General features: G+C 46.9%; 1 protein-coding gene and 1 pseudogene across 1 annotated transcript; one reads left to right on the top strand and one right to left on the bottom strand.

Moving 5' to 3' along the window:
• Nucleotides 1–34,796: 34,796 nt before the first annotated feature.
• Nucleotides 34,797–36,788, bottom strand: LOC149914834 (uncharacterized). Its single transcript, XM_090125078.1, has 2 exons — nt 36,224–36,788; nt 34,797–35,131 (listed from the first exon to the last, which is right to left on the bottom strand). Exons 1-2 carry the CDS (start codon nt 36,641–36,643, stop codon nt 35,099–35,101), a joined length of 453 nt encoding a protein of 150 aa, XP_089981204.1. The 5' UTR covers nt 36,644–36,788; the 3' UTR covers nt 34,797–35,098.
• Nucleotides 36,789–47,635: 10,847 nt separating this feature from the next.
• LOC149914833 (uncharacterized) lies at nt 47,636–54,284 on the top strand (annotated as a pseudogene).
• Nucleotides 54,285–71,459: the final 17,175 nt, after the last annotated feature.

The following is a 71,459-nucleotide window of genomic DNA, read 5'->3' as shown; positions in this document are numbered from 1 at the left end:
TCGCATAGGAGCGGTTCTGACTTCTCCTTGAGTCCATGCATTCTGCACTACGCTTCTCTCTCATTCTTATGTCTTTCCCTTGATTCCTAGCGACATTTCGTTTTCCTCTGTTTTTCCGATGCTACACTTCAGCTTCTGTGACGAACACAGTAGAAGGGAAAAGCCCCTCTAATAAGGAAGTAGGAACTTCGAGGAGAGACACATGTTGTACATTCAGGGAGGACGTTACAGAAAGAGGAGAGCTGTGAATTCTTTCCTGCAGAGAAAAAACCCCCTGTTTTCAGGCAATTAGGTATGCTGAATTCGCACGTTGTCGGCATAGCAATTTCGATATTTCGCTCTCGTCGGTCGACAGCAGCACTATCGCTGAACCAGTACGGAGAGTTTGCAGTTGATGGCCGGGAAATCGCGGTTCTCCCCGAATGCCGCTTTCTGCCTTCAGCAGCGGTCTCGTCTCTCTCGGATGCCGAGAAAGGGCGACTTCAGCCGGATGCTTTTCTGCGACGAGCGGCTTCTTCTGCGCACATCGCATAGGAGCGGTTCTGACTTCTCCTTGTGTCCATGCATTCTGAACTACGCTTCTCTCTCATTCTTATGTCTTTCTCTTGATTCCAAGCGACATTTCGTTTTTCTCTGTTAATCCGATGCTACACTTCAGCATTCCTTCACGAAACAAGTAGAATTTGCGAAATTGCGATGCCGACAACGTGCGATTTCAGCATACTGCATTGCCTGAAAACAGGGGTTTTTTTCTCTGCAGGAAAGAAAAGCTCTCCTCTTTCTGTAACGTCCTCTCTGAAAGCACAACGTGTGTCTCCCCTGGTACTTCTAGCTGCCTCTTTAGAGGGGTTTTCCCTTCTACTCTGTTCGTCACAGAATGCTGAAGTGTAGCATCGGATAAACACACAAAAACGAAATGTAGCTAGAAATCAAGGATTAAGAATGAGAGAGAAGCGTAGTGCAGAATGCATGGACACAAGGAGAAGTCAGAACCGCTCCTATGCGATGTGCGCAGAAGAAGCCGCTCGTCGCAGAAAAGCATCCGGCTGAAGTCGCCCTTTCTCGGCATCCGAGAGAGACGAGACCGCTGCTGAAGGCAGAAAGCGGCATTCGGGGAGAACCGCAATTTCCCGGCCAGCAACTGCAAACTCTCCGCAGTGGTTCAGCGATAGTCCTGCTTTCGACCCAGGACAGCGAAATAGCGAAATTGCGATGCAGAGAACGTGCGAATTCAGCATACTGCGTTGCCTGAAAACAGGGGGTTTTATCTCCGTAGGAAAGAATTCACAGCTCTCCTCCTTCTGTAACGTCCTCCCTGAAAGCACAACGTGTGTCGCTCCTGGAACTTCTAGCTGCCTGTTTAGAGGGGCTTTTCCATTCTACTCTTTTCGTCACAGAATGCTGAAGTGCAGCATCGGATAAACACACTAAAACGAAATGTCGCTAGGAATAAGAGAAAAGGCATAAGAATGAGAGAGAAGCGTAGAAATGGGAGGTATTTCTAAGAGAAGTGGTATTTCTGGGAGAAAATGTCGTGTTTTGGGGAGAACATGTCCTATTTTGGGGGGCAGAAGCTGGTATTTCTGTGACACTGCCATCTTGATGGGGGTAAGTGTGATCTTGAGGAGAGTAAAGCAGCATTTTTGGTAGAGAATGGGGGCTATTTCTTGGAGTAGTGGTATTTGTGGGGGAAAATGAGTTCTATTGGGGATAAAAATGTTGTATGTGTGATAAAATGCCACATTTCTGGAAGAAACTGTCCTCTTGAGGAGTGTAATGTTGTATATTCGGGAGGAAATTGAAATATTCATACGAGTCCTGGTATTTCTGAGAGAAAATGTCCTCTGTTTGGAGAAAATGTCATCTTGAGGATTGTATAAGAAGAAAGCTTCATATATTTAAGAGACAACTGGTATTTCTGGCAGAAACACATTTGGGAGATGAAACGGCCGTAGGATTGTTAGGAGTGTGAAGTCGCGTAATAGGGAGGAAATATGAAGTATTTGTACGAAAGCTGGCATTTCTGGGAGAAAAGATGGTATTTCCGGGGGAAAATGTCCTCTGTTTCGGGGAATGCTGGTTTGTCTGGAAGGAAATGTAATTTGGGAGGAAACTGTGATATGAAGTCTAGAAGAGTATGATGGTAAGTCTCAACCTGTGGAGTGTGAAGTACTACTTGTGGTAGAAAATGTCATCTGTTTGGGAGAATGGTGATATTTGTGGGAGAAAAGATCGTATTTTTGTTGGAAAAAGTCACCTTTGGCATTGTCATATAGTATTTTGTGGATGAAGCGTGAAGCATATCTAAGAAAAGCTGTTTTTCTGGTAGAAAACTTCATCTGTTTGGGGAGAAGGCTGTTTTTTCAGGGAGCAAGTCTCCTTCTTTGGGGAGGAAATGTCCTCTTTTGCATGGCCGAGTAGTACTTGTGGGAGGAAATGCCACGTATTTGGGAGAAGGGTGGTATTTGTGGGGGGAAATGGCATAGGTCTGGTAGAAAATGTATTCTTGAGGATTAAAACATGATAGTTGTGGTGGAATAGATCATGTGTTTGGGCAAAAAGCAGTATTTCTGGGAGCTAATCTCATTGGATTGGAGAAAGCTGGTATTTCTGGGAGCTAATGTGTTCTTTTTGGAAGAAGATGCCATCCTCTGGGTGAAAAACGGGAATTTCTGGGAGAAAATGTCATCGAAGGAGGAGAAAGCTGGAACTTCAGGGAGCAAATGAGATAAATGAGGGAGAAAAGTGGGAAACGGTGGGAAAGACTGTCTTGTAGAGGAGAGCAACTGCGGTATTTTTGGTGTGCCAAGTGGTCTCGGGGAGAAAATATGGTAAACACGGGAGAAAATGTCCACTGGAGGAGTGTCAAGTAGTATTTTGGAGAGAAAATGTCAGGTATTTCTCAGAAAAGTGCTTTTTCGGGGAGACTTGATCTCTGTGCTCAAATGACATATTTCTGGGAGAAAATGTCTGATGTGGGGGGGAGAAGGTCATGTATCCGTGAGAAAGCTGGTATTTCTGGGAGAAAATGCCAGGTATTGGTGAGAAAACAGATGCTTGAGAGGGAAAAGGCCATATTTTTATTTTTTCTATATATATATAAATGTAAGAAAAGGCCATTTCTTTGGGATCTGGTAAGAAGTGTATATATAAAAAAAATAAAAATAGGTATGTTGCTTCCAGACGGTGTTCTTCTACTTTTGAATTAGTTTTGGCTCAAAAACTTCCTGAGTCATGTGGTTCTACTGCATATTTATTGAACTTTAAATGGCTCTTACATATTATTTCCCAGTTTACATTCTTAACCCCACAAAAGCCTTCAGTATTGATAGCATTTTAGTAATAAGCTTAACAGATTGTCATCCCTTTTCCATGCATAATCTCTGTTTTTCTTTGAATCTATCATAATTTGAAGCATAATATATCTTTGCTGAGACTGTGAAAAGTTGATCTCTCCATACTCCATGTCACATGCTGCAAGAGGTCACCCCGTAGCCTTCTTTTAACCAGGCTGAACAAGTCCATGTCCCTTAGCCTGTCTTTGTAGGGGAGGTGCTCCATCCCTCTATCATCTCCGTGGCTCTCCTCTGGACCTTAACAACTCCCTTTCCTTCTTGTATTGGGGGCCCCAGACCTGAACATAATACTCCAGATAACGCTTAATGCTTGAATCTTTCTACAAATCTGCTCATTTATGATTAGCTGCTATGATTAGCTGTGTCAATGCACACAATGCACACAATGGTAAAATATTCTTACATTCTAAGAAAACATGTCTATTTAAAATTCAGAGTTTAGATAGAAATATAGTGTCTAACTTGTAGATGTCTGAACTGATGAACATTCCTCTGATTATTAATGCAGTAATGCAGCATCTCATTTGAGCCTAAAGAGTTCTGGTCACTCACTCAAATATTTCAAGCACTCGGATGTTTGATGTAGCTGTCAATAGGAATTGCAAAGTCAGAGCTCCACACAACAGATGGCCAGGGTAGCCCTATGGATTTAATTCTGCTTTCTGCAATATAGCTTCACAAGGCTGTGATTAGAATCAACCACTTACCTATTCTTATCATTTACTGCATTACTGCATTAGCAAATATGCAAGTCAGCCTTCAGCTTTTCAGTTTACAGATGATGCGCAATGAAAGCAGAGCGGATTTATTGATTAACTTGTTGGAATAAAAGATACTACAACGTTGCTTCCTTTTACAAGCACTTCTCAGATGTGATCAACCAGCTCCTAAACACATGCAGTGACTTAAGATGTCTTAAGACATCTTAAAGATGATTTAAGACATGTGAGACACAAAAGGATTTTTTTTTAACAATCTTTCTTTATTATTTGCTTTCATTTTTTTTTCTTGTTTTTTTTTTTTCTTCTATTTTTCTGTTTATTGTTCATATATCCAGATTAAGTCTTTAAAATAATGTCCTTTGTGCTAGATTTTGAAATTATTAGTGGAGTACTAAGTGTTTTGAGTTGTTTTATTTGACTTTGGTGATTGTTTGCTATTCTAGACCAAATGGGTGTAGTTTTTGGTATGTTTGTTCCCAAGAACTAGTATTCTGTCATCAAAATTACTAATTGTTATAAATTATGAAGTGGATATGAATTTGTATATGCACCATCTACTCTTTATGACCCTATGGTCCATTATACCTGAATTCAAATATAAAAATAACCATTATCAGAACATTTGATTAGACTTTTATACAAACTTGTCTAATCTAAGTACATATTGCTAGAAGATAAATGGATAGCGTTAGGACAGTATACATCTCATACTGAAGTGTTTTAGGAACCTAGGACAAATTATGTTTCTGAATTTAGGTATCTTTCACCAGCTGAGGCACACTCAGGCATTTTGTCTGTCCAGCAGTTGTTGTCTCATCTCATACCTCCTTCACATCTACAGAGCTATAGGGATGTCTTTGTTACTTAAGCATCTCTGGCACTAAGTACCCTAATTCAGCTTTTCTAACTAAACATAGTTTTTACCTCAGCTCAGAAATGCATCTCATTTCTGAAATGAAATGCATGCCATTTGCATTTCAGTTATATCTAACTAAAATGTGTATTATGTTGAATATGTGTTCAGAAACATATGTAATGAATTCAGACTTCTGTGTCTCCTTTTCTCTCTATCTACTGTGTTTAGGACTGAACCTCTAATGGTAGATGCAGTATGTCAATGGTTTACAGGCCAGTTCAGCCTGGTTCCATGACTAATGGGTCAGGGGGACCCACAGACCCACAGCTTGGGAAAGGGGGAAGGGGTAAAGGGGTAGAGAGGGTAAAGGGTAGAGAGATGGGCCTAAAAATGAAACAACAATGATCTGAGGAGAAAAGTTGATTTACTAAATGAGATATTGAAATGCAAGATAACACAATATAATATAATATAATTGAAATGGAAGCTAAGAAATCAAATAAAATGAGAGTGTCCAAAAAACAAAGGCCTTACTCTAACGCTGAAGGTGAGGTGGCTAGGGAGCACACACGCTGTAGAGATGAGCGGAAAGGAAAAAGGAGATGTCTCATGATTTGCAAACAGTTTTGTTTTCCCATCCAAACAGAAAATAAAAACGTAAAGTCCTCTGGGCTATATAGTTGTCTTCTGAGACAGCCATACCTAGAAATAGCAACAATCCACAGAACTGGAGCATTAACTCTTTAACTCCCAGTGCACTACTTGATGTTAAGATGTGAAATACCAATTACAAAAATCCTGAAACTGTGATACAGTTGAAATGCCCCATCCCTTGCAGTGGTTGTATGATGTGACAACCTGTATCGGAATGTTTAATTTTGCAAGCTACAGCATCTGACTTACAGGGAGAGATTTCTTCTGCTTCTGATTGCTCAGAACAAACCCATCAGGGAGAGATACATTAATCTTCTGTGATGCAGACCCAAACACAAAAAGTTAGCTAGCCTATTTGCTGTCATTAAGGAAATAAATAAGATTGACTGTCCCATTGCATCCACAGGAGGGGACTTCAGCTCTTCTGTGAGATGCTCAGTAGTGCTCCTTCTCAATGTTTAACACCATCTGCCTCTCCAGTGTGGCATTAAACACAAATCACACCAGGACTACAGCAAGCTATTGGGAGAAAGACTCTACTGGGATTCCTGTTCTTCCTATAGCCCTCCTGGATGCCACAGGAGTGGCTGTTGTCTTATGTGTTGCCTCAAGTGTTCTAATTTCAGTAACAACAGTAACACTTGAGATAGACAAAGTAAACCTCTTAAAAAGCCCAGAGAAGTCATCTGCTGCTTGAGATAGCTTGCAAAAGAAAATTCAGTTGTCTATAAACATGTTCTTTGTCACTCTCTACATTTCTTGGACATGGAGGTTGCTAATGATTTTGCATACATCAATGCAAGTGCAATTCACCGTAGTTCTGACATACAGTCTAATTGGCTTTAATATATAATTTTATTTTTTGAATGCTAACGTTTATGTAATGACTTTCTAATTGATTTTTTCTTTATAAAGGACCATTGATTCATTCCCTTCAGTGAAACTCAGTTAACTTTCTAAGAGAATTTATGAAAAGAAGGATGTGCTACTGCTACTTTCTTTCTACCTTTCTTTCTCTCTTCTATAAAATGTGTTATTTATATTCATAAGCAAGCTTCTGCAAAGATAAACAAAGCTAAACAACTGTGCTTTATGTATGAGTATGAAATAGGTTCCTTATAAAAAATGTGTCTCTTCAAAGATGGATTGAGCTCTTGTGGCACTCTTCCTAAAAACTACGCATTCATCATGTCTTATGATATATTAGCATGACAGCTATTTAACATTTGTAACAAGTTATTCTAAGCAATCAGACTGAATTGTACACAGATTATACAAACTGATGTTATTTTACAAAAATAGAAATGATAAATTTTAAATGGAAGCATAAGCTATGGTGTTATCACATTGTTTATGTCATTGTGAATTAAGTTACAGCTGATTTTATATGAAGTACAAAGACTGTGAGGAAGTTTTCTGTTATTGTACAATATACAATCCCAGCTAGATAATAATAAGTAATGAGACTGATAATTGGAAACAAAAACAGAATAGAAACCCACACTGTTATTTAAGTCTGATTTTTTACACCAGTGACAGAGGAAGAAGATCTAATTAAAAAACTTCAAGTTTGGACAAGTCTGGAAAGAAAGAAGTATTCCAAATTCCAAAAAATATTGCAATATTATTCCTGAAGGATGCTTTCCCAGGATTTACTGGGATCTTTACTGGACAAAGTATTTCCCCTTCAGCTCAAACTAGCTGTGTGCTCTGGTGGCCAGGCAGGGTCCTGTCCACCTCTCCCCAGATGGCCACCTCTGTCTTGGCACCAAACTATCCATCCCATAAGTTTACCACTAGCTGGCGGAGTCCCAACTCCAGTACCACCTTGCAGGCTCACATGGCCATTCCTGGTAATTCTTTTCACAACAAAAGCTCCTGTGAGACCATCCTTCGCATCTCCATCCTTTTCCCTTGCCAAAATCTGTCATTTCTTCTTCCCCAAGTCCTCAGGAATAGGGGAAGGCAGAGACCAGCATTCTCTGAGCTGCTGTGCCAGGACAACAGAAGGAATCCAGCAGAAGGACCTGAGCTGACTGGGGCCCTGAGAACGTGTCAAACAAGTTACAGAAGTGGCTACTAATGTGGAGAAGATGACTTTGGTTCTGACATGAAGCAGCCTGAAGTTCAGCATGAAGGTCATCTTTTCAAGATGAGGCATATTGAACAATTGATTCAATAAATAAAAAATGAGTAATACTTAAGAAAACAAACTCACAAAAACAACAAAAACAACACATATTTCTCTCTCTATTTTTTCCCCCCTTTTGGACCTTGAGAATCTGCATGTGGATTCTTAAGTCCCTACCTGGTGTCCCTGGTATGAAAAAGACATTGCCACATGGAGCAAGAGCTCAGCCAGGGCTGGTGAGAGTCCAGGGCACCCAGCAGTCGCAGCAAAGGCTGAGGGAACTGCCAGTTCCCTCAGCCTTTGCTGCGGGAACCAGTGACATCCCGTCACTGGTTCTTCCGCTGGTGACCTTCACCCAGGACTTTCCCCTTCTCTGCCATGCCAGCTAGGAACTTCCAAATGCTAATTTTCCTTACTCTCTCAGCAGCAAGGTCCTGGATCAATCAGTATTAAAAAAAGTGAGTGTTACCTACAGATGCTTACTGGGATTGTGGAAGATCATGAAGCCTGGCTTTTCTCACAGGTGCTCAGTGACAGGAGCACAAGCGGCACCAGACACATGCTGCAGCATGGACATCTTCCAGCTGGGAGAAAAAGACTGTCCCCATGAGGATGCGCTCCCAGAAAGCATGGGGGTCTCTGTCTTCCCCATGATATCTAACCTTGACTCAATCTAGCTGAATGTAACTCCCCTCCTCTGAAGAAAAGCTCTGGGCAACATGTTCCAGTACTCTGTAACCCTCATTGTGAAGAAGTTCTTTCGCTTATTGGTTCGGAACTTCCTATGCTCAACTTTATGGCCATTTCCCCTTGTTCTGTCCCCATGGACTGCTGAAAAGAGGTTGGCCATGTCCCTTTGACTCCCACACTTAAGATATTTATAGACATTAATAAGATCCCCTCTCAGTCTTCTTTTCTCAAGGCTGAAAAGATTCAGGTTACCTATCCTTTCCTCACAGGGGAGACTCTCCAGGTCACTTGTGGTCCTCTGCTGGACTATCTCCAGGAGATCCCTGCATTTTTTGTACTGGGAAGCCCAGACCTGGATAGAGTACTCCAGGTGAGGCCTGACCAGAGCAGAGCAGAGGGGGAAGATCACCTCCCTGGACCTTCTGGCCATGCTCTTTTCAATGAACTCACTGGCCTTCTTGGTCATCAGAGCAGTATGTTGATAATATATTGTTTATGTGCTTAAATTTTCATAATGATATTTTGGTGCCCGTGATTAATAACAACAACAAAATACTCTACATGTGTGGAATATGGTAGCCCAGCGAGAGGCCCTTTGATACATTTTACGTTTTTGAAAGATAGATGCTTTTAAAGGATAGATTCATGGTTAATGCTTTTTAGTCATACAGAATTAGTATATGCATTAGTGCCAATACAGCAGCATAAGGCTCACATAATATGTTAAGAAAAGAATGCTGAAAGTGAAGATCCTCACTCTAAAAATGTTTTAATCTAAAAAGTATGTCAGATGAAATAGAGTTAATGTAAGTGAAAAAAGTGAGAAAAATTTCACCTAAGATTGCCAGCAATCAGTACAGAACCTTTATATTTTTAATCCCAGTGAAATGTTTTGTAAGAAGTGTGCAGAGTTGATCGTGTAGAAGCCATTGGCAATTTTGAAATATGTGTGAATGGTAAATTTCCTATGAATATTGTTGGCTTGATTTCAGATACATTCACAAGCATTTCTCTGGAAAGTACACTGCTATTCTGTCCAATGTAAATTCACTGACACCTGCTCTTAGCAGGAATTTTTTAGTAATTCAAGGCAGTAACGTTTATCAAAGTAGCTAAATTAGCTGTTATGAAATCACTGTTGAGTTTTTGTGAATGAGCACCTCTATGCACTATTCTACTTCTATTCTAGCACTTTTCAGACACTAACATAGGTAATAGACTAATGAGGCAGGGGAACCTGCGAATCCAAGCCCTGGGAAAAGGAAAAGGGGAAAAGGTAGGGAGATGGGTCTAAAAACAGCACAGTGGCAATGATCTGAGGAGAAACAAACTAATTTACTAAATAAGATATCAGAATGCAAGATAACATACTATAATGCAATATAATATAACGTAATTAGAATTGAAGCTAATAACTAAAGTGAGAGTGTCTGAAAAATAGAAGCCTTACTCTAATTAAGCTGAGGTGATATGGCTGGGAGCAGAGATGAGCCAGAAAATCAAAAAAGGGAAGTCAAGAGATCTACGAATGGTTTTTATCTTTCCCACTGAGCAGAAATGGTAACAGAACAGTGAGCAGTCCTCTGGGGGATATAGTTCTTCTTCTCTTCTAAAACAGGTACCCCGAAGTATCTACTATGCATGGAACAGGAGCATTAATGCTTTAACATGTACTACATGATGTTATGATGTGGAATACTGAGAACAAAAATCTAAAACCATGACATATAGTTACACTTCCGTCACCAGAAAAAAGAGGAAATAGGGAAGTTCTGGAGTCTGAGTCTAATTCAAAATTGTTTGTAATTAATTAAATGAATTATTTTGGAATTCAAAAAGGAATCTCTTTTACAGATTTTGTTCACTGACCAAAATTTACAAAATTCTTCAAGTAGACACAAGTATAGGGCAAAAAATATCTGAACAAGCCTACCCAAGTCTAATAAGGTAATAAGACTGTGGGTGGTGACTTATTTTCCTTTGAGATTTGGAATTGGGGTCACTTTTGTCACCAGATTTTTTAACACCTTCTTCGAGATATTCTGATTTATTGTTCTTCAGAGGAAAACTGCTTAAATGTGGCATCACAGAAATATATTGGATTAAGGGCTAATACATTTTCCTAGCCAGATGAAAGTGGTGTTGTATTTTTAACATGTCAATAGTGCTTATCCATATCTCAGGAAATCCAACAGTGGAGAATTCAGGTTTAAAGTAATTAGATTGATATTTCTTATTTAAATGCATATATTTATTTTCAATATTGTCAGTTACTTTTTTCCTATCTTACCACATTTTTGTCTCTCTTCCTCTTTTCCTGTCTCTCTCGTGCACTAAGTAAATATATAAACAAATATATAAACATATATGTATACACTTATATACTGTCTCTTTCCTATTAATGGTAGTTAGTTTAGTGACTAAGGATGAAAAATATTATATATTTACGCTTCAATTATAGGAACAATATGTTTTACTGTCTAAGTACCATTTCTTGTCATGGTTATTATCGTGATATTAAATAGCTGAGAGTCATTGTAGAAGGAACATTAGTCATTACCATCTTTCTATACATAATGACTCTTAAACATAATTGCTATGTAATCTTTAGGTGAATTATTATATTGAATTATTATATAGGCCAGTGCACATGCTGGTAGCTTAGCTAGGAATAAAAGAAAGCTACTCAATCAAAGATTAGTCCTGTTTCTTTTTTAATTGAATGATTTCAAAGCATAATATTCAGGGCCGTGTTTTAGAAATATGTGATACTTTTACTTGACTCTGTTAAAGTGTGTGATATTAATTTAAGTAAATTGATAATGAAAAGAACATAACTGCATGACTGAAAGACTGATCCAGGTATGAAAAGGATACTTGTATTTCATGAGCTACATATTGAGAACCCACAAACCCACAAAAATCTAGTCAAAGTCTTGATTAGATGTGAGTCTCATGCTTGACAGTCAAGGTAACTTATGCTGATGTTACAAAGAGATACCAGCTGATCTTAGGGGAAAGGTGATATGTTCTACATAGGGGACTTTACAAACAGCAGAAAATTAAATTCTTTCCTTTGACCTCCTTCATAGGATGCGAAGTCAATGCTGTGGAAGTCATGATAGGTTGAGGTGATCCATGAAAATATCTGCATATTAATATATATCTGTACATATATATATAGGCAATTGGAAAGAGCCTGAAAACCTTCCAATGATGTGACATGTCTATTTTGGTGATACTAAGCTGCTATTACATCAATTGTGTTCAAAAATAACATGAAATAAAAATGCTCTGTAGGTGCCTTTTACTCCAGTAGAATGTCGAGTAACAATGTCATAGAGAGACATGAGGAAACTTGCACTACAGAATCTATCCCCTCAGTCTTCTTAATCTCTTTTACTTCCACAGGAAGAATTTTGTGGAGCCTACGACTGTTTCAAGTAGAGAAAGAAAGTATTACCTTTTTCTGATCTAACTTGCCACTCCCAGGGCAGTCCATCCCAGTGCTTGACCAATCTTTTGGAAAAAAAGCTTTTCCTAACATCCAACCTGAACTCCTCTGCCACAGCTTGTAGCCATTCCCTCTAGTCCTATTGCTAGTTACAAAGGAGAAGAGGCTGACGCTCACCTTGCCACAACTTTCTTTCAGGTAGTTGTAGAGAGCAATAAGGTCATGCCTGAGCCTCCTCTTTTGCAGACTAAACAATCCCAGTTCCGTCAGCTGCTCCTCATAAGACTTGTGCTCCAGACCCCTCACCAGTTTAATTGCCCTTCTCTGGACAAACTCCAGGCTTTCAATGTCTTTCTTCTAGTCAGGGGCTAAAAACTGAACACAGTACTTGTGATGCAGCCTCTCTATAACTTAGTACAGAGGGATGATCATTTCCTTGCTCCTGCTGGCAGCACTATTTCTGGTACAAGCTAGTATGCCATTGGCCTTCTTGGCTACCTGGGCATACTGCTGGTTCATGTCTAGATAAACCTCTATTATAGTTTGCATGTAACTAAATAGCAAGCATTACTTTCAGAGTGACCTATGAATTAGTGATTGGTGCATGGGTTTCCATACTTTTGGTTTGCCTGGTATGTTCTGAGAAAAGAGGAATTTTTGTGGGCTACATGTACGTAGGTTACTGCAAGTAATGTCTCCATGGAAACTACAACAGATACAAAGAGCATAATAACACTATTTGATAGAGCAAATTCTCAGCCTCATAATACTATTTTTTCAAGAAAATCACCACCACTAGCTGTGTATTTTCACCAGGGATGAACAAGAAACCACAGGCCATTCTTGTAAAAACCTGCACCAGAGGAGGAGACTAGCTGTCACAATTGCTGAAATCTACCACCTACCAACTCGTATTCACATCCACTGTTGGTGTTCATCAGTGTTGAGTCATCACCAGTGAATGTCAATGAGAGCCAATTTTCCACCTGGAGGAATTGAATTATCCACCTTTGCTTCTTATGCACTTCTGTGTCAGAGGTTATTTTGTCAGACCACCATCCTGCTTCCATCTGTCACACACAAAATGTGATGGAATATGGTCAGGAAGTTTCAGCCTCTACTACCACACTTTCAACATCTGTCTCTGTCACCATGGGCCAACACAATAAAGCAGGAGGCATTATTTTTGGAGCATCTCTTGTAAAATATATAATATAGTTTATGTATGTAAGTAACAAAACATTTCAATTTTTAATTTTTAAAAAGGGGGCGGGGGGGTGGGGAACCATAAAACTAGTAAGATATTTGATTTCATTTCTGTGAAATCAATGCACAAGTCTGTTTTTATAGTAGTGGTTGCAATTCCTAGTGAGTTCTCAAGGTGTTAGTGGGAGAGTTTTGATGAAATTTCATTCATTCTGTGCTTCATCCTTGATAACTGTTGTTCACAAATTTATGTACAATCAGAGAGCAATGACATGAATAAGATGGGGTGGTGAAGCAAGGAATGTTTGTCTCTGCTAAGAGAGGTCTCACAGAAGTCTGATGAAGAGACAGGATCAATGTTTGAGTTAAATATGTGATTGTAACTCTACACATTACATTTAAAAATTTGCAGGTAATTTATTTATGGGAACTGAAAATAGGGTCATGAGTACACAAAAGAAAGAAAAGAAAAGAAAAGAAAAGAAAAGAAAAGAAAAGAAAAGAAAAGAAAAGAAAAGAAAAGAAAAGAAAAGAAAAGAAAAGAAAAGAAAAGAAAAGAAAAGAAAAGAAAAGAAAAGAAAAGAAAAGAAAAGAAAAGAAAAGAAAAGAAAAGAAAAGAAAAGAAAAGAAAAGAAAAGAAAAGAAAAGAAAAGAAAAGAAAAGAAAAGAAAAAAGAAAAGAAAAGAAAAGAAAAGAAAAGAAAAGAAAAGAAAAGAAAAGAAAAGAAAAGAAAAGAAAAGAAAAGAAAAGAAAAGAAAAGAAAAGAAAAGAAAAGAAAAGAAAAGAAAAGAAAAGAAAAGAAAAGAAAAGAAAAGAAAAGAAAAGAAAAGAAAAGAAAAGAAAAGAAAAGAAAAGAAAAGAAAAGAAAAGAAAAAAAGATTCTTTTCATCAGTCTTGAAATATAGTCTCAAATTCCTTTATCAAAACAGAAAGCATGGCTGCATGTTTTTCACTGTTTGCAGTACTGTTTTTGGCTAAAGTATCAAATAGTATAAAATTATTTGCCATAACCTGACTTACCTGTACACTGAGCTCCTGGTTTCAGTCACCATGATGTTAGTGGCAGATCTATGTGTGGTTGTTTCTAGGTGAGCACCTAGGGCCAGACCAGGCAGGTAGGTTAAGAAGACTAATCACCATGGTGGTGAGGGGCAGAGGCTGGGCCTCTTGACAGGCTGCGCCAGATTGCATGTTGTCCACAGTCCATGGGTTGGACATGCCTGGTCTAGCTGGAAAAATCCTGAAGGACAGAAACATAATGTGTTGGTGCGTATATCAGAAAACTCACTTTGCTTAATGGTGAAAGGATGTATGGACAGGCACTTAATAAACATAACTGCCAGCCTTGATCTCAACTGACTGTTGTTTAGTTAATGAATAGAAGATGTGTTGTGGATTTTGTGACTGGACAATGAAATAGAATGAAACATTGGTTCTGTTTGTACATACTTTCAGTAAAGAATAAACATCATGAAGCTTGCTTTTCTCTGACACTCAGATAACTTTTCTATCACTGCAAAAATGTTCCTGGAAATTATAGAATGTGAAAAGAAGCCTACATTGATGCTGTACATAAGCAGTCTCTTGATAGCAGTTGAGGACTCAGAACTCGTAAAAATTGACTCAGCAGATCATTTTGGTATCCCCTAAATTCCCAGACATTTAGGCATGGTTGTAGACATTTCTTTAGGCGCTTCACTGAATCTGGATGAAAAATAATATTTCAAGAATTACTTCAAAGTAAGCATTTTTTAAAATGCATGTCTGACATATGTTGCCAAAAACAAAGGCAACTTTTTTAACATAATAGCGGATAATGTTGACTACCTAAATTTGAACTGAAATATATATAATTTATTAATCATTTATATGTAATATTAATCATGTACAAAATGCTATAATGGAATTTTTTAAGATTCTGCTGCACTAACTGCACAATGGAATGTTTTTGTTTGTGTGTTTTTGAGAAGGTCTGAAAGATTTAAGTTACTTTCCACCATGATAACAAAAACTAGTTAGGATTTTTAGAAAGTTACAAGCAGTCACACAAGAAAATAGGCACACAATAGAAGCAGGCAAAAATAAGGAAGATGTAATTGAAGAATTTATGATAAATTTTATTTTTTATTTAATTCAGAACATGAAATGAATTATACTAATATGTTGTGCCAATAACAGTGGACGCTTCCGTAGAATATAAGTGGGGAAGACTCTTTTCTTTAAAAAGACCAACATTTTAAAGAATTATTTTTAAAGAATTTAAATTATTAGTTGTGAATAGAGAGGAGGAAATACTCATAGAAATAATAGCTAGGGCACTAGTTACTGGTCACAGGTTAAGTGGCTTTTAAAGGGTTTTATTAAACAAATCTATAAAATTTTAAAGATCTATATGTTTGCAGTCTTTTACTGAACTGTTTTTAAAAGAGAAGATTCAAAACTCACTAGAAGTATGCCTGTTCATTGAAACGAAATTCTGTAGCTATTACTTCTGGGCCGTGCATCCAAAAAAAGTTGTGAAAAATTCTGTCTCATTCTTAAAAAAATGAAAATAAGAATATATCAAATTTTGTAGTATATTATGCAGCTTTTACATGAATATTGGATTAACTTTAAAAGATAATCATTGCATCCCTCAGTTTTCCTCCCTGATTTTGAATAAAACCAAACCAAGATAAAAGCTTGGTCCAAATGATAGAATTTTTTCTTCTCAAGACCAGTTGAAGCTAAATTTTATCAAACATTTCTATATATACAACTGAACAAGGCAAGGAAAAATATTTTAAAACTCCTACACAATTTTTTTAGTTTCATGTCTTAGTGATTACAGTCTTCACAGATGCATATATTTGATTTTAGGAGGCATAATATGAGTAATTAATGATAACTCAGAAGTTGTCAACTAGTTAAGAAAATGCATAGGAAAGCAAATACATTTAAGAAAAGTCAGAATAAAATTAGTACTGTGGCAGTATTTGTTTTCCTGATGCTGCTTTTTTACATCCTATGAATTAAACTTATGCCCTTCCTCGTTCCTACTTTTTATAGGAATAATCCTTGGTCAATAGAAAATATATTTGCAATGCATACTGCACTTGCACAGGTTTTTATTCTGTTCAGATACAATCTGCATACAACGTATCTGTTTTTTCCAATAGCTACTGGAATATATAATCGCTCATAAACAATGTTACATTTTTTTTTTTTCTTCTTCATTAGGGGCTGATGTTATCAATTTTGATGGCCACGTAGTGCTACCATACAGATTCAGGAACAAGAAAATGAAAACATTGAAAGATGTCATCTCTCTGAAATTTAAGACCTCTGAAAGTGAAGGTGTAATTTTCCATGGAGAAGGACAACAAGGAGACTATATCACCTTGGAACTCAAGAAAGCCAAACTTTTTCTAAATTTAAATTTAGGTAATTTTTTTTTTTTCTTTTTTTTTTTTGGTATGCTTTTGTGTCCTTTTTAACACTTGTTCTGGTTTCAGCTGAAATAAAGATGTCCTGGCTTTTGCTTAGTCATGGGAGCATGCCCATGGCCAAGCCAGGACAGGCCACTTAGTGGGAAAAAGAAGTCACCACTATACGCATGACTGCAAGGGGAGGGTGGAGCCAGGACAGGTGGCCAGAATTAGGCCAAGGGTTATTCTATAAAATATGACATGCAGAAGGTCATGACTACTACCCTCTGCTGATCTTCCACAGATGGGGAGGAAACTGCATCCCATAGTCTGAGGGGAATGAAGAAAGTCTTCAAGGCCTTGGGACAGTTGGTGAAAGGGTCTGGGGCACAAGTTATTTTCTCTTCCCTCCCTTCGTTTTCAGGTGATGACATGGGATGGAATAGAAGGATCCAGTCCATAAATGCCTGGCTACAAGACTGATGCTATAGGCAGGGCTTTGAGTTCTTTGATCATGGCTGGTTTTATAAGACACCAGACCTGACAGTAATACATGGAAAAGGTTTATTTCACAGTAGCAAAAGGGTTCTGGAACAGGAATTAGCAGGGCTCATCCAAAGACCTGTAAACTAAGTTTGAAGGGGGATGGGGATGTAGATTGACTTGGACTGGTGGAGAAGTGCTCTAGTATTGATGAAGGCCAGGACATGGGACAGACACCCCTTGAGGGTTGCTGGGCATTGGTTGGTATGGGGTAAGAACTTGCATTGCTGGCAGGCCACAGGTCAGCAGGGAGTTGTATTTATTGCTGTGGATTGGTCAGTAGGTAGAGAGTAATTGCACCGTGGCTGTATAAAGTATGCATTTATATATTTATAGTTGCATTTCTTCCCATTTTCCTCTTCTTTCTTAGTGTATAGTTTTTATCTCAACCTGCAATTCCTGTTTTGTTTTTTTTTTTTTTCCCCAATTCTCTCCCTCATTCCATCTGAGATGGAAAGGGGGAGTCTGGAGAGAGTGAATGGCTGTGTGATGTTTAGCTACGTGACAAGTTAAACCGCAATTCTCAAAAGAACTTATATCCTTCTTTTTCTTCAGATATGGCAGGCCACATAATTTAATTTTGTGAAAATATTCATCATTCCTTTTATGTTGTTCTTTTTTACTTCCTGTCCTATGTCCCCCCACTTTGTGTGAGATAACATGAAAGTAAAATCAAAATGAAGATCAACAATATATTATTATTAGAAACTTGTTGGAAAGGATTGGTAGGGGATTGGGAGAACTGTATTTGCCTCAGCTATAATTTCATCTTCAGAAACTTGCAAAATTGTTGAGATTGGAAGGACTTCTAGAGGTCATCTCGTCCATCCCCCAGCTCAAGCAGAATCAGCTAGAGCAGGTTGCCCATAAGTACATCCAGAGCTTCAAGTATCCAGAGCTTCGAATATCTTCAAGAGTGGAAATTGTCATTATCTCATTTTAAGAACACAATCAAGTGGCTGTGTGAAAGAAAGATGCTGTTTTTAATGCTAGGGGAATAAGGATCACTCTTAAAAATCTGCAGCAAAAAAAGATTACTGCATGGGAAGCTACAGGCCACATGAGGTTCAGTAACCTTCCTACAAAGAAACAGAGCTTGAAGATAGGCAGGGAGAAGGTCCTGTTTGTTTTTTTTTAAGCTATACTATGAAGCACTGGACCCACTGAAGCTGGTGAAAATTCTCAGAAGGATCAATAACCTTCAGCAAAAAAGCAGTAAAGATCATTTGTAGGAAAATACTGTATTAAGCCATGGCAGTGTGATTTGCTAGAATGTGTTGTCAACTTGCACATCTTTACTGATTTTCAGTCATGCTCCAGGAACGCATTGTCTTCTCATGTATTTAAAACATAGAAGAATACACTGAGTTATTGGGCAGTGCAGCGATTTTTTAAACTTCTTGGTGAATTTGTCATTTGCTGCTTCACTTGAGATATATACTACCTACCTTTCTGGCTTATTTATGTCAGCCAGACTGCAGTGAAATATGACCTCTGATGAGCACAGCTACCCAGGCAAAAGTTTCCAGAAAGCACAGCAGTAAGCTGCAAAACTGTATTTACGTTAACTTTAATTGCCTCCCAGAAAAATTGCAGAATCACAGATGGCCAGGGTTGGAAGGGACCTCAAGGATCATGAATCTCCAACCCCCCTGCCATGTGCACAGCCACCAACCTCCACATTTAATGCTAGACCAGGCTGCCCAGGGCCCCATCCAATCTGGCCTTGAACACCTCCAGGGATGGGGCATCCACAACCTCTCTTGGCAGCTGTTCCAGCACCTCACCATTCTCTCTGTAAAGAACTTCCCCCTGACATCCAACCTAAATCTTCCCTCTCTCAACTTAAACCCATTTTCCCTTGTCCTGCTGTTGTCTACTCTTTCAAAGAAATGACTCCCCTCCAGTTTGTAGGCTCCCTTTAGGTACTGAAAGGCTGCAGTGAGGTCACCCTGCAGCCTTCTTTTCTCCAGACTGAAGAAGCCCAGCTCCCTCAGACTATCTTGGTAGGGAAGGTGCTCCAGTCCCATGATCATCTCTGTGGTCGTCCTCTGGACCCTCTCCATCAGTTCTGTCTTTCTTGTACTGGAGGCTCCAGATCTGGACACAGTACTCCAGATGGGTACTCCCACAAGAGCAGAGTGGAGAGGGACAATCACCTCCCTGTCCCTGCTGACCACCCCTTTTCTGATGGAGCCCTGTATACCATTTGCTTTCTGAGCTGCAAGAGCACTGCTGGCTCATGTTAAGTTTATCATCCATCAGGACGCCCAGGTCCTTCTCTGCAGGGCTGCTCTCAAGGACTGCTCCTTTTACCTCATCTAGTGAAATGTGTCCCTACCCAGGGTGACACTTAGTAGAATGAAAAGGCTCTCACTGTGAGGGTGCTCAAACGTGGAACAGGTGACAGAGATACAGAGGATCTCAATCCTCCCCAGATTAACCAGATATAAGTAAGCTTCACTGAATCTAACCTAAAGAACCAACAACCAATGCTTGCAAGTTGTATTCCGTTCAGAGGCTTTCCTCAGAAAACGAGTCAAAGAAGAGAAGCTATGAAGCAGCGGTGAAGGGACAGCTGTCCCACTTACCCCATTAGTCCAGTGGACAGTTCAATGGTACAATTTTCTGCATCTATACAAGGCATAGAAAAAAATATAAGAAGTACCCAAGCAAAAGGGGTGCGTTGAGATCCTCTGGTACCATGGCAACACTGATGTCACCAAAAACAACACAACTAACTCAGTTTTCTTTAGTTCAGTAACAGTCTGTATGATTGTTTGCAATTTAGTCTTCATAGGAAACAGAATCACCGCTTTTCTCTCTACCTGAAGAGAATGTACACAGGGGTAAAATGATGGGGGGACAGACACACTTATACATGCATCACTAAGCAAGAGCATCCGTAAATAAAAGCATGCTACATAAATGCCAGCTGTGGCTAAACAAATAGAATCATAGAATCACTCAGGTTGGAAAAGACATTCAAGATCATTGAGTCCAACGACCTAACCTTACTACCCTAACAAGCCTCTGCTAAATCATCTATCTGAGCAGCACATCCAAATGGTTTTTAAACACATCCAGGGATGCGATCTTTTAGGTAACAAAGAACTTTTTTATAGCTATAGTTTTATAAAGTTATTCTCTCAAGTTGTTCAATATACTTAGAACCAAAAGGGCAACTATGTACCATGAGAAATAAAGAAAACAAGGAGAGAGAAAACGAAGGAAGAAAGGAAGTAAGAACATGTTTATATTGAAAGAATTAAAAATCCACTACTTCAAGTTTCTGAAAAAGAAAAATAGAGATGTTACCATGCAAGGAATTAAGCAATAATTCTTTTTCCAGCAACCAATACAGAAATATGAAGTTCTGTTTGGAAAAATAAATGCTGAAAACAATTAATAATGTAAAAAAAATATTTATTTTCAGAACTTGCTAATTACATACATTCTTCTAAAAGTTTGAGGTTCCTTTATTAAAATAATTTTCTAATCTAGAAGTTATATAAGCACTTATGTGAAAAGGAAAGATTTATAGATTTCTCATGCAAAGGCTGCTCTGAAAGCAATGCCTTCTATTTTATTTTGTTGGCCCATGATATCAGAGGTAGACATCAGTAGTATAACAGTAGAGCGTTATAGTAGAACGTTCCCACCAATATCCCACTAGATTTTGTTGCCATGATGGCAGCATAGTGGCAGTCTGTGAAAATTATATCTGACACAGAAGTGCACATGAAACAAAGATATAACTGAATTCCTCCATGTGGAAAAAACAGCATCCATTGACATTCTTCAATACTTGATGAACATTCACAGAGATTTAACAGTCAGTGTTAGCATAGTGTGTTAGGTGGTGTGTTTCAGCAGTGGTGACAGTAATAGTGGATCAAATCTGCTGCTCCAGGCTTTTTTTTTTCTTTTTTTTTTAAACAATACGCGCAGCATACAAGCCCTTCTTCAATCACCACCAAAAATGCATAGCTAGTCATGGTGACTACATTGAAAAATAATCTTCTGTAGCTTAGAACTTATTCTATTTAAATGGAAACTATTATATAAGATTATGATGATACAATTTGATAAATGGGAAGCATTACTTTCAGAGCAAAGAAAATATTTAAGGGAATGTATTTAAATCTTATTTAATTTATTGTGACTTTCTAAAAGATAAACAAAGTCCAAGTGTCCCATAAAAAAAAAATTAGTATTTCTAAATCAATTTTTCTGAAGGAGGGCCACAAAGATGATCAGAGGGATGGAACACGTCCCCTGTGAGGACAGGCTGAGGGAGTTGGGCTTGTTCAGCCTGGAGAAAAGAAGGCTGCAGGGTGACCTCTTAGCAGCATTCCGGTACCTAAAGAGAGTCTACAAAGAGGAGGGAGTCAACTCTTTGAAAGGGTAGATAATGGCAGGACGAGGGGAAATGGTTTGAAGTTGAGGGAGGGAAGATTTAAGTTGGATGTCAGGGGGAAGTTCTTTACAGAGAGAGTGGTGAGGTGTTGGAACAGCTGCCTAGAGGGGTTGTGGATGCCTCATCTCTGAATGTGTTCAAGGCCAGATTTTATGAGGCCCTGGGTAGCCTGGTCTAGCATTAAATGGGGAGGTTGGTGGCCCTGCATGTGCAGGGAGGTTGGCGATCCACAATCCTTGAGGTCCCTTCCAACCCTGGCCATTCAGTGATTCTGTTATAACATCTGTACATTCATTGATTATACAGTATTCCATCAAAAAACCTTAAAAAATCTTTTAAAAATGAACTAGCAATACATACTCTTCTAAAGGAAATGCTGAATGATTTAAAAAAGTGTTCAAGTGTAATTGAAAAATGTTTGAGTATGCAACTGAACATTTTGGTGGGATATGTATGCATGTAAAATAGATCTTTTTTAAATCTGACTTTGATTATGCATCCACTGATGCATAACAAATGTACTTGTATGGGATACACATTGCTGTTGCAGATCACAAACCTGTGGTGCCTGAGAATATCCACCAGTAACTTCACTACAGCTAGACATTTAAAAATAATGGACTGCTCAATTTGCTGTGGTTTCAAGAAGTTGATACAAAAATAAAACATTTTTTGTATCAGACTAAATATATGTTAAAAGAATGAAAAATATATGTTAAATTTTAATATTTCATTTAAAAATTGTACCATTCTTAGGTGCCGAGTTGATGACAGGGCCTGCTGGGCTGCTGTGTGTGTCTGGGGTGCCCTGTGCTGGACAGCCAGAACCAAAATAGACCCATACCTATTACTGTTAACCACTAGAGATAAGAAATTAGCTGAAGTCTGTTCTCACTTACTTTCATACCAGAATAACAAACACTTGCAAAGAAACAATCACAACTATTTCTTCCTGGGGAGTAGGTAAACAACCCACACTTTAAATACTTACAAAAAAAAAAAAAAAAAAAAAGTTATTTTTGATCCTAAATCTGCAAAACTCTACTGTTTGAGGAGTACCATGGAGCAAATGAGGAAAATCACCACTTTTTATGATCTTCAAGATAAGAAGTCCCCTCTATGTGAAAACAAATAAGAAAAATAAAAGAAAAAAAAAACCAAACATGCTAGAGAGTACATTAGAAAAGAATTAAGCTTTCAAACAGAGTATGTTTTCAAAGAGATCTTCAAATGCTTTCACAGTTCATTTCCCTCACTCTCCATTGTTTTAATACAAGTACTGAGACATGCACCTGTAATATCAGAAAAAGTAAATACCAAGCTATGCTTGCAGATGTTGAACTGTGACTATGCTGGCTGAAGATCAATTACATAGAAATTGTAGAAATATCCAGAATAAAAATATCTAAAGAGAAACAGAGAAAAAGAGGGTTGGATGCTTCGAATAACTCTTAAGTGTTCTATTCACTGTCACAAACAAAGCTACTAAGTTTACAGTGACTGCTGATAATTTTCTCAAATCTGTGATTCTTTTTTTCTCCAAAATGAAAAACAATTTTAATTACAATGATTTAATACAGTTGCTACAAATATGAGAACATGATTAGACAAAACATATGCTTCAAAATGTTTCTTCCTATCTATCATTTAATATTTTTATGCAGTTCCATCACTTCTATGGTCATAGAAGTCCATCTTTTCATTAAGACAGTTTAGTGAACATTATTATTATGAGTAATAAAATATTATGAGAGGTTGGAAAAGAACCATTTACATGGATTATGAGACCACATAAGTATCTTCACAATTTAGGTGGAAAAAAAAAGTGTAAAAGAATAAATATGTATTCATATGTTTACATACATATGGACATATAGTTCATTCAGCATAGGGAGTTCCAGTGGCCATCAAGACACTTCATCAGTTTTTTGATCGTGAAGGTTTGTTTGTTTGTGAGCATAGGCTGATGAAACAAAATGTCCAGTATATCTATCTAGTGGCACTGGACAAAAGAAAATTGGTTAGGTTCCACACAAGTTAAATAGTGGCTTTCTTATCTACTTTAAATATTCCCTGTGATATTTTGATGTAATATATAGTTTTGGAGAGAATGGAGTTTCTGTGAAGTACATATGGCAACCATAGGAGAGAGTGATGGAGATATGAATAGTTGGTAGCAATAGCATGACAATGGCAAAGGAAATTACAAGTATCACAGAAATTTTTCTAATGATGAATACAGCTGATGAATGTGGAATTAATAGTGAAGAGGAACAATGGTTTCACTTAAAGTCACTACAGGCAAATAGGATTAACTTGTCAAAATCTGTTCAAGCTCTAATTTTTAGCACTTCAATATTTTCAAAACAGTTATTGTAAATATTCCTTTCAAATACTTATGGCTTAAGCCTTAACAGCATCTCCAAGTCTAATTTTTTTTTCTCTTGTAAATATTCACATGACCAAGATTTTGTTCACTGTACTATCTAAGGAGTAAATAATCTCCATAAAAAAAAATGTTCATTTCTTCATAAAATGATAAGGTCTGACTTGTTTATTTTTCTACTTTTCTCTCCTTCCTTAAAAAGAAATCAGACATACATCAGAATACTCTAACAGTAACATTTGACATAGCAAGATAGAACTAGTCCATGAGCAAAGGTATCAGTGACTCCATTCCACTCATGCCATAAGATTTCAGCACCCAGAAGTCCTCAGAAGATTATCTTAAAAAGTGCTGTCAAAGACTGTTCAATAGGAATGCTACTGGTTTTTTTGTTGTTGTTTGTTTGTTTGTTTGTTTGTTTGTTTTGTATGCATTAATCTGCTGCAGTATTGTGATTGAAGGAACTATTCGTATGGCAATGATTCTGCAGGAGCTTATTATGAACTTCAAAAATCAGTGATAAAATACAATATATATTGTAGTTGTCATAGGCTCCAGATGCCTTGAATTTGCTGATTGTCTAAAAAATTCATAAATGGGAACATGACGAGAGACATCTATCTATCATGTCTCTTTACTCTCTGTCTCAAAAAGAGCTTGAATATAAATATTCCATCAGCTTTGCATTAATGAATTCAGTGGATACTTTGCCTTCTGTAACATTACTTTCTTTCCTATGACTTGCTTTTTGATAAATTTTTCCTATGGTTTGCTTTCTGATAAATTATGTCACTGCAAATGTAAAGATCCTTTCTCCTCTTTTGAGTGTATTAAATATATTATATGTACCTGAAACTCTACAAAGGGGATGGGGGGCAAAATGCCTCCTATACTGTCAGAAAAGAGCAAGTCTGACACTGCCTTATGACACTAAATATGGACAAGTCTCTGGAGCTGGACAACATGTATCTCAGAGTCCTGAACTAACTGACTGATGTGGTTGCCAAGCTACTCTAAATCATTTCTGAATATTCATGGCTGTCAGGTGAAGGTCCTGGCAAGTGGAAAAAGGAATCATCACTCCCATTTTTAATAAAGGGAGAAAGGAAAATCTGGGAGACTATCGACCAGTGAGCCTTACCTGTGCCAGGGAAGATCACAGAGCAGAACCTCCATGAATCTACTCTAAGGCATGTGCAAGAAAGGGGAGGGGGGTGATTCAAGAATGCCAACACAGCTTCATCAAGGATAGACTATGCCTGACCATAGAAGTGCTCAGGTTGGAAAAGACCTCAGAGACCATCAAGTCCAACCACAACCTAACCAAACTTACCCTAATTCTAACAACCCTCTGCTAAATAATGTCTCTGAGCACAGTAAACAAATGGTTTTTAAACACATTCAGGAAAGGTGACTCAACCCTGCCTCTGGGGAGCCTATTCCAGTGCTTAACAACCCTTTCTGTAAAGAAGCTTTTCCTGATATCCAGCTTAAACTTACTCTGGCACAACTTGAGATCATTTTCCGTCATCCTGTCACCAGTGAGAAGAAACCAACCCTGCACTTGCTGTAAGCACCTGTCAGGTACTGGAAGAGAGTAATAAGGTCTCTCTTCAGACTCCTTTTCCCCAGACTAAACAGCCCAATTCCTTCAGTCGCTCCTCATACGGCATATTTTCCAAGCCCTTCACAAGCCTTGCAGCCCTTCTTTGGACCTGCTCGCACCCCATGTCCTTTCTGTATTGAGGTGCCCAAAACTGAACACAGTACTCGAGGTGAGGCCTCACCAGTGCTGAGTACAGGGGCCAAATTACTTCCCTAGTCCTGCTCACCACACCATTCCTGATCCAAGCCAGGATGCCACTGGCCTTCTTGGCCACCTGGGCACACTGCTGGCTCGTATTCAGCTGACTGTCCATCAATATACCAGGGTCCCTTTCTGACAGGCAACTTTTCAGCCACTTCTTCCCAAGCCTATAGGGTTGCCTGGGGTTGTTGTGACCAAAATGCAGTACCTGACACTTGACACTATTGAATCTCACACGGTTCACCTTGGCCCATCAATCCAGTCTATCCAGGACCTTCTGTAGCACCTTTCTCCCCTCTGGCAGATCAACACTCCCTCTCAATTTGGTGTAGACTGCAAACTTACTGAGGGTGCACTCAATCCCCTCATCAAGATTGTTAATAAAGATGTTAAATAGAAGCGGCCCCTGTACTGAACCCTGGGGAACACTGCTCATGACCAGCCGCCAACTACATTCAACTCCATTGATCACAATTCTTTGGGCTTGGCCATCCAGCCAGTGTTTCACCCAGCAGAGCATACATCCATTCAAGCTATGGGCAGCCACCTTCTCCATGAGAATGTTGTGAGGGACAGTGTCAAAGTCTTTACTGAAGTCCGGGTAGATCACATCGACAGCCTTACCTTCATCCACTAAATGGCTCACCTTGTCATAGAATGAAATCAGGTTCGCCAAACATGATCTACCATTTGTAAACCCATACTTACTAGGCCTGATCCCTTGGTTGACTTTTAATTGGTCCATTATGTCTCCTGAGATTATCTGTTCCATAATCTTCCCTGGTACTGAGGCGAGACTGATAGACCTGGAGCTACCAGGATCATCTTTCCGTCCTTTTTGAAGATGGGTGTCACATTTGCCAGTCTCCAGTCCACTGTGACATCCCCGGTTAGCCAGGACTGCTGAAGGATGATGAAGAGTGGCTTGGAAACCACATCCACTAACTCCTTCAGCACTCTAGATGCAATCCATCTGACTCCATGGACTTTTGAGCATTCAGCTTCTGGAGCAAGTCCAAAACCATCTCATCATGGATTATGCAGGGCCTATTCTGTTCCCCATCCCTATCTACCAGTGCAGGAGGCTGTGTTCCCAGGGAGTAACAAGTCTTACTATTAAAGACTGAGGCAAAGAAAGCACTTAATACCTCAGCTTTATCCTGATCCTTGGTCACCATGTTGCCCTCGGTGTCCAACAAGTCATGGAGGTTCTCTCTAGCCCTCCTCTTGCTGCTGATATATTTATAGAAATATTTATTGTTGTCTTTTATCTTAATGACCAAGCTCAGTTCTAACTGGGCTTTGGTTTTTCTAATTTTCTCTCTGCACAGCTTCACTACATATCTGTAATCGCCTGGAACAGCTTGAAAAGCGGGCTCATGTAAAATCAAATGAGATTCATCAAACCAAAATGTAAGGTGTTGCCACTTGGGTTGGAGCAATCTCAGATATGTGAACAGACTGGGAGAAGTACTCAACGAGAGCAGCTCTGTCAAGTAGAACTTGGGGGTCCTAGTGGATAAAGAGCTGGATGTGAGCCAGCATTGTGCACTTGCAATTTGGAAGGCCAACAGTATACTGGACTGCCTCAAAAGAAGGGCAGCTAACTGGGTAACGGGAAGAAGTTGTCCCCCTCAGTTCTGTTTTTGTGAAGTCACACCTGAAATACTGTGCCCAGGTCTTAGGCCCTGAAGACAATAAAGATGTGGAGCTGTTGGAATCAGTCCAGAGGGCAGCCACAAAGATGATCAGAGGGCTGGAGCACCTCTCCCGTGAGGTTCAGGAAGTTGGGCTTGTTTATACTGGAGAGGAGGATTGTTTTTCTGGGGAGACCTCATTGTGACCTTCCAATACTTCAGAGGAGTTTATGAACTGGCAGAAAACCAACTTTTTTCATGGTCTATTAGTGAGAACGGGCAAGAATGGTTTTAAATTAAAAGAAAGGAGATTTAGGTTAGATGATAGGAGGAAATTTTTTATTCACTGTGGTAAAGGACTGGAAAAGGTTGCCCAGAGAAGATGCAGATGCTTTTTCCCTAGAGGCATTCAGTGCCAGTCTGGATCAGGCCCTGGGCAACCTGATCTAGTGGTTGATAACTATGTTCATGCGAGGGCATTGGAACTACATGATATTTAAAATCCCTTCCAACATAAGTCATTCTATGATTTTAAAATGAAAGCTACAACTCCCGTTGACTACAGTATATTTTTTTTTAATGTTAAATATTTTGTTTGCTTCTCTTCCCACACAGTTAAAATCTTTTCTAAATTTGACATCAGCACTTATTCACAGAGAGAAATGTAAAGAACATTTTCAATCTTACTGTAGAGGGAGCCTTTAATTTATTTATTTATTTATTTATTTATTTATTTATTTTTGTGACTTCGAAGAGATCTATTAGAAAGTAACGTCACAGATCTCATCTGCAGTTTCAAACATAGAAAAATCTCAAAGCAAGAAGGCAAGCAAATAATTAAATGAATAAGAGCACCTTGAAAGGAAATATTTTGTAATTTTACAAAATTCTCTAGGGAATAGATGTCATCTCTAATTCTCTTTTAAAGTTGAACCTTTTTTTTAATTCACATTGCTGTGTAAGGAAGAATGTGGTTTCCATTTCTGACACACAAAAAATAATGTGTATTTTATCAGCATACTCAAGAAAAATAAGAACAAATCAATATGGCAATTAATGACCACGTATTTCAATATGTGGTTTAATGAGAGTTCTTAATACTCTGAGACTAATAACCAGATTGCTGTATTGTGCAATGAAATATTTTTTTAAGCACTAAGTTTATGACTTTCCAATTAAACCTTTACTATGAGAAAATGTGCAAGTTCTACATCTGAAATATGTTCTCAAATATTCTCTAAATAAAAGACTGCATTCAATATAAACCTACAAACTAGAAGAAGAATATATGATTGTAAGGTATTAAGCAACCTTTTGCTTTAGGTAATGTTTCAAAAATTTTCACAAATTGGATTAGATGCCCATGTTTTAATCAGGCTAAAAAAATTGCTACTTATCTATACAGTCAGTTTCTTCACTGACAGCAGGATTAATCTGCAAATCTCACTGGTTAATGACAATGCTTCAATATACAATACTAATTATAGGGCTAAAAACTTTGCTCCTGCTGAATTCCGTATCTATGGAACAATGTAACTTTACATAAGTTGCTCCAAATAATGCATTTGAAAACAAGTTTGGAACTCTCAAACATTATTCTGTTTTTCCAAGAAGTCATAAGACAGTGAACTTTTCTTCTCAACTGCGCTGCTGCTGTCTACTGGTTTCAGCATACTGACTCAAGGACAGCCTGATTCCTGCTTCTAAAATCTACACAGTATTTTAGGAGAGGTTTTTTTTGTTTCTTTGTTTTGTTTGTTTGGGAGGAGAAAGAAAAAAAAAGTTCCTATAGACATATAAATGTAAAACATTATTATTAATGTCATTAACAAAATACTGAAATAACTTATAATACTAGCAGTTCAATGCTTCTCTTCGAGGAAAACAAAAGGTTAGGTTTCTTACTTCAGTTGTCTGTGAAGACAAATTTTATCAGTATTTTTTTAGTTGATTCATTATTTCCTTGATAGATGTGTTTTATTTTTCTCCAGAAATATGCAGTCTTTCAAGCAGACAACTTTTCATCCAGTGACAGAAATAATTTTGTTAGCCAACTATGCTTTTCCTCACATTTAGTTTCAGACTCCAAATTCATCTTGTAACGTGCTTACAGTGCATTAGATATCAATTTAATTAAAAAAAAAAAAAAAAAGGAAACAAAACAAAAACCTAAAACCTTTTGCTTGTAAATATTTTTGGCTAAAAAACAAAAAAACAAAAAAACAAAAAAAAAAACCTACAACTTAAAAATATTTTCTTTTTTTTGTTGTTGTTTAAAAAAGTGTTGGATTAAAAAAAAAAAAAGTTGGTTTCTGTCTCCATATACTTGTATTTGTATTCAAAGTAGACATACTTAAATGTAAAAAAATGTAATCATGATGTGAAATCAACCATGTTATAGTGTTGGCTACACTTAAAACAGCATATAAAATATTTTAGTAGAGTGAAAGCACATAGCCAAGTAAAAGCAACAGAAATCACAAGATATTTTTGCTAGTTAATTAACATAATTGCTAGTTACCATGACAAAGTGTTTCAATAGGTCTTAAATCACTTGATGTCAATGGAAGAGTCTTCAAGATAGGTGCTTCTTAACTTGTTCTAACATTTTTTTTTTTTTTTTTTTAAGATAAATCTCAAGTATTTATTTCCCCTAAAACACCTACAAGAATACTGTACTAAATTTGCATAGAAATAGGACATCAGACATTTACAGTTTGCAGGCATGTGGACTTCACGTAAGCACCCACAGGATCAAATTCAAGGAATGGTATTTAGAAACTACACTTGCTTTTCTTAAAACTTGATCTGTTGTGCTCTTAACCACTTGCACCATTGCTCATCTCGTTTTTTTTTTTTTTTTTTTAGAAGAGATTCTAAAGTTATACTCAAATATTAAAGGAAAAATCTCCGAAAAACATGTCATATTTAGACAAGATGAGCTTCTTCAATTGAATTTTTACTTGTTTTATTTTTATCTTTGTCATCAGGCAATGAATTATGTCTTGTTTCCCTCTCAAGACCCAGCATGAAATGTATCTGAATGCTATCTTTTCCTCAACTGGTCTATTCAAGTCTTCTGCAAAAACAATTTTGAAGATCAAAAGTAGTGATTTCAAAGCACTCTTACTAATTCTAATGCTGTATTTCCTATAGAAGAGCTAACTAGAAACTCAGAATAAAGGATACAGTAAATATTAAATTAAGCTCCAGTTATTACAATTAGTAATCCTGGAATATCTTCATGCATTTTAGCAAAAAGCACTTGAGATTCAGATTTAATCTGAAATTCAAAGACAGTTTCTATTTAGATTTTTTTTTTTTTTTTAAAGGAATATAATGGAAAAACTTACAGTAGGAGCAGCCGTAGACCTCAATTCTTAACCCAATTTGGCCTTCTCCATTCCAATCTAAAGGAACTATACGTACATAGCGAGCAATGACTGGGTGTTGCAAATCATGTCGGACCACACTATCAGAGTTTGTGTTTCCAGGAAATGCCTAAGGGAAAGAATAAGAAAATTATTTTATTATTTCTATCTCATACACTGTAAAGATTCTGTTATGAAGGAAAATTTTAGGTAGTGAAGACCTCGGAGTGACTAGTTAGCACTTAAGTTTGGTTAAAATGTTTTCTTTGATACTGAGCAAATGAACAGTGGTTTTAAAAAGTTTTGTAGTGCTCACAACACAAACACTGTAGCACTGGAACCTCCTGCTTTCTCCACAATAGATACAGTAAATTCAGATAAGAGCTGCTGCTAGATAAGAAAGTATTTTGCATCACTGATCCATTGCTCAGTTACTAAAACATTTATAAAGATGTCCAAAAGGGTTGTTCTGTGACAAGATACCCATCCTCTAACAGATTACAAACAGCAGTCACTGTCTTGTAAACAGAAACACTGATATATCCTATTTCCTACAGCAGACCCTCCAATTTCTCAAATTTCCAGGAATACAAAGATCTTTCTTTATTTTTTATGTACTACCTTCTGGAAAATGAGCACACAGTTTCTCTCCTAACCATAGTTACCTCCCACAGCAAAATCAGCTCTTTTTTGACTTTGGAAGTCAAAAAAGTACAAAACACAGTACTCTGTCATGGTTTTATAATTTTGTTATCGGTATTCCACACCAAACATCATGTAAAGCACGGGTAATTAAAGAGTTAATACTCCAGTTCCGTGGACTGACAACTTTCTGGATGCCTGGTTCTCAGAAGAAAGGAAGAACTACACATCCCAGGGGACTTCATGTTCAGAGAGGAAGATAAGCCATGGGAGGGAGTCATGGGATCTTGCTCTCTGGCTCTCTTGCTCACTGCCTAGCAGTGTGTGGGTCTGCTCCCCAACCGTGTGCCTTCAGTTCAAAGTAGGCCTTTTAGTTTCGGACACTCTCTCTCTCTTATTTGATTTATTAGCCTCAATTTCAATTATATTATATTATATTGTGTTATCTTGCATTCCGATATCATGTTTAGTAAAATTAAGTTTTCCTCCTTAGATTGTTGCTGCTGTTCTGGTTTCTGGGCCCAGCTCCCATCTCCCTTCCCTTCCCCCTTTTCCGTCCTGTTTTTGGGCCAGGGGGCCTATGGGCTTGCTGTCCCCTGTCGAGGGCACACGTTGATCTAGATAACTCCGTGACAGACACTCAAGTAAAATTTAAAAATGACTGAAGTAAATTCAGTGCTTCTTTTGTAATTTTGTACCTCTTGGTAAAAGATTTCATAGTACTCTGCTTAAAAGTAAATGATATCTATCTGTTAACATAACAGATTTTATTGTCTTTTCATCTCATGCACAAACCATTCGTTTTCTAATGGTAAATGTTAAAGATTGCCATTTAGTTATTTTCAGCATTTTCAGAGAAACATCATAAGTCTTCATGAGTAATTTTCAATAAAACGAGTATCTTGGAGCAGTAAACAAAGAAAGGTGATCTTTGCCCCACAAATAAACCCATATAGAATCCTATAATACATTCAAGTACTGGAAATAAAAAGAAATGAAGAAACAACTAGGCTGTAAATATATCTACTGCAAAATATAGTCATCAAAATTTTGTACAGCCAAAAATTTAGGTTGACACTTTGCATATAGATACAGCACTAGATATTTCAGATGTGTATCCATCTTGTATACTGCACAGTAGATCTAGGTGTAGGTAAAGATTCACAGAACCCTTTCCTTGATGAGCTAAAAAAAAATAATGCATGTAATATTTTTTATAAGGTTGGTTGTTTGTACTGCTGCAATTATTGTGCTAAATAATGATGAAGACACTCGTGGCTTCATAGTAAAACTTGTTAGGTACAAAAATTAATGCCTGTGAAGCACTTCCATATTTGAGTGCTAAGCATTTATGAGAAATACAATAGTTCTGTATTCTGAGCTGAATAGCAGACAGACAACAACAAAAAGCACAGGCTGAACAAGAACTAAACAATCTATTGAATAACTGCCTACCATCGCAGATTTAATGCTGTTATGTCCTTGTTAGCAATGCCTCTGTACCATCAAAAACTATGGCAGAAAGTCACAGAGATTCAAAGGACCGCTTTGCAACAAGCTCCTCGTATACTGCATGAACATTCTTTCATCCCTGCAGCACTCTCAGCTAAATCAGGATCGCCCCACAGAAATAATTCATTTTCACTGCTAACAGTCTTGCGAATTGGCCTACCACAGCTAGTACCATTTTCAAGACCTGCTGCTTTGTGCTGCCAATCAAGTTTCTTAGCTCCTCTCCCCCCTGCCCCAATGGCAGTCACACTTCATGATCTCTGCTTTCCATGCTGGAGCTGCAGCCAGTTGGACTTAGATTTCTCAAGTCCCTTTCAGTCTCAGGAGGGAATAAAACAGCCAGAATGGAATGGATGCAATGCGGCTCTCTCTAGGACACCTGCTGCCTCAGAAGAGTTCACATCTACTGGACAGCTACAGAGCTCCTACAAAAGCATCACACACAAACAAGGAAGGAAAGAAAAACCCAGGACACTGTGCAGGGGTCCTACCTCTCACTAGGTGATACCTGTTCCGTGTACAGAGGATGGACATAAACTGCACCTCATCTGTTCCCCACTTCTTCTCCCCCGCTTCGTACAGGCACTTCAAGACATTAGGGGTGACAAAGTAAGGCTCATGGAGAAGACTGGGCGTACAGGAGATCTTAAATCCCTTGCAGCTAGAGCACTGCTGGCGCGTACTTGTCTAGATCACGGATATTTTCCAACAAGCACCTACCAGGCACAGCAACCCACAGCCAAAATCTCATTGCCCCTGCCAAGTAGCCAGCCTGTCGAGAGACCTCTCATTAGAGACTTGCAAACAAGGCTAAAAGCATTATTTCCATTTCACAGGCTGGCTTCTCTTCACCATGCATCACCTGCTCAAGAATAGATTGGGAAGCACGTTACTACGCACCTGAGCATCTTGCTGAGCATGGGCATCATCCACATACATTCCTTCATCTCTGTTTCCCTGCAAAGACACGAGGATAGAAGACTCAGTTCACCAGAGCATCTACTGGAAGCAACTCCTGAGAATTCCCCGTTCATGAAAAGCTGCTGGGGATGGATAATGGAGTCCTTCAAAGGGAACACTAGCTTACAAATGAAATGCAGCTCAGATGTACTTTGGGCTTCCTTCTGAAACGAGCAGCAACCCACTTTACTGGGACATTTAAAGAAGAGCCCACAGCACTCGTGCACACCCAGAGTCAGAGTTCCCTCCCCGGAGAGGCTGGGTTTGAGGAGCAGGTCATGGGACACACAGGGTGAGAAAAAGCCAGCCTGGAGCTCCTCACCACTGAGTGCAGAGCTGTGCCCACAGCTCTGAACATTCACCCCCTTCTCCCCTCAGCTTGGCTCACCGTTGCGAGGGACACGAGGACCCTTCGAAACATGGGAGATGTGTCAGATACGATGCCATCCTCAAGGGAGCAGCCATATTCCAGCAAGAACACACACACAGCACCCGTTAGGAGCAGGGCCACCACCTGGGTGCTGCCCACAACATTTGCCAGCTGTAACCTAGCTAAGTACAGAACTGTGCCCAGGCCTCCCAGCAGCACTGCAGCACTCCAGCCATCATCATTAGTGCTACAGCCTCCAATTAAGAAGCGCAGACAGAAGGAAACTGACAAGAGAGCCTTTCGCACTCCTTACGAAGCTTGTAGTTCTCATTAATGCGACAAATCTCTCCATTGGTGCGAGAAGCCAGAATTTCCATTGGGCAACCTTCATCTGCTCCTGCTCCCTAGGGAATCACCAAGGCAAGACTTAAGATACCAGCACCTGCTTGTGACGTGCAACCAGGTTTCTTTAAGAGAGAGAAGACATGCATAACAAAGCAGTAAGTCCTTGGCCAGAACTTAAGCAATACAAAAGGAAGATTTCCAAACCTTCACAGCCCTCCTTAGTTTGTGCACGTCATACATGGTGGTGGGAGTCATCACCCCAATGATCACCCTCTCAAAATTCCCACTCAGCTCCAACTTCAAGTCATCAATCAAATCCTAGAAGGCAAAGAGGAGAAAGGAGTTGGCAGAAGGGACGGCCTTTGAGGACAGAGGAACTGAGCTGTTCAGCACTCCTCTTCAGGCTCCAACCCTCCTTGCATCAACAACTGCTCTGAACTGAACAAGAACAAAACAACCTTGGTCAGGTGAAGTCTCTGCCGACCTTTCTCTTGTAGAGATTGGGTCGTTTTTCACTTTGCGCCCAAGTGACACAACCACGTTCATGCATCTCTGCAGACCACCCACCCTGCCAGTAGTGCTCTTAGAGGTGATCAGAACTTGCTGACGCTGGGAAACATTTAGTTTGGTCAAGACGTCAGTGATGGCATCTTCATCCGTGCCTGCAAGAAACAAATGGAAGCTAGTCAGGATGCTTGCACAAGGATCAGAAGTGCCCTCTGGTCTTGTGCCACCTCCAGTCCCTCACACAGCCGGCTCTCAACAGCTCCAGGACTACATCGATGCACACAAAGCTGCCAGGACCCACGCCACCAGAGCAGCTGCATTTTGGGACACGAAGGGCAGTTCTGTTTCCACTTTCCAACAATTTTTAGGGCAGCTGTGCAGCAGAGCAGTGCAAGCAGCTATGCTTCCCTCTATCAAACCACCAGAGCAGCCATTCGCAGTGCTGGGGAAAAAATAAAAGTTGACCATGGAGGGAGATCAACTTAGCAAAGCCCTTCATGGCCTTCCTGAGAGCCTGCGCTTCTTGCTCAGCGCTGAAACTTGAGACCCCCTCGATTGTTGCCTAAGGCCACAAGAAAAGGATTTAGCAAAGGCAGACCGACGCACGCAGAGTTGAACTGGAAAAAAAAAAGAAGACAAACATAAAAGATGTGAACACAGAGATAGTAAAACTCCACCCACACAACTGATGCTTCTCTCTCACTTCTGTCTCACACGGCAGCCTGTTCTAGTGGGACTTCCCAAGCATATCAGAAAGAAGCCACGGGGGCACAACTGCATGGAGAACATATCTCCATACTGCTGCCCACGGAGTACCGTGTTTCCAGTGAAACAAAAGCTGGACCACCCGGCATCTGTGTTCAGGCCCACCAGGCCTTCTTCCTAGCAGTTCTCCACGTCAATCATAAAGCAATGCGCTCCCATCATAGCCCTAGTCCTGACTTCTCTTGTAGCAGGTAAGGACCAGTATTCTGCACCATTCCTTTTGCTCTGCTCGGCACTGGGGAGGCTGCAGCTGGAGAACAGCGTCCAGCTCTGGGCTCCCAGTACAGGAGACAGCTGGACATGCTGGAAAGAGTCCAACGCAGGGCTACCAAGATGGTGAAGGGACTGGAACACCTCTGCCATGACAAGAGGCTGAGAGAGAGGGGGCTGCTCAGCCTGGAGAAGGGGAGCTCAGGGGGATCCCACCCACGGCTGTAGAAGTTCTGCACAGAAGTTTGTCCTGATATCCAACCTAAACTTACCCCATGCCTGTGTGTCCTGCGGAACCCCACAGATGTGACAGTGGGCTGCTTCTCAAAGGAAACCAGTGCCCGGCGTCGGGAGCGGTGGAGGAAGCAGCTGATCCTGCCAATAACGCTGCCATCGCGCGTCCCTCCCCGGGACTCCCACACCTTCCTCTCCCCAGCCCGGCTCGGCTCCTCGCAGGCTGCAGACACTGCTGAGGCACTCGCGCTCCAGGCCGTCATCTTCTTCCCGTGCCGCCGGACCGCTCTCTGCAGGGCTGCGCTGAGCTCCTGCTGCTGCACCAGAACCGCAGCTCCCGTGCTGACGGACGGCGGAGCTTCGTGCCGGCACCCACAGCACGCGGCCCCCGGGCTGCTGGCGGCACGGCAGGATGCTCCCGTCCCCGCCTCCCTCCCACCGCCCCTCGGCTCCGGCATCCTCCCGTAATCCGCCTGAGGAAACGAAGGCCCCGCACAGGGCTCTGGACGGGCTGACCGACGGCTGATGCCAACGGAACGACGTTCAACACCGCCACGCGCCGGTCCCGCACTTCGGTCACGACGACCCGAGGCATCTCTGCAGGCCAGGGGCAGAGCGGCTGGAAGGCCGCGCGGAGGAAAAGGATCCGGGGGCGCGGGCCCCAGGGCCCCGGAAGCGGAGCGGGCGCGCGGAGCGGGGCAGCGCCGCGGGCAGCCGGGCCGGGGCCACGCGGGACGCGCGCGGTGATGACGCAATGACGGCGCGACCGCGGGCGCAAACGACCCCGCCGGGAGCGCCCGCCCCGTTCCGCGGGCCGACCAATAGGAGAGCGGGAGAGGCGGGGCCGAGCGCGGGCTCTCCGCCAATGGCGGCCGCGGGATTCCGTGCCGGGAAAGCGGCGCTCCGCCGCCCCGCGTCCCCGCCGCCGCCCGCCCCGCGCCTCGGGGCCCCGTCCGTCCCGCGTCAGAACGGAGCCGTCCTCCGGAGTCGGCGTCGCGGCGGGGCGCCGCCGGCTGAGAACCGGCGGCTGACTGCGAGCGGCGGGACGCCCGGTGTCCGGGAGCGGCTCCTGGCCGAGCCGGGCAGCCCCGAAAGAGAGGGACCGACCCCGCCGATCGAGACGCGTTCGAGCCCGGCAGAGTCGGGCGGCCGCCTTCGGTTCCGGCTCGGCTCGGCTCGAACGGTCAGCAGCGCCGTGCTGAGCCGCTGCCCCGCAGGCGGAGGACTCGACTGCCGTTTTCTGTATTCACGTCTGTCCGAGAAGAAAGCTGGCGGCGCTGGCGCTGACCAGGGAGAGGGAGGCCGGGGGCCGGAAAGCTCTCGGGCCGCGGCTCCAGGGCAGGCAGAGGAAGTCACGGCGCCGGTGACATCAGCCGGGCTGCTGGGACCTGCGTGCTGTCACGCTGCGTTTCCGTGACGACGGCGGGCTCTCCCCGAGGAGCCGAGGGCAGCTTTGCTGCTGAGTTCGTTACCCGACGAAGCCCGACGCGGGGGGGCTGGGCAGACAGTCTTGCCAAAGAGGCCCGTGCTACAGCAAGATTGACAGCACGACGCCTTTTGTTCCCCTTGAGCCCTGGCCAGGCTTCGGGGCGAAAACCAAGAGGAGAAAGAGGGCAGTGGCTGTTCCCCCGGACTGCTCCGTACATTGGTTTACTGTGTGCTAGAAAGGCTGGAGCTGCTTGCAGCGGCTCTGGATGCCTCACTCGTGGGATGGATGCATTGCTGTGCAACTTCCCCATGGCTGGGAGAGGTTCTTCAGATCCTCCCTGCAAACGGGGCTCCCCAGTGACTGCGGATCTGGCTGATGGTAAAGTGCTGGGGCTATTGGTCGTGGATCTTTCTTCACCACTGTGTTCACGTGGCAATGAGTAGGCCCACTGCCTTGCTTATTCCCTTTACTGCTAAGCTTCTCTTTTGGCTATAGACGCTGCCAATATTACTGTTGGTTTTATTTTGTCATAGGCAGTAAAATAAGCCTATCCCAAAGACGTTGGTGTCTTTGTTGCAGCTGTTGAGCCCACCGATTGGCACAACAGCATTAACACATGATGGGCACGTAACTTGGACATCAGGAACGTGACTTCAAAGGCTTCAAAGCATCGGGAATGTCTCCTTTGGAGAGAGACTGAGAGGTTTGGGCTTGTTGAGCCCGGAGAACAGGAGGCTCATGGGAGACCGTGTGGCTGCCTTTCAGTACACGGGGCCTCACAGATCACCCTTGCTGAGGGTGAGCACTATTCCCTCATTGAGGACATTGATGAAGATGTTGAACAAGACCGGACCCAGCACCGACCCCTGAGGAACACCGCTGGTTACAGGTCTCCAACCGGACTCTGCACCGCCAACGACGACCCTCTGCGCTCTGCCAGTCAGCCAGTTCTCAACCCACCTCACTGTCCACTCATCTGTCCACACTTCCTCAGCTTTGTCATAAGGATGTTGTGGGAGACGGTATCAAACGCCTTGCTGAAAGCAAGGTAGACTACATGCACTACATCCACCCAGCCAGTGACAACATCGTAGAAGGCTACCAGGTTGGTCAAGCATGCCCTCCCCCTGGTGAACCCTTGCTGATTACTCCTGATAACCTCCTTTTCTTCCAGTTGTCTGGAGATGGCATCCAGCACAAGCTGTTCCATCACCTTTCCAGGGACAGAGGTGTGCCCAGGTGGCCAAGAGGGCCAACAGCATCTTGCATTAGAAATAGCGTGGCCAGCAGGAGCAGGGAGGGAATCATCCCCCTGTACTCAGCCCTGGTGAGGCCACGCATTGAGCACTGTGTTCAGTTTTGGGCCGCTCACTACAAAAAAAGACATTGAGGCCCTGGAACGTGTCCAGAGAAGGGCAACAAAGCTGGTATGGGGTCTGGAACACAGGCCTTACGAGGAGCGGCTGAAGGAGTTGGGGTTGTTCAGTCTGGAGAAGAGGAGGCTCAGAGGAGACCTCATTGCAATCTACAACTTCCTGAATGGAGGCTGTGATGAGGAGGGGTTTGGCCTCGTCTCCCAGGCAACAAACAGGACCCGAGGAAATGGCCATAAGTTGTACCAGAGGAGGTTTAGGTTAGACATAAGGAAGAACTTGTTCTCTCAGAGAGCAGCCAGGCCCTGGAATGGCTGCCCAGGGAGGTGGTGGAGTCGCCGTCCCTGGCAGTGTTCAAGAGGCATCTGGATTAGGAGTTACAGGATATGGTTTAGTGCTTGTGGTAGCAGTGGTGATGGAAGGATTGTTTTTTCTCCTTTCCTTTTTCTTCTTTTCTTCCCTTCCTTTCCTTTTTTTCCTTTTTTCATTTTGTTTTCTGTTTTCCATCTTTTCTTTCCCTCTCCCCTTTTCTTTCCCTCTCCCCTTTTCTTTCCCTCTCCCCTTTTCTTTCCCTCTCCCCTTTTCTTTCCCTCTCCCCTTTTCTTTCCCTCTCCCCTTTTCTTTCCCTCTCCCCTTTTCTTTCCCTCTCCCCTTTTCTTTCCCTCTCCCCTTTTCTTTCCCTCTCCCCTTTTCTTTCCGTCTCTTTTCATCTCTTCCCCTTTCTTTCCTTTTTTCATTTCTTTTGATTCATTTTGTTTAGTACTTTCTTACTTTTCATCTTTTAGATTCCTTTCTAAAAGAAAAGATAGAATGGGAGACAATAATTAAAGAAACAAAACCTGCTTTGAAAGCCATGGGGCCGGATGGATTGAACCTTGGGGTGCTGAGGGGGTTGGCAGATGTGGCTGCCAAGCCGCTCTCCATCATCCTTCAGCAGTCCTGGCTAATTGGGGATGTGTCCTGGCTGTCCCTGAACGTGTTTAAAGAGCTCTGGATGTGGTGCTCAGGGACATGATTGAGTGGTGGGTTGTTAAGAGTTAGGGGAGTATGGTCAGGTTGCGGTTGGACTCGATGATCTTTCAGGTCTTTTCCAACCTGATCCATTCTATGATTCTATGGATTTAACAGCAGCGTTCTTGTGGGAGCTGCATTGAAACTTGCAGTGTCTCTGGGTCCCCAGAATTACTTTCTCCAAGCTGATTCGTAGGTGCTGGCACTTCTTTAAAGCAAGAGCAGCTGCTGATGGGAGGAAGGTAGTTCAGGCTCATGAGCTCTGCAGCATCTCCCAGGATGGTACCAGAGGAGGCAGGAATGATATTGCAGAAGATGAGAAGCTCCCCAGCTGGAAGCCAGAAACCCTGCGGGAGAGTCGGAGCACGTGTGGATGCCCAGGAGGTAATGCAGCCCCAGTATTTGAGAAGCGCGTGGCCATGGAGCTGCGGCCCAAGAACAGAGCTATTCCGCCTTTGCAGAATAGCTGGCATCCCAAGAAGGACTCGTCTGTCCTTGTAAAAAGCAGGGGGAGGGCACGTCCAAATGCTTGCTGGTTGCTTGGGAGCTCAAATCCTCCAAGCTGGAGGCAGCCTGGGGGTAACATCTCCTTGGTCCGATTGTGCAGCACCTGAGCAAGAACTGGCTGCATGAGGGTCATCTTAATTTCTCTGTTCTTTTACTTAAATAAACCCATTGGGAGACCGTGGTGTTGGTTTCCTAAAATTTGGATCTGGGAGGTGAGCACGCCCTTTGCTTATGATGGAAGCACAGAAGTGATGCGGGCACTCGCTGAGGTCACAGTCATCGCCGAGGTGGGAGCGTTTGTGGCACAGCCGGTGAGCAGAGCTGGTGCTCTGGTGAGTGTGCTGCACGCAGAGACTGAGCTGTGAGCTTTCCTTGAGAGATCACCCTGCGAGAGCCCGTCGGAAGCACCGCTGTGGCGTGTGCGTGAGCTGGGCACAGCTCAGGCTGAGCAGGCCGAGCAGGTGAGCTGGGTTTGGTGCTGGGTGGTTGCCGGGAGGTGTCTCAGCAGGAAAGCTGGGCTGGGGTGGGCACGCTGCATCAGCCCTCGTCCCGGCTGGCGGTGAGACAGAGGGAGTTTTCTTCAGGACAGCAACACCAGCCATGTGCTTCAAGGCGCGTAACTATTGAGGAGATGGAGAACGCTTGCTGTCAGAAATCATGGCAGCTGTACAGGAGCTGGGTGTATTTTGGGGACAGTCCTTGTAACCAGCTGGTTTCGAGACATTGCCCTGCCCGAGAGTCTAAACTGCACAGCAGAAGAATGCTGGGAAAATGCTTCTTCCACACTGTTTTTCACTTGCAGGTTCTTTCCTTAGGGTTCCTTTTTCCTTTCCAAAAGGAGATTTTGGGGATCGAGGCACTTGAAGAGAGAGTGAAGCCAGCTCTTTCCAACAGTGCGGGCAGTCCCTGTGGAGAGGACCCCGGGAACTTGAGCTTCCCCTGAGACGTTCCCCAGCATGTCTCAGCAGGGAGACGGACGCAGTTGCCATCTCTGCTTTGCGCGTGGAAAGGTATGGCTGGGTTTCTTTCGCTTGGGTTTCTCCTTTCTCTGGTTTTGGAGGGGAAGGGGTGGAGCAGGGGGAGCCCTGCTGGTCCTTTGTTAGCTCAGTAAGCGGCTGGGTTGTGCACTTGCAGCAACAGGACAGCATTGCCAGGCTCCTTAACCTGCTGGGGCAGGGTGGGATCAGAGAGCGGGCACTGCCCTCCTGCCAGCTGCGCCTGGTTATGGTTTGCCAGCTGCCCTGGGTTTCTGCTGAGAAGTTTGTTCTAGCTGCCTGCAGTAGTAAAGGGTGGGGAAGAAATAGTGGTGAAGAGCTAAGGCTGTGTACGGTAATTTTGCATGGGTTGAACTGTGGCACCTGAAGTCACTGTTTCCCTCGGAATAATGCTGGTGTTTGCAGGTGTGTTGGTTTAACCCCCCGAAGTGATGTCTGAGAGCGCCCGTCTTCTCCACCTGAACGATGAGAAAGCTGGATATGCCCAGAAATTGCAGCGCGTGCAGATGTTGTGAATGCGCTCCCAAATGTTTCCGTTAGTGATAACTAACGTCTCAGCACTCTGATACCCACCTCTGGCACCATCTGGAATGCTGCATCTCTTTGCAAACGTTGGGTGGCTGTTTCCATGGCCCTTCCTTTATTTCTCTCCTCAGAAGCAGTGCGGCGCAGTTCCCTGTGCTAGGGAGCAGCACCCAGCAGGCTGCCAGAGATCCAACAGCGCCTTGCAGCGCACAGAGGGACGCGATGGGGACGGACCATCCTTAGCACCACGCAAAAGTGAGTCTCTGCAGTCCTCTGTCATGAAGTATGGAAGAATGCATTTTAAGTATTACTTCTGAGCGGTGCAGCACTGCAGGGATGTCCGGTAACCATGGTGGAAGCATTAGAGAGGCCGACAGCAACAGATGGCAGCAGTGAGACAGAAGTGTGTGTGTAAGTGGTGGTGCTCAGAGCTGAGTGCATTCCCTGTAGGGACAAAAAATCCGTGCCTCGACTTTTGCAGCTGATAGCGTTTTGTGTGCTGACGCAGCTTTGCTCTGCAGCATGCAGAGCTGTCAGGCAGACTGGGGTTCCTCTGCTGCCACCTGAGCGGGAATGAGAGCAGTAGTGCTTTGTGCAAGCACACTGCAGTTTAAAGATCAGTTTCTGTTCTGGCTGTAGAAGAGTGTCTTTTGGTTTTTGTGGTGGACGTGGGCTAACAGGACAGTGCTGCTCCTGGTGTCTGTGAAATCAACACACAATCTGTTGTTGTAGGGACGGAGCCTGCGCGTCCATGGAATGGTGCTGGGCTTGGGGGGAAACGGAAAGCCTCCCCAGGTAAGAAGCTCTTGTGAGCTGTGGTGTGGGTACCTGCCTCTAAATAGGGCTGCATGAAGGGCTGTGTGGGATGGAGGAGAAAAGAAGGGGCACTGCAGATCTGTGCTGACTGCAGAAATGGCACAGCGTTGTAGCAGCAGAAAGGCCAATTGAAGAAACTACGCTTGAGGAGCAGAAGTTTGTGGTTGGCTGTGCTAAAATGCTCCTCCAAAGAGATGCTCTTCATGTCTTTCTTGTTTCCTTTCTGACAGAAGCTGATGCAAGCAGGCTTGCAGTGAAGCGCAGCCTTGCAGGAAGCCAGGGGAGGAGCATGGAGTGTGGCACAGCCCCCAAGAGAGGTACAGACACACAGCAGCATCTGGGTTTGGTGCACTGTCTTTCTAGTTAGGCTTTCTGTCTGTCCTTTCCTGGGACTGCTGTCGTTGCGTGTTGCTTGAGATCTTAATCCCTGGGGATTACAGTTGCCTTTCCTGTCCCAATTGGAAATGGCCCACAGTTCAGCCAAGATCCCAAGGTCCATTGCTGTGAACACTCGAGAGTTCCTAGCATTGTGGCCCATTTTGCAGACCGAAGGCAGTGTGTGACTCTCTTTTAATCTTGCTGCTTCCCCTTGCTTGATTTGAACAGGGAGAGGTGCTGAGCCAAACGGCAAGATGTACGCGAAAGCTCCTCTCCAGGCTCCAGGAGGGCTTCCTGGAACAGCAGGTCCCAGCAGAGGGGAAAGACCTTCCCCTGCAGTTGACAACCACTCCCTCTCCAAGACCATGGCTGCAAGAAAGCGCAAGGGAGTGGAGGAAGAGGAGCAAAAAGCAGAGCTGTGGCCTGCCAAGAAACAAGTGAAGGTGGAGCGCGATGGGGAGAAGGCTCAGAGCCCACATCAGAGCAGAGGCGGTGTGCCAGCTCCAGCAACACACCCTGGGCCTGCCCCAGCGCCGACTGAGCGGTTCCGGACCTCAAAGCGAAGAGGTAGGAAGGTGCTGCAGCTGCCCTGGTGAGGTGCTTCCCTTATCAGGTGCATGGAGTTTGCTTAGGATTTGCTTTGCTTTCTCCTTCTCTCTGCGGAGAGGGGAAAAGAGTAGAAGGCTGCCGAGTCCAATGGCAAGGAAGTGCCAGAAAGTGTAACCCTCTCTTTTCCCATGAAATCCATGACAGCCTTCTGCTTGTCCCACTGGAAATACCCTTCCCTGAGAGGCTTCCTAGCCTGTTTTCATGTACCCATGTTTCCGCGGTTTTGCTGTTGACAAACTGAATTTCTCTCCTCTTTCTCTATAGCAAGACGACAACGACAAAAAGAGAGGAGAGCAGAAATGAAGAAGGCTGCTCTGAGAGCTGCCGCTGCACGTGCAGAGGTGAGTCCTCGGTGAGCACAGACACGGCTCTTGTTGTTCTCTGTCTGTCAGACGTGAAGGGGATTGTAGAATGCTGGGGGAAGCGGTGTCCTACTTTGACGCTCGCTTTCTTTCTTTCCAGTCCTCCACAATGAACAGCCTTGTGGAGATGATGGAGAAGCTGCAGCTGAAGGACTGAGTGGAGGAGCATCAGAAGGCAGCGGCTTCGTGGCAGCAGCCCAACTTGGCACTCTGGTTGCAGTCCATCAATAAACAATTAGAGCTTTGTATTCACAAAGAGCGCACGGCCTGATTTGTCCAGTGGCACTCAGTGAGCTGCTGCACCACCTCCTCATTATTCCACTCGCGGCGCTGGGTCAGAACTCCCACATCTCCATCAGGGGATGCTGCAGGTTATAGAAGCAATGGATGCACCAGTCCTTGGCCCTGCCCATAAACGCACTGCCTGCAAAGCACGTGCACAGAACTGCGAGTAGCACGGCCTGAGCACAGGCGCGCTGAGTTAGAGAACAGCTGTCTCGAGCTGTCTGAGTTTCTCGGGGCAGCACTGAGCAGAAGTGAGCGTGTGCCCCTCACCCTGCAGGCGTCTCTGTTGGGGGAAGAGAGGCTCCGCCGGCTGCCTGATCCCGGAAGGCAGAGGTGTTCTCCTGACTTCTCTGCAGTGCTACCTTGCCTCATTGTCCCCCCTCTCTTCAGCGGTTTTGATGCTACTTTTCATTCTTTGGGCAGAGCTTGAGTCACTCTCATCATCGCACAGCTTTGTACTGAGCGGTGTGGAATTTTCTGGCTTTGCTCTTAAAAGCCTAGGCTGAAAACTGCAGCGTGCATGCTTAGTTTACATGGGGACATGGGGGGGGGACATCCCCTAACCCCCATTATCGAAAAATAAACCTTAATTGCAAAAGTGAGGGGTGTCAACCCCCGACCCATGGGAGCAAAGTGGTCCGTGGGGGTGACACTGTGGGGGTGTCCCCATCTCCAGTACGTGACACCACCAGGGTGCCATGAAGGTGTCCCCAACTTTGGTGGTGTGACAGCACGATGCTGTGTCCCCACTTCTCCAGGAAGTCCTCCAGCTGGTTACAGTGTCCCCAGCTTCGGCTCAACGTCCCCAGGGGGTCCTTTTGTCCCCTCTGCATGACGGTGACACCCAATGCTGGCTGCCGAACGCGACACCCGATGACGATGACACCGCGTCACGGCTGTGCCACACTGGTGTCACACAGTCCCCTCTGGTGGTGGCACGGAGTTCACCACCGTGCGTGTCCCCATCCTCATGTCAGACGATGGTGACAGCGCCAGAGGACTCCAGTGTCACCAGGTCCAGCTCTAGGCGGGCCTGGAGGGGTGACAAAGAACAGTGAGAGGCTCAGTGACAGCATGGTGACAACGCAGAGCTGCCTGTGCCTGCCCCCATGCGGTGGTCAGAGTACAGGGAATGGTGTCACCCGATAGATGGTGGCACACAAGTGATGGTGACACCAGATGACGGTAACAACAGTGACAGCCAGGGATGGGGACACTGCGTCACGGCTGTTCCACATCGAGGTCACCCTGTGTCACGGTGTCACCTGAAGACAGTGACACTCAACGACTCCCAGTGGCATCCAGTGAAGGGAAGCACCAACAATGGTGACACCACCGACCCCATGTCACACCCACAGCAGACCCCACATGTCCCCCGACTATCCCCAGCTCCCCTCCCTGTACACTCCTTGTCACCTCTTCAATGAGGATGGCACCGCTCTGCAGTTGTGCCAGTCCTCTTCTTGGTTGCAAGTGTCCCATTTGGTTTTGTCATCCAGTATTTTTGGGAGAAAACGTGTGGTAGTTCTAAGAGAAGGGGTATTTCTGGGAGAAAATATCCTCTTTTTGGAAGAGAAGGTGAAATTTACCACTGAAATGTGGTATTTCTGGGAGAAAATGACATACTTGAGGGAGAGAACTCGGAAATGGTGGGAGAGAATGTCTTCTATTCGAGAGCAACTGTGGTATTTTTGGTGTGACGACTGGTCCTTTGGGGAGAAAATACGGTAAATATGGGAGAAAATGTCCTCTTGAGGAGTGTCAAGTAGTACTTTTGAGAGAAAATGTCAGGTATTTCTCAGAAAACTGCTGTTTCTGGGAGATAGTAGCATCCTTGGTTGGAAAATGACAGGTGTTTGTGAGAAAGCTGGTATTTTGGGAAAAAAGGCCGTATTTTTAAGACGAAGCCGGTATTTCTGGGGGAATATGTCCTGTCTTTGGGAGAAAAGTGGTCTATCTTGGAGAAAATGTCATGTATTTGGGAGAAAACTGGTCTATCTGGAAGAAACTGCCATTTTTCTGGGAGTAAGTGTGATCCTGAGGAGCGTCAAGTAGTATTCTTGGGATGAAACGTGAGGTATTTCTAAGTGTAGTGGTATTTCTGGGAGAAAATGTCTTGTTTTGGGGGGAAAAGATCACATGTATGTGAGAAAGCTGGTATTTCTGGGAGTAAACGCCATATTTTTAGGAAAAAATGGGTATTTCCCGGATAATCGGTCACATAGTTAGGAGAAAAGTGGTCTATCTGGGAGAAAATGTCCTTGTTTTTTGGTGGAAGAGATCATGTGTAGGGGACTAAAATAGTGTTCCCGGATGAAAATGTCACGTATCTGTGAGAAAAGTGGTATCTGTGGGTCACAGTGCTGTTCCCCAGGGGTCGGTGCTGGGGCCTGTCCTCCTCAAGATCTTTCTTGATGAGCTGAGGGCACTGAGCGCACCCTCAGGAAGTTTGCGGATGACACCAGGCTGGCTGGAAGTGTGGATCTGCCTGGGGGTAGCGAGGCCCCACAGAGGGATCTGGACAGGCTGGAGAGCTGGGCTGAAGCCAATGGGATGAGTTCCAACAAGGCCAAAGGCCAGGTCCACGTTCTGTGGGAACGTTTGTGGAAAAGTGACTTTAGGTAGCTTAAATCTCTGCCTTCTGACACAAGAGCAAAATGGAGCCAGGAATGTATTCTTACTTCCATAATAAGAGTGTCAGAAGGAAACACCCTGAGACTTCTTGTAGGGGTGTCCATTTGCTGTTTCCCAAAAACCAGTCGGGGGAAAGGCACAAGAGGGGTGTGCCCTGCCAGCTCCAGGTCTTAAGACCTTAGAAACCCGGTCTCTTTCAAAAGTTGAGGGAGTTTCCATTCTTAGAGCTCAGCCTTGAAGCCTTGCTGGTTCAATTCCTCTCAATGATGCATCTAAAAGATGCAGTGCAGGTGGGCAAAGGTCCAGGTGGGCCAGCGGGTGAGTTTTACCACAGCCCGACACAGATGGATAAGCTGCTTCATTAACAAGTCCAGCTTTTACTGCGGGGCTGGCAGCATCTGTGCTGTTGTTCCATCTGCAGTCAGGAATGTCACACTGCCTTTTTTTCAACCCACATTTACTCTTTCACAAAAGAGCATCAACTTCTGATACTCGTTCTGCAAACTGGGGAAGAGTAACCCGCAGAATGCTAACTGCTGCAGAGGATAGGTTGGAAGACAGCCGCTCCACGCGCCCATCGTGCCACAGCAGCTCCTTGCTGGATGTGCCTGGCATAACTGGTTGGCTCCTGACAGCAATCCCTCACAGTGGGGAGAAAAGCAGCACTTGCACAGCTTGTTTTAAGAGCGCTAACCAAGCTCAGCTAAAATGCTCAAGGGAGACTGTCTTCAAGCACGGTCACAGGATGCGTTTGTTATACTGAGGACTAAAGGAGATCACTTCAGATTGACATCAGGGAGGAGACGGGGTAAAACTCCCCGCTGGCCCACACTTCAGGATCTGTGGCATGTTTTTCTGCACAGCTGCCGTTTCTAAATTTGGAAAGAGACAGTAAAACATACCTGGAAAGAGTTGAGAAGTCAGGGTCTCCGTAGCTACAGAGAGATGTTGGATGCTTCTTTCTGTGGGAACGTTTGTGGAAAAGTGACTTTAGGTAGCTTAAATCTCTGCCTTCTGACACAAGAGCAAAATGGAGCCAGGAATGTATTCTTACTTCCATAATAAGAGTTTCAGAAGGAAACACCCTGAGACTTCTTGTAGGGGTGTCCATTTGCTGTCTCCCAAAAACCAGTCGGGGGAAAGGCACAAGAGGGGTGTGCCCTGCCAGCTCCAGGTCTTAAGACCTTAGGAACCCAGTCTCTTTCAAAAGTTGAGGGAGTTTCCATTCTTAGAGCTCAGCCCTGAAGCCCTTGCTGGTTCAATTCCTCTCAATGATACATCTAAAAGATGCAGTGCAGGTGGGCAAAGGCTCCACAGCTGTACAGCATCCACGGGACAGCTCTTATTAAGCTGGCAGGTGTAACTGCTTCCCGAGGAGCTGTGCAGCCATAAAGGCATTCCAAAGCACCTCTTGCTCTTACATGAACGCATCATTGGCTTCATCTCACTGCCGTGCTTAATTCCCAGTGCTGACAGGTCTGTCCGGCAGCTCTGCCTAGAGAACCAGCATATGTTTCAGGCACGTGTCCTGAACGAGTCACTTCGTTTCAGCGAGTTTAGCATCAGTGAGAGCTCCCTGCCCCAGCAAGTCTACCGAGCACCTGTGTTCTCCTACATCCCCGCACCACGCCGTGCTGCTCAGCGAGTCCAGCGCAGCTCTGCAGGACCCGGGGGACTACAGAACACGTGCCAGCGGTGAGCTGAGCTCGTTCTTCAGGTCCTGCTCCGGGCTGTGCCCTTCTCACATCCCACGCACCGAGCCCGGCCGGGCCACCGCTCGGTTCTTCCTTGGAGGAGAAAGTGGCCAGAGATGCCGCCGCAGGAGCCGTGAGAAAACCGGGCAGAGATGCGCGCTCGGCTTTCAAGAAGCGCCAGCAGCTCGGAATCGGCCTGGAGAAAGCGATTCTGGGGAAGCCGGAGACGCGGCACGTCTCAGCGCGGCTCCCGCAGGAGCGGTACCGTTCGACGGCGTCGCCACGGCGACGGCGCCTCAGCGCCTCAGCGCCTCAGCGCCGGTCCGTCGCTACGGCGCCGCGCCGTCCCCGCCGAGTGACGTCATCACGCCGCGACCCGAGGAGGCGGCCGTGCGGAAGCGGTGCGGGGCGCCTCGGGGCTCCGGGCGCCGCCTCGGCTCCTACAGGTGGGTGTTCGGGGGGCGCCGGGGCGGGGGCCGGGGTGAAGGCGGCGGGGGGGCTGCGTGCCGCTCTGTCTCGGCCCCGCGGGGTCTCCGTGGTGCTCGGGGCTTCCCTCGGCGGGGGCGGCTGCCCTGCGTCTCGCCGCCTCCCCCACCCCGTGTCTTTCGCTGCCCTCCCCCCCTCTCCCCCTGCCGCTGATCGCCCGCACCCCCCAGTCCCTCTGTGTGCCCCCCGGGGTTACACCCTCCCCCCGGTCTCCCTCCCCTCCAGTCCCCCCGTTCTGATCGCCGTAGTCCTCTTCCACCCCTCCCCTCTGTGCCTCCCCCATTCTGATCCCCAGGGTCCCCCCCCCGATCCCTCATCCCTCCCCAGTCCCCCGTTCTGATCCCTGGTGTCCCCCCACCCCCCCACCGCTCTCCCCATTCTGTCCCCTAGAGTCCCCCCCTTTCCCAGTCTCCTCTATCTGACCCCCGAACCCCCTCTCCTCCCCCCGAGTGCCCCCACTCCAATTCCCCCATTCTGATCCCCAGAGTCTCCTACCACCCCCCATTCCCCTCTATTTGACCCCCAGGGTCCCGTGTCCTCCCTTCTCCTCCCACCTCCTGGCCCCTTTTTTCTGACCCCTAGAGGTCCCTGTAACCCCCTGTGCGCTCCTCCCTGACCCCTGGAGTCAGTTCCTCATTTTGACCTCCAATTTCCCTCAGCCAGACCCCATAGAAGCCTCGCACAACCCCTGGCTCTTCCCTCCCACCCCTCCCTCCACCCCCAGATGCTCTTCCTGCCTTGTAGAAACTCTGTTCACCCCTTTCCCCCACACAAGCCACTAAGTTTCCCCCCAGACTCTTTTTCCACCCCATAGACATCCCACTCTTCTCCCCCCCAATACTTCCCTAAGGTGTCCCCCAGACTCCCCTTCCACCCCATAGAAGCCCCCCACAACCCTCCAGATTTCCTCTGCCACCCCTTCTCCATTCCTAGACCCCTTTTCCTCCCAGCAGAGACCCAACTCACCCTTTTTTCCCCCACACAACCCCCCCTCCACTCCCAGACCCCCCTTTCTGCCCTACAGAAGCCCCCTTTCCACCCCTCAAGTTCCCCTCCACAATGTACCCCTCCATCCCCAGGCCCCCTTTTCACTCACAGAAGCCTCGTTCTGCTCTTTTCCCCCTCACAACCCCCTCTCTCCATCCTCAGAGCCCCTTTCCACGCCACAGAAGCCCTCCACAATCCCTCAGTTTCCCCTTCCAACCTTTCTCCACCTCCAGACCCTCTTTCCACCTCACAGAAGCCCCACTCACACCTTTCCGCCCATAGATTCCCCACGAGCCCCCCCCTATATACCCCTGGAGGCATGCAGAAGAATCTGGAGATGTTGTAGAGGGGTTTGGGGCATCCAGTTGGTCCCCAGGTGGATCCAAGGTGTCCTTGGATTCATACAGAAGGATCTGGAGATGTCCCAGAGGGATCCTGGGGTGTCCAGGGGGTCCCAAGAATGGTCCTGGGGGTCCCTGGAAGGATCTGGAAGCTCCCAGGATGGGTCCAGGAGCTCCGAGGAGCCACTGGGATGATTTGGAGATGTCCCAGTAGAGTCTGGTAGGGTCCAGAGAGTTCTCATGTGGGTCTGAGTGGTCCTGGAGTCATCCCGTCATCAGAGACATCTCTGGGGATGTCCCAGAGAGGACTTGGAGGGTGCAGGGGGTTTTCAAATTGATCCAGGGGGTCCTTGGATTCATCCAGAAGGGTCTGCAGACGTCCCAGAATGATCCTGTGGAATGTGGGGGGGTCCTCAGGTGGGTTCAGAGGGTCCTATTGTCTTCTGGAAGGGTCTGGAGATGTCCCATGGGTGTCTTGGGGTCCCCAGGCGTTCCTGGAGTCCTCCAGAGGTCTCTAATGGGGATTTTGAGGACAACCTCACATAGTGACACATTCTCGCTCTTCTTTGTCCCCGTGGGATCGCCCCCAATAATGTCTGTTTCCATTAAAATCAATACTATGTCACTTTTCTTGTATATTTTTTGCCACTTCCTTTCAGAAATGGATGGTTCCCACCAATCCCTGTGCAAAGCCCCACGGAAACAGTCCCCCCAGGGCCACCGGGTGACACCGGACAACCACTTGTCCCCAAAGTTCTCACTGTCACCGTAACCGTGGAACCTGGGGCCGTACCAACGTACCTTGAGAGCCCCATCCGCGTCCTACAGCTCCATTAGGGAGGCAATGTTGGTTATGGCCGCATGAACAGGCGGCGTGACCTTATTTAACTCTCTGTAATCCACTGTCATTCTCCACGTGCCATCCGACTTTCGCACTGGCCGTGTGGGGGAATTATATGGGCTGTGTGCAGGTCTTACAATGCCCACTTTTTCTAATTCCTGCACCATTCCCCATATTTCATCTTGCCCACCCGGAGTCTGTACTGCCTTACATCAGTAATCCGGCGCGGTTTCGGCAGGCAAATAGGCCCATGTTTCACATGGCCTCTTAATATTGCCTGCACTGCCCGGGTACGGATACATCTCTGTCCAAGTCTGAACTCTCCCACAGTTGTCTGGAGAGCCAGACCCCATAGAATATCTATGCCCAAGATGTATTCCTGCACTGGGGCAATACACACCTTACACTCCCGGGGTGGGAGACGCCCCACCCTCAGATTCAACCATGTTTGGGTGACAGGAATAGTCTGTCCCCCAAAGCCACCAATCATCACTCTGTCTCCACCAAATTTGGTTGGATCTTTGTAGATAATTGATGTTTCTGCTCCAGTGTCCACCAATGCCATAACTCTCTGAATGTTTTTTCGGGACCAATAAATCCTTAATTCTACACAGGGCCTCTGGTCCTATCTGGAGGCCCTAGGGGGACTAACATCCCTCGTCACGCCATGAATTGAGCTATGGCCAATTCTTTTGCTTCCAGTGCCTCAGGCATTGTAGCCCGAGACACCTGAGGCGGCTTTTTTTTTCTATTAGCAACAATGAAATCTTCTAAGTTCCATGTTGTTGTTGGCATTCTCTCTGTAACCCTTACCCTTGGTTTCTTAGGGTAGGTCTGAAATTTTTGGTTGTCCTTTAGCTGTCTCCAAAGCTGGAGAAGAACATGGTTGGGCTGGCGGTCAATCTTAGCAAATTGGACCCCAGCCCGAATTAAATCATTAAACATAGTGAGCCCCATCGAGAGCCCCATCAGCGTCCTACAGCTCCTGGACGCTGTCACCCTGGCTGTCCGTGACTGTCCCAAGCTGTCCCCCCTGCCATGGTGGCACAACTGCAGCACGGTGACATCCTCATTGAAGAGGTGACGAGGAGGAGTACAGGGAGGGGGGCTGGGGACAGTCGGGGGACACGTGGGGTCTGGTGCAGGTGTGACATGGGGTCGGTGGTGTCACCATTGTTGGGTGCCACCTTCACTGGATGCCATTGGGTGTCACTGAATGTCACTGTCTTCAGGTGACGCCGTGACACAGGGTAACCTCGATGTGGAACAGCCGTGACGCAGTGTCCCCATCCCTGGCTGTCACTGTTGTTACCGTCATCTGGTGTCACCATCACTTGTGTGCCACCATCTATCGGGTGACACCATTCCCTGTACTCTGACCATCACATGGGGGCAGGCACAGGCGGCACTACGTTGTCACCGTGCTGTCACTGAGCCTCTCACTGTTGTTTGTCACCCCTCCAGACCTGCCTACCGCAGGACCCGGTGACACCGGAAACCTCTGGTGCTGTCACCATCGTCTGTCATGAGGACGGGGACATGCACGGTGGTGAACTCTGTGCCACCACCAGAGGGGACTGTGTGACACCAGCGTGGCACAGCCGTGATGCGGTGTCATCACCGTTGGGCGTCACTCCTGGCAGCTGGCGCCGGGTGTCACCGTCATGCAGAGGGGACAAAAAAAACCCTGGGGACATTGAGCCGAAGCTGGGGACACCGTGACCACCTGGAGGACTTCCCAGGGAAGTGGGAACACCACATGACAATGTCACACCACCAAAATTGGGGACATCCCTGTGTCACACCCCAAAGCTTGGGACACCTTCATGGCACCCTGGTGGTGTCATATCCTAGAGTTGTGAACACCCCCCAGAGTTTGGGACAGCCCTCTGGAGACGCCATCTGTGCCCTCCCCCACAGAAAACATTGTTCCCATGGGGCGGGGTTGACACCCCTCACTTTTCTAATTAAGGTTTATTTTTGATAATGGAGGTTGGGGGATGTCCTCCCCATGTAAGTGATAAAGGGCAGAGGAGCGGCTGTGGGGCTCCATGTATCACACTGGGGATGAACTCTGGGGACAGAGGTGACTGCAGCATCCTGGCCCCATCGCCCCTATGGCCCCATAACCACTACAGCTCCATCTCGTAGCCATCCCTCGTCCGTATCCCACAACGTTATCCCATCCCATATCCATCATATCCACCCCACAGCCATCTCAAACCCATCCCATATCCATACCCCCACATCCTATCCCCATCCCTAACCCTATATCCATAGCCATTCCGAATCCTTATCCCCACATGCATCCCATGTCCATTCCATCTACTTATCCCATGCCACTATCATCCCAATCCCATCCCGTGTCCATATTTCATCCCCAATCCATCCCACCTTCTTCAGTGTTGGTCCCATGTCCATCCCAAGCCCATCCCATATATATTCCATTTTCCTATCTCCCATTCCATATCCACCCCATATCCATATCCCCACACCCCAACCCTACATTTCACATCCCAATGCACATCCAACATCCCAACCCCAGCTCCCAAGCCCAGTTCCAAACCTCATATCCCAACCCCACATCCAAGCCCCACCTCCCACCTGTAAATCCCATTCCCATCTCGCACCCCCTATAGCAGTAGGGCGCACCCCGAGGCCCCACCCACGGCCCGCCCCCTGCCGCGCTCCTCCCACCAACAGCGCAGCGCAACGCCGCACCGCCCGCGGGCTCTCATTGGGCAGGTGCCGGACCGTCCCAGCCCCGGGCTGTCATTGGTCAGGTGCCGGTCCGTCCCGCCCCCGGGCTCTCGTTGGACACGTGCCGATCCGTTCCGCCCCCGGGCTCTCGTTGGTCAGCGGCAGCAGCGCCGGCTCCGATTGGCTGAGGCGCGGAGCGCGGGAACGGCCGTTGGCAGCCGGCCTAGAGCTCTTCTCCACTCAGGCGGCGGCGCTCCCGCAGCCCTGGCCGCCCCGCACCGCCGCTGCGCGCCGGAGCTGTCCGGGCAGCACCTAGACGGAACCGCGGCACGACGGGAGCGGTGCTGAGCACAGCAGAGTCGGAGCCGGGAGGGACGGAGAGCGGCGCCGGGACAGGGGAGGAAGCCTGGTGGGGTGAGGGGCTGGGAAGGCGGGGGGGGGATAGGGAGGCAGGCGGGGCTGCAGCGGCTGTGGTATCGGGGTACATGGGGCGATAGGGGTGGGTACAAAGGGATTTAGGGCAGCAGAGGGCTGTGAGGGGGAAACGGGGGGACACGGTGCTATAGGGAGCACTGGGGGCCGGGAGGGGCTGGGGAGAGCTACGGGGAGGGATATAGGGGGCTGGGGGAGGACCTAAGAAACTGTGGCTCTATGAGTGGCTGTAGGGGGAATGGAGGTGGGATAGAAGGGGATGTGGGGCTACAGGGGGCAGTGGGAGGGCCGTAGGCGTGGTATAGAGAAACAGGCATGACAGGGGTCTGTGGGTGGGATTGGGGGGGAAGTAGAGAGGTGTAAGGTTATAAAAGGCTGCAAAGAGACAATAGGGGGCTTGCGGGAGCACAGGGAAATAGAGGGTAATGTGGGGTGACACCGGGCACTAGACGGGAATGTGAGAGAGAAGACCCAGTAGGAGGCACAGATAGAGGCAAGCTGAGGGGGATAAAGAGGGAGAATCTCAACGGGAGGAGGTGTGGGTAGCTCCAGGCCACCTTGCTGTCTCCCCAAGAGATGCGGGCTGTGGGCTAGGCTGCGGGCAGGAGTGCTGGCCAGAAGCAAGCATCTGTGTGGAGAAAGGCAAAGGGCGGAGGAGGTTGAAGGGGAGCTACCGGGCATGGGCTTGCTCAGCAAGGGGAGCAGAAGCCTGAAGTGGACGAGAAGGGAATAGAGAAGGGCATGCAGAAGGAGAGAAGCTGCGAGCAGAGTTAAGAGGCACTTGTCAGAGCAGCAAGCAGAGCAGGCAAGTGTTGAGATTGGGAGTGAGTAGCAGGAAAAGGCAAGAGCACCAAGAAAAAGGAGGCGAGGGGCAAGCAGCTCAGGTAGGGAAAAGGAAGGGCATGCAGCTCAGCTAGGGAAGGGAGGGGACAGCAGCTCAGGAAGGGAAAAGGAAGGGCATGCAGCTCAGGAAGGGAAAAGGAAGGGCATGCAGCTCAGGAAGGGAAAAGGAAGGGCATGCAGCTCAGGTAGGGAAAAGGAAGGGCATGCAGCTCAGCTAGGGAAAAGGAAGGGCATGCAGCTCAGCTAGGGAAAAGGAAGGGCATGCAGCTCAGCTAGGGAAAAGGAAGGGCATGCAGCTCAGCTAGGGAAAAGGAAGGGCATGCAGCTCAGCTAGGGAAAAGGAAGGGCATGCAGCTCAGCTAGGGAAAAGGAAGGGCATGCAGCTCAGCTAGGGAAAAGGAAGGGCATGCAGCTCAGCTAGGGAAAAGGAAGGGCATGCAGCTCAGCTAGGGAAAAGGAAGGGCATGCAGCTCAGCTAGGGAAAAGGAAGGGCATGCAGCTCAGGTAGGGAAAAGGAAGGGCATGCAGCTCAGGTAGGGAAAAGGAAGGGCATGCAGCTCAGGTAGGGAAAAGGAAGGGCATGCAGCTCAGGTAGGTAAGTGAGGGGACAACCAGTAAGGAAGCCAAGTGAGCATACATCTGCTCAAGTACGTAGCGAGGGGCAAGGAGCTCAGCTAGGTAAGTTAGGGGGAAGCAGCTCAGGTAGGGAATGAGAGGGGCCAGCAGCTCAGCTAGGAAAGCGAGGGGCAAGCAGGTCAGCTAGGTAATTTTTGGAACAAGCAGCTCAGGTAGGTAAAGGAAGGGACAGCAGCGCAGGTAAGAAGAGCAGGCAAGGGAATGGTAGGATAGGGCAAGGGGGGAGGTGAGGGTGAAAAGAAAGAATGGGGAGGGTAGGGAGGGCTTAAAGGGGGTTTCAGGAGTACCTATGATTATTAAAAAAAAAAAAAAGAAAAATGAAAAACAAGAAAAAAAAGTGAAAGAAAAAAGAGAAAGGGAAAAAAAAGAGTAATAAAGGAAAAAAATAAAAAAGGAAAAAAGAAAAAAAAATGGAAAACAAAAAGAGAAAACCAAGATGAAAAAGAAAAAATGAAAATAGAAAAAAATGAGAAAAGAGAGAGAAAAATGAAATAAAAAAGAAAAGTGCAATGAAAAAAAAAGAAAAAAAGAATAAAAAAAAAAAAAGAGTGAAAATGAAAAAAGAAAACCAAGATGAAAATGAGAAAAAATAGATGAAAACAAAAAAAAAAAGGAAAAGAGAAAAAAAAAAAAAGAACAAGTGCAATGAAATGAAAAAAGAAATGAAAGCATAAAAAAAGAAGAAAAAGAAAAAAGCCCAAAAAGGTCAGAAAAAAAAGAAATGAGAAAAGAAGAAAAAAGCCAAGTAAACAGTCAAGAATAACAGCTGAGAAAAGACTGGATGGCCAAAATGTAGAGAAAGCAAAGCAGAGCACAGCAAGGGAAAGCAAGGCGAGAGTAGCAGCAAAAGGCAGGAGAATGAAGAAGGAGGGAGTGAAGAGCAGGAAAGGTGAGTTTGCCATAAGGCAAGGGGGAAGGGGAGGGGAAAGGGAGAAAAGGGGGGGTACGGGAGGGGAGGGGAAGGGAAGGAGGGGGGGAGAGGAGAGAGGGGAGGGGAAGAAGGGAAAAATGGGAGGGAGGGGGGAGGGGAGGGTTGAAGGGAAAATAGAGAAAGAAGAGGCAAAGAAGAGACTCAGAAGTAAAAAGCGGTGCACGTAAATGTAGAGGAAGCAAGTATGGAAGCTAAGGGTAGCAGGGCAAAGGAAAGCAAAGGAAGGCAGTGAATGAGAGAAAGCAATCTTGCAGGAATGGTGGAGTGTGGGAAGAGCTGAGCCCCGGCCTGGCACAGGAGCTGCACGGCAGGAGAAGAAGCTGAGCCCAAAGGTAAGAGGAGCTCCTTGGGGTTTTTTGTGGGCTTGAAGCAAAGCTGAGAAGCCGTGCCCGGGAGGAGGTGTGGGTAGCTCCAGGCCACCTTGCTGTCTCCCTAAGAGATGCGGGCTGTGGGCTAGGCAGCGGGCAGGAGTGCTGGCCAGAAGCAAGCATCTGTGTGGAGAAAGGCAAAGGGCGGAGGAGGTTGAAGGGGAGCTACCGGGCATGGGCTTGCTCAGCAAGGGGAGCAGAAGCCTGAAGTGGACGAGAAGGGAATAGAGAAGGGCATGCAGAAGGAGAGAAGCTGCGAGCAGAGTTAAGAGGCACTTGTCAGAGCAGCAAGCAGAGCAGGCAAGTGTTGAGATTGGGAGTGAGTAGCAGGAAAAGGCAAGAGCAGCCAGGCCCTGGAATGGCTGCCCAGGGAGGTGGTGGAGTCGCCGTCCCTGGCAGTGTTCAAGAGGCATCTGGATTAGGAGTTACAGGATATGGTTTAGAGCTTGTGGTAGCAGTGGTGATGGAAGGATTGTTTTTTCTCCTTTCCTTTTTCTTCTTTTCTTCCCTTCCTTTCCTTTTTTTCCTTTTTTCATTTTGTTTTCTGTTTTCCATCTTTTCTTTCCCTCTCCCCTTTTCTTTCCCTCTCCCCTTTTCTTTCCCTCTCCCCTTTTCTTTCCCTCTCCCCTTTTCTTTCCCTCTCCCCTTTTCTTTCCCTCTCCCCTTTTCTTTCCCTCTCCCCTTTTCTTTCCCTCTCCCCTTTTCTTTCCGTCTCTTTTCATCTCTTCCCCTTTCTTTCCTTTTTTCATTTCTTTTGATTCATTTTGTTTAGTACTTTCTTACTTTTCATCTTTTAGATTCCTTTCTAAAAGAAAAGATAGAATGGGAGACAATAATTAAAGAAACAAAACCTGCTTTGAAAGCCATGGGGCCGGATGGATTGAACCTTGGGGTGCTGAGGGGGTTGGCAGATGTGGCTGCCAAGCCGCTCTCCATCATCCTTCAGCAGTCCTGGCTAATTGGGGATGTGTCCTGGCTGTCCCTGAACGTGTTTAAAGAGCTCTGGATGTGGTGCTCAGGGACATGATTGAGTGGTGGGTTGTTAAGAGTTAGGGGAGTATGGTCAGGTTGCGGTTGGACTCGATGATCTTTCAGGTCTTTTCCAACCTGATCCATTCTATGATTCTATGGATTTAACAGCAGCGTTCTTGTGGGAGCTGCATTGAAACTTGCAGTGTCTCTGGGTCCCCAGAATTACTTTCTCCAAGCTGATTCGTAGGTGCTGGCACTTCTTTAAAGCAAGAGCAGCTGCTGATGGGAGGAAGGTAGTTCAGGCTCATGAGCTCTGCAGCATCTCCCAGGATGGTACCAGAGGAGGCAGGAATGATATTGCAGAAGATGAGAAGCTCCCCAGCTGGAAGCCAGAAACCCTGCGGGAGAGTCGGAGCACGTGTGGATGCCCAGGAGGTAATGCAGCCCCAGTATTTGAGAAGCGCGTGGCCATGGAGCTGCGGCCCAAGAACAGAGCTATTCCGCCTTTGCAGAATAGCTGGCATCCCAAGAAGGACTCGTCTGTCCTTGTAAAAAGCAGGGGGAGGGCACGTCCAAATGCTTGCTGGTTGCTTGGGAGCTCAAATCCTCCAAGCTGGAGGCAGCCTGGGGGTAACATCTCCTTGGTCCGATTGTGCAGCACCTGAGCAAGAACTGGCTGCATGAGGGTCATCTTAATTTCTCTGTTCTTTTACTTAAATAAACCCATTGGGAGACCGTGGTGTTGGTTTCCTAAAATTTGGATCTGGGAGGTGAGCACGCCCTTTGCTTATGATGGAAGCACAGAAGTGATGCGGGCACTCGCTGAGGTCACAGTCATCGCCGAGGTGGGAGCGTTTGTGGCACAGCCGGTGAGCAGAGCTGGTGCTCTGGTGAGTGTGCTGCACGCAGAGACTGAGCTGTGAGCTTTCCTTGAGAGATCACCCTGCGAGAGCCCGTCGGAAGCACCGCTGTGGCGTGTGCGTGAGCTGGGCACAGCTCAGGCTGAGCAGGCCGAGCAGGTGAGCTGGGTTTGGTGCTGGGTGGTTGCCGGGAGGTGTCTCAGCAGGAAAGCTGGGCTGGGGTGGGCACGCTGCATCAGCCCTCGTCCCGGCTGGCGGTGAGACAGAGGGAGTTTTCTTCAGGACAGCAACACCAGCCATGTGCTTCAAGGCGCGTAACTATTGAGGAGATGGAGAACGCTTGCTGTCAGAAATCATGGCAGCTGTACAGGAGCTGGGTGTATTTTGGGGACAGTCCTTGTAACCAGCTGGTTTCGAGACATTGCCCTGCCCGAGAGTCTAAACTGCACAGCAGAAGAATGCTGGGAAAATGCTTCTTCCACACTGTTTTTCACTTGCAGGTTCTTTCCTTAGGGTTCCTTTTTCCTTTCCAAAAGGAGATTTTGGGGATCGAGGCACTTGAAGAGAGAGTGAAGCCAGCTCTTTCCAACAGTGCGGGCAGTCCCTGTGGAGAGGACCCCGGGAACTTGAGCTTCCCCTGAGACGTTCCCCAGCATGTCTCAGCAGGGAGACGGACGCAGTTGCCATCTCTGCTTTGCGCGTGGAAAGGTATGGCTGGGTTTCTTTCGCTTGGGTTTCTCCTTTCTCTGGTTTTGGAGGGGAAGGGGTGGAGCAGGGGGAGCCCTGCTGGTCCTTTGTTAGCTCAGTAAGCGGCTGGGTTGTGCACTTGCAGCAACAGGACAGCATTGCCAGGCTCCTTAACCTGCTGGGGCAGGGTGGGATCAGAGAGCGGGCACTGCCCTCCTGCCAGCTGCGCCTGGTTATGGTTTGCCAGCTGCCCTGGGTTTCTGCTGAGAAGTTTGTTCTAGCTGCCTGCAGTAGTAAAGGGTGGGGAAGAAATAGTGGTGAAGAGCTAAGGCTGTGTACGGTAATTTTGCATGGGTTGAACTGTGGCACCTGAAGTCACTGTTTCCCTCGGAATAATGCTGGTGTTTGCAGGTGTGTTGGTTTAACCCCCCGAAGTGATGTCTGAGAGCGCCCGTCTTCTCCACCTGAACGATGAGAAAGCTGGATATGCCCAGAAATTGCAGCGCGTGCAGATGTTGTGAATGCGCTCCCAAATGTTTCCGTTAGTGATAACTAACGTCTCAGCACTCTGATACCCACCTCTGGCACCATCTGGAATGCTGCATCTCTTTGCAAACGTTGGGTGGCTGTTTCCATGGCCCTTCCTTTATTTCTCTCCTCAGAAGCAGTGCGGCGCAGTTCCCTGTGCTAGGGAGCAGCACCCAGCAGGCTGCCAGAGATCCAACAGCGCCTTGCAGCGCACAGAGGGACGCGATGGGGACGGACCATCCTTAGCACCACGCAAAAGTGAGTCTCTGCAGTCCTCTGTCATGAAGTATGGAAGAATGCATTTTAAGTATTACTTCTGAGCGGTGCAGCACTGCAGGGATGTCCGGTAACCATGGTGGAAGCATTAGAGAGGCCGACAGCAACAGATGGCAGCAGTGAGACAGAAGTGTGTGTGTAAGTGGTGGTGCTCAGAGCTGAGTGCATTCCCTGTAGGGACAAAAAATCCGTGCCTCGACTTTTGCAGCTGATAGCGTTTTGTGTGCTGACGCAGCTTTGCTCTGCAGCATGCAGAGCTGTCAGGCAGACTGGGGTTCCTCTGCTGCCACCTGAGCGGGAATGAGAGCAGTAGTGCTTTGTGCAAGCACACTGCAGTTTAAAGATCAGTTTCTGTTCTGGCTGTAGAAGAGTGTCTTTTGGTTTTTGTGGTGGACGTGGGCTAACAGGACAGTGCTGCTCCTGGTGTCTGTGAAATCAACACACAATCTGTTGTTGTAGGGACGGAGCCTGCGCGTCCATGGAATGGTGCTGGGCTTGGGGGGAAACGGAAAGCCTCCCCAGGTAAGAAGCTCTTGTGAGCTGTGGTGTGGGTACCTGCCTCTAAATAGGGCTGCATGAAGGGCTGTGTGGGATGGAGGAGAAAAGAAGGGGCACTGCAGATCTGTGCTGACTGCAGAAATGGCACAGCGTTGTAGCAGCAGAAAGGCCAATTGAAGAAACTACGCTTGAGGAGCAGAAGTTTGTGGTTGGCTGTGCTAAAATGCTCCTCCAAAGAGATGCTCTTCATGTCTTTCTTGTTTCCTTTCTGACAGAAGCTGATGCAAGCAGGCTTGCAGTGAAGCGCAGCCTTGCAGGAAGCCAGGGGAGGAGCATGGAGTGTGGCACAGCCCCCAAGAGAGGTACAGACACACAGCAGCATCTGGGTTTGGTGCACTGTCTTTCTAGTTAGGCTTTCTGTCTGTCCTTTCCTGGGACTGCTGTCGTTGCGTGTTGCTTGAGATCTTAATCCCTGGGGATTACAGTTGCCTTTCCTGTCCCAATTGGAAATGGCCCACAGTTCAGCCAAGATCCCAAGGTCCATTGCTGTGAACACTCGAGAGTTCCTAGCATTGTGGCCCATTTTGCAGACCGAAGGCAGTGTGTGACTCTCTTTTAATCTTGCTGCTTCCCCTTGCTTGATTTGAACAGGGAGAGGTGCTGAGCCAAACGGCAAGATGTACGCGAAAGCTCCTCTCCAGGCTCCAGGAGGGCTTCCTGGAACAGCAGGTCCCAGCAGAGGGGAAAGACCTTCCCCTGCAGTTGACAACCACTCCCTCTCCAAGACCATGGCTGCAAGAAAGCGCAAGGGAGTGGAGGAAGAGGAGCAAAAAGCAGAGCTGTGGCCTGCCAAGAAACAAGTGAAGGTGGAGCGCGATGGGGAGAAGGCTCAGAGCCCACATCAGAGCAGAGGCGGTGTGCCAGCTCCAGCAACACACCCTGGGCCTGCCCCAGCGCCGACTGAGCGGTTCCGGACCTCAAAGCGAAGAGGTAGGAAGGTGCTGCAGCTGCCCTGGTGAGGTGCTTCCCTTATCAGGTGCATGGAGTTTGCTTAGGATTTGCTTTGCTTTCTCCTTCTCTCTGCGGAGAGGGGAAAAGAGTAGAAGGCTGCCGAGTCCAATGGCAAGGAAGTGCCAGAAAGTGTAACCCTCTCTTTTCCCATGAAATCCATGACAGCCTTCTGCTTGTCCCACTGGAAATACCCTTCCCTGAGAGGCTTCCTAGCCTGTTTTCATGTACCCATGTTTCCGCGGTTTTGCTGTTGACAAACTGAATTTCTCTCCTCTTTCTCTATAGCAAGACGACAACGACAAAAAGAGAGGAGAGCAGAAATGAAGAAGGCTGCTCTGAGAGCTGCCGCTGCACGTGCAGAGGTGAGTCCTCGGTGAGCACAGACACGGCTCTTGTTGTTCTCTGTCTGTCAGACGTGAAGGGGATTGTAGAATGCTGGGGGAAGCGGTGTCCTACTTTGACGCTCGCTTTCTTTCTTTCCAGTCCTCCACAATGAACAGCCTTGTGGAGATGATGGAGAAGCTGCAGCTGAAGGACTGAGTGGAGGAGCATCAGAAGGCAGCGGCTTCGTGGCAGCAGCCCAACTTGGCACTCTGGTTGCAGTCCATCAATAAACAATTAGAGCTTTGTATTCACAAAGAGCGCACGGCCTGATTTGTCCAGTGGCACTCAGTGAGCTGCTGCACCACCTCCTCATTATTCCACTCGCGGCGCTGGGTCAGAACTCCCACATCTCCATCAGGGGATGCTGCAGGTTATAGAAGCAATGGATGCACCAGTCCTTGGCCCTGCCCATAAACGCACTGCCTGCAAAGCACGTGCACAGAACTGCGAGTAGCACGGCCTGAGCACAGGCGCGCTGAGTTAGAGAACAGCTGTCTCGAGCTGTCTGAGTTTCTCGGGGCAGCACTGAGCAGAAGTGAGCGTGTGCCCCTCACCCTGCAGGCGTCTCTGTTGGGGGAAGAGAGGCTCCGCCGGCTGCCTGATCCCGGAAGGCAGAGGTGTTCTCCTGACTTCTCTGCAGTGCTACCTTGCCTCATTGTCCCCCCTCTCTTCAGCGGTTTTGATGCTACTTTTCATTCTTTGGGCAGAGCTTGAGTCACTCTCATCATCGCACAGCTTTGTACTGAGCGGTGTGGAATTTTCTGGCTTTGCTCTTAAAAGCCTAGGCTGAAAACTGCAGCGTGCATGCTTAGTTTACATGGGGACATGGGGGGGGGACATCCCCTAACCCCCATTATCGAAAAATAAACCTTAATTGCAAAAGTGAGGGGTGTCAACCCCCGACCCATGGGAGCAAAGTGGTCCGTGGGGGTGACACTGTGGGGGTGTCCCCATCTCCAGTACGTGACACCACCAGGGTGCCATGAAGGTGTCCCCAACTTTGGTGGTGTGACAGCACGATGCTGTGTCCCCACTTCTCCAGGAAGTCCTCCAGCTGGTTACAGTGTCCCCAGCTTCGGCTCAACGTCCCCAGGGGGTCCTTTTGTCCCCTCTGCATGACGGTGACACCCAATGCTGGCTGCCGAACGCGACACCCGATGACGATGACACCGCGTCACGGCTGTGCCACACTGGTGTCACACAGTCCCCTCTGGTGGTGGCACGGAGTTCACCACCGTGCGTGTCCCCATCCTCATGTCAGACGATGGTGACAGCGCCAGAGGACTCCAGTGTCACCAGGTCCAGCTCTAGGCGGGCCTGGAGGGGTGACAAAGAACAGTGAGAGGCTCAGTGACAGCATGGTGACAACGCAGAGCTGCCTGTGCCTGCCCCCATGCGGTGGTCAGAGTACAGGGAATGGTGTCACCCGATAGATGGTGGCACACAAGTGATGGTGACACCAGATGACGGTAACAACAGTGACAGCCAGGGATGGGGACACTGCGTCACGGCTGTTCCACATCGAGGTCACCCTGTGTCACGGTGTCACCTGAAGACAGTGACACTCAACGACTCCCAGTGGCATCCAGTGAAGGGAAGCACCAACAATGGTGACACCACCGACCCCATGTCACACCCACAGCAGACCCCACATGTCCCCCGACTATCCCCAGCTCCCCTCCCTGTACACTCCTTGTCACCTCTTCAATGAGGATGGCACCGCTCTGCAGTTGTGCCAGTCCTCTTCTTGGTTGCAAGTGTCCCATTTGGTTTTGTCATCCAGTATTTTTGGGAGAAAACGTGTGGTAGTTCTAAGAGAAGGGGTATTTCTGGGAGAAAATATCCTCTTTTTGGAAGAGAAGGTGAAATTTACCACTGAAATGTGGTATTTCTGGGAGAAAATGACATACTTGAGGGAGAGAACTCGGAAATGGTGGGAGAGAATGTCTTCTATTCGAGAGCAACTGTGGTATTTTTGGTGTGACGACTGGTCCTTTGGGGAGAAAATACGGTAAATATGGGAGAAAATGTCCTCTTGAGGAGTGTCAAGTAGTACTTTTGAGAGAAAATGTCAGGTATTTCTCAGAAAACTGCTGTTTCTGGGAGATAGTAGCATCCTTGGTTGGAAAATGACAGGTGTTTGTGAGAAAGCTGGTATTTTGGGAAAAAAGGCCGTATTTTTAAGACGAAGCCGGTATTTCTGGGGGAATATGTCCTGTCTTTGGGAGAAAAGTGGTCTATCTTGGAGAAAATGTCATGTATTTGGGAGAAAACTGGTCTATCTGGAAGAAACTGCCATTTTTCTGGGAGTAAGTGTGATCCTGAGGAGCGTCAAGTAGTATTCTTGGGATGAAACGTGAGGTATTTCTAAGCGTAGTGGTATTTCTGGGAGAAAATGTCTTGTTTTGGGGGGAAAAGATCACATGTATGTGAGAAAGCTGGTATTTCTGGGAGTAAACGCCATATTTTTAGGAAAAAATGGGTATTTCCCGGATAATCGGTCACATAGTTAGGAGAAAAGTGGTCTATCTGGGAGAAAATGTCCTTGTTTTTTGGTGGAAGAGATCATGTGTAGGGGACTAAAATAGTGTTCCCGGATGAAAATGTCACGTATCTGTGAGAAAAGTGGTATCTGTGGGTCACAGTGCTGTTCCCCAGGGGTCGGTGCTGGGGCCTGTCCTCCTCAAGATCTTTCTTGATGAGCTGAGGGCACTGAGCGCACCCTCAGGAAGTTTGCGGATGACACCAGGCTGGCTGGAAGTGTGGATCTGCCTGGGGGTAGCGAGGCCCCACAGAGGGATCTGGACAGGCTGGAGAGCTGGGCTGAAGCCAATGGGATGAGTTCCAACAAGGCCAAAGGCCAGGTCCACGTTCTGTGGGAACGTTTGTGGAAAAGTGACTTTAGGTAGCTTAAATCTCTGCCTTCTGACACAAGAGCAAAATGGAGCCAGGAATGTATTCTTACTTCCATAATAAGAGTGTCAGAAGGAAACACCCTGAGACTTCTTGTAGGGGTGTCCATTTGCTGTTTCCCAAAAACCAGTCGGGGGAAAGGCACAAGAGGGGTGTGCCCTGCCAGCTCCAGGTCTTAAGACCTTAGAAACCCGGTCTCTTTCAAAAGTTGAGGGAGTTTCCATTCTTAGAGCTCAGCCTTGAAGCCTTGCTGGTTCAATTCCTCTCAATGATGCATCTAAAAGATGCAGTGCAGGTGGGCAAAGGTCCAGGTGGGCCAGCGGGTGAGTTTTACCACAGCCCGACACAGATGGATAAGCTGCTTCATTAACAAGTCCAGCTTTTACTGCGGGGCTGGCAGCATCTGTGCTGTTGTTCCATCTGCAGTCAGGAATGTCACACTGCCTTTTTTTCAACCCACATTTACTCTTTCACAAAAGAGCATCAACTTCTGATACTCGTTCTGCAAACTGGGGAAGAGTAACCCGCAGAATGCTAACTGCTGCAGAGGATAGGTTGGAAGACAGCCGCTCCACGCGCCCATCGTGCCACAGCAGCTCCTTGCTGGATGTGCCTGGCATAACTGGTTGGCTCCTGACAGCAATCCCTCACAGTGGGGAGAAAAGCAGCACTTGCACAGCTTGTTTTAAGAGCGCTAACCAAGCTCAGCTAAAATGCTCAAGGGAGACTGTCTTCAAGCACGGTCACAGGATGCGTTTGTTATACTGAGGACTAAAGGAGATCACTTCAGATTGACATCAGGGAGGAGACGGGGTAAAACTCCCCGCTGGCCCACACTTCAGGATCTGTGGCATGTTTTTCTGCACAGCTGCCGTTTCTAAATTTGGAAAGAGACAGTAAAACATACCTGGAAAGAGTTGAGAAGTCAGGGTCTCCGTAGCTACAGAGAGATGTTGGATGCTTCTTTCTGTGGGAACGTTTGTGGAAAAGTGACTTTAGGTAGCTTAAATCTCTGCCTTCTGACACAAGAGCAAAATGGAGCCAGGAATGTATTCTTACTTCCATAATAAGAGTTTCAGAAGGAAACACCCTGAGACTTCTTGTAGGGGTGTCCATTTGCTGTCTCCCAAAAACCAGTCGGGGGAAAGGCACAAGAGGGGTGTGCCCTGCCAGCTCCAGGTCTTAAGACCTTAGAAACCCGGTCTCTTTCAAAAGTTGAGGGAGTTTCCATTCTTAGAGCTCAGCCTTGAAGCCTTGCTGGTTCAATTCCTCTCAATGATGCATCTAAAAGATGCAGTGCAGGTGGGCAAAGGCTCCACAGCTGTACAGCATCCACGGGACAGCTCTTATTAAGCTGGCAGGTGTAACTGCTTCCCGAGGAGCTGTGCAGCCATAAAGGCATTCCAAAGCACCTCTTGCTCTTACATGAACGCATCATTGGCTTCATCTCACTGCCGTGCTTAATTCCCAGTGCTGACAGGTCTGTCCGGCAGCTCTGCCTAGAGAACCAGCATATGTTTCAGGCACGTGTCCTGAACGAGTCACTTCGTTTCAGCGAGTTTAGCATCAGTGAGAGCTCCCTGCCCCAGCAAGTCTACCGAGCACCTGTGTTCTCCTACATCCCCGCACCACGCCGTGCTGCTCAGCGAGTCCAGCGCAGCTCTGCAGGACCCGGGGGACTACAGAACACGTGCCAGCGGTGAGCTGAGCTCGTTCTTCAGGTCCTGCTCCGGGCTGTGCCCTTCTCACATCCCACGCACCGAGCCCGGCCGGGCCACCGCTCGGTTCTTCCTTGGAGGAGAAAGTGGCCAGAGATGCCGCCGCAGGAGCCGTGAGAAAACCGGGCAGAGATGCGCGCTCGGCTTTCAAGAAGCGCCAGCAGCTCGGAATCGGCCTGGAGAAAGCGATTCTGGGGAAGCCGGAGACGCGGCACGTCTCAGCGCGGCTCCCGCAGGAGCGGTACCGTTCGACGGCGTCGCCACGGCGACGGCGCCTCAGCGCCTCAGCGCCTCAGCGCCGGTCCGTCGCTACGGCGCCGCGCCGTCCCCGCCGAGTGACGTCATCACGCCGCGACCCGAGGAGGCGGCCGTGCGGAAGCGGTGCGGGGCGCCTCGGGGCTCCGGGCGCCGCCTCGGCTCCTACAGGTGGGTGTTCGGGGGGCGCCGGGGCGGGGGCCGGGGTGAAGGCGGCGGGGGGGCTGCGTGCCGCTCTGTCTCGGCCCCGCGGGGTCTCCGTGGTGCTCGGGGCTTCCCTCGGCGGGGGCGGCTGCCCTGCGTCTCGCCGCCTCCCCCACCCCGTGTCTTTCGCTGCCCTCCCCCCCTCTCCCCCTGCCGCTGATCGCCCGCACCCCCCAGTCCCTCTGTGTGCCCCCCGGGGTTACACCCTCCCCCCGGTCTCCCTCCCCTCCAGTCCCCCCGTTCTGATCGCCGTAGTCCTCTTCCACCCCTCCCCTCTGTGCCTCCCCCATTCTGATCCCCAGGGTCCCCCCCCCGATCCCTCATCCCTCCCCAGTCCCCCGTTCTGATCCCTGGTGTCCCCCCACCCCCCCACCGCTCTCCCCATTCTGTCCCCTAGAGTCCCCCCCTTTCCCAGTCTCCTCTATCTGACCCCCGAACCCCCTCTCCTCCCCCCGAGTGCCCCCACTCCAATTCCCCCATTCTGATCCCCAGAGTCTCCTACCACCCCCCATTCCCCTCTATTTGACCCCCAGGGTCCCGTGTCCTCCCTTCTCCTCCCACCTCCTGGCCCCTTTTTTCTGACCCCTAGAGGTCCCTGTAACCCCCTGTGCGCTCCTCCCTGACCCCTGGAGTCAGTTCCTCATTTTGACCTCCAATTTCCCTCAGCCAGACCCCATAGAAGCCTCGCACAACCCCTGGCTCTTCCCTCCCACCCCTCCCTCCACCCCCAGATGCTCTTCCTGCCTTGTAGAAACTCTGTTCACCCCTTTCCCCCACACAAGCCACTAAGTTTCCCCCCAGACTCTTTTTCCACCCCATAGACATCCCACTCTTCTCCCCCCCAATACTTCCCTAAGGTGTCCCCCAGACTCCCCTTCCACCCCATAGAAGCCCCCCACAACCCTCCAGATTTCCTCTGCCACCCCTTCTCCATTCCTAGACCCCTTTTCCTCCCAGCAGAGACCCAACTCACCCTTTTTTCCCCCACACAACCCCCCCTCCACTCCCAGACCCCCCTTTCTGCCCTACAGAAGCCCCCTTTCCACCCCTCAAGTTCCCCTCCACAATGTACCCCTCCATCCCCAGGCCCCCTTTTCACTCACAGAAGCCTCGTTCTGCTCTTTTCCCCCTCACAACCCCCTCTCTCCATCCTCAGAGCCCCTTTCCACGCCACAGAAGCCCTCCACAATCCCTCAGTTTCCCCTTCCAACCTTTCTCCACCTCCAGACCCTCTTTCCACCTCACAGAAGCCCCACTCACACCTTTCCGCCCATAGATTCCCCACGAGCCCCCCCCTATATACCCCTGGAGGCATGCAGAAGAATCTGGAGATGTTGTAGAGGGGTTTGGGGCATCCAGTTGGTCCCCAGGTGGATCCAAGGTGTCCTTGGATTCATACAGAAGGATCTGGAGATGTCCCAGAGGGATCCTGGGGTGTCCAGGGGGTCCCAAGAATGGTCCTGGGGGTCCCTGGAAGGATCTGGAAGCTCCCAGGATGGGTCCAGGAGCTCCGAGGAGCCACTGGGATGATTTGGAGATGTCCCAGTAGAGTCTGGTAGGGTCCAGAGAGTTCTCATGTGGGTCTGAGTGGTCCTGGAGTCATCCCGTCATCAGAGACATCTCTGGGGATGTCCCAGAGAGGACTTGGAGGGTGCAGGGGGTTTTCAAATTGATCCAGGGGGTCCTTGGATTCATCCAGAAGGGTCTGCAGACGTCCCAGAATGATCCTGTGGAATGTGGGGGGGTCCTCAGGTGGGTTCAGAGGGTCCTATTGTCTTCTGGAAGGGTCTGGAGATGTCCCATGGGTGTCTTGGGGTCTCCAGGCGTTCCTGGAGTCCTCCAGAGGTCTCTAATGGGGATTTTGAGGACAACCTCACATAGTGACACATTCTCGCTCTTCTTTGTCCCCGTGGGATCGCCCCCAATAATGTCTGTTTCCATTAAAATCAATACTATGTCACTTTTCTTGTATATTTTTTGCCACTTCCTTTCAGAAATGGATGGTTCCCACCAATCCCTGTGCAAAGCCCCACGGAAACAGTCCCCCCAGGGCCACCGGGTGACACCGGACAACCACTTGTCCCCAAAGTTCTCACTGTCACCGTAACCGTGGAACCTGGGGCCGTACCAACGTACCTTGAGAGCCCCATCCGCGTCCTACAGCTCCATTAGGGAGGCAATGTTGGTTATGGCCGCATGAACAGGCGGCGTGACCTTATTTAACTCTCTGTAATCCACTGTCATTCTCCACGTGCCATCCGACTTTCGCACTGGCCGTGTGGGGGAATTATATGGGCTGTGTGCAGGTCTTACAATGCCCACTTTTTCTAATTCCTGCACCGTTCCCCATATTTCATCTTGCCCACCCGGAGTCTGTACTGCCTTACATCAGTAATCCGGCGCGGTTTCGGCAGGCAAATAGGCCCATGTTTCACATGGCCTCTTAATATTGCCTGCACTGCCCGGGTACGGATACATCTCTGTCCAAGTCTGAACTCTCCCACAGTTGTCTGGAGAGCCAGACCCCATAGAATATCTATGCCCAAGATGTATTCCTGCACTGGGGCAATACACACCTTACACTCCCGGGGTGGGAGACGCCCCACCCTCAGATTCAACCATGTTTGGGTGACAGGAATAGTCTGTCCCCCAAAGCCACCAATCATCACTCTGTCTCCACCAAATTTGGTTGGATCTTTGTAGATAATTGATGTTTCTGCTCCAGTGTCCACCAATGCCATAACTCTCTGAATGTTTTTTCGGGACCAATAAATCCTTAATTCTACACAGGGCCTCTGGTCCTATCTGGAGGCCCTAGGGGGACTAACATCCCTCGTCACGCCATGAATTGAGCTATGGCCAATTCTTTTGCTTCCAGTGCCTCAGGCATTGTAGCCCGAGACACCTGAGGCGGCTTTTTTTTTCTATTAGCAACAATGAAATCTTCTAAGTTCCATGTTGTTGTTGGCATTCTCTCTGTAACCCTTACCCTTGGTTTCTTAGGGTAGGTCTGAAATTTTTGGTTGTCCTTTAGCTGTCTCCAAAGCTGGAGAAGAACATGGTTGGGCTGGCGGTCAATCTTAGCAAATTGGACCCCAGCCCGAATTAAATCATTAAACATAGTGAGCCCCATCGAGAGCCCCATCAGCGTCCCACAGCTCCTGGACGCTGTCACCCTGGCTGTCCGTGACTGTCCCAAGCTGTCCCCCCTGCCATGGTGGCACAACTGCAGCACGGTGACATCCTCATTGAAGAGGTGACGAGGAGGAGTACAGGGAGGGGGGCTGGGGACAGTCGGGGGACACGTGGGGTCTGGTGCAGGTGTGACATGGGGTCGGTGGTGTCACCATTGTTGGGTGCCACCTTCACTGGATGCCATTGGGTGTCACTGAATGTCACTGTCTTCAGGTGACGCCGTGACACAGGGTAACCTCGATGTGGAACAGCCGTGACGCAGTGTCCCCATCCCTGGCTGTCACTGTTGTTACCGTCATCTGGTGTCACCATCACTTGTGTGCCACCATCTATCGGGTGACACCATTCCCTGTACTCTGACCATCACATGGGGGCAGGCACAGGCGGCACTACGTTGTCACCGTGCTGTCACTGAGCCTCTCACTGTTGTTTGTCACCCCTCCAGACCTGCCTACCGCAGGACCCGGTGACACCGGAAACCTCTGGTGCTGTCACCATCGTCTGTCATGAGGACGGGGACATGCACGGTGGTGAACTCTGTGCCACCACCAGAGGGGACTGTGTGACACCAGCGTGGCACAGCCGTGATG

Source organism: Phasianus colchicus, chromosome 26 (genome assembly GCF_987193195.1).
Source record: "Phasianus colchicus chromosome 26, bPhaCol1.hap1.1, whole genome shotgun sequence".
NCBI classification, from domain to species: Eukaryota; Metazoa; Chordata; class Aves; order Galliformes; family Phasianidae; genus Phasianus; species Phasianus colchicus.
Note: the sequence above shows the minus strand (reverse complement) of the source record. Positions and strands in the feature narration are given on the sequence as shown.

Coding starts and splice junctions, on each gene's coding strand:
- LOC149914834 (XM_090125078.1), bottom strand. CDS start 36,643: ATGCCGGAGCCGAGGGGCGGTGGGAGGGAGGCGGGGACGGGAGCATCC. Junction 35,132..36,223: donor GCAGGACACACAGGCATGGG/GTAAGTTTAGGT, acceptor TGTTTCTTGCAG/GCACGGATGAAGATGCCATC.